Here is a 72,089-nt window from a genome sequence, read left to right on the forward strand (position 1 = left end):
AAAGAATGCATACAACGCAGTGTCTAGTAGGCTAGATACATTGGGTGGCCACTGCCTAAACCCCTAACACCAAGGAATGGCTTATCAAATTCCAACCTTCAAAACACACTGCTTTTAGGAAAATTAAATACCTACCCCTAACCCAACAAGTCACCTGCATTGAAAACCAAAACAGGAGTTGGGGGATTGGAGCTGAGAAATGAGTGGGTTTGTTCTATGTGGTTGTGCTTTCGCGTGTGCTCTGCCTGATAGGGTGAAGGCCCTCACAGTCTTCAGAAGGGAATAGAATCAATGGGGCCCCCCTCCCCACCTCTTTTAATTTTGGTGCATCTATGCGTAGCAAAAGTCTATTGAGACATCACCATCAGCACCATTCTTAGCTCAGATAAGCAGAAATAAGGTCACTTATAATGCCTTAAAGGTTTCTTCTCCATGAGTGTACATTCTTAGTGGGTTATATTCTAAAACTTAATTATCAGTACCTTATTTTAAAAATTATTTTATGTATTTGGCATGGTAGAGAATAGTAATAAGTATATTGTTAGGGACCAAGAGTTTCAGTGTAAGCAAAAAGAGATAAATACAACAAAAAAGTTAAGAAAACTTGTTATGTTAAATTTTACTCAGAAATATCGATATGAATTAATGATTGGAAAACATACTATCTCCTTCACTGAAAGGACCAAGAGGCAATGCCATCCTCATAGTAATGAGTACTCCTAGTTCACTTATCTTGATTTCCATATACTAGTCCCCACTAGAATTTCTTAGAGTAGTAGCTGAAGTAAGTAAAAAGCGAGAATGGAACATCTTACTGTGCCAGAAAGCACAAAAGTGCTCAAATAAACTAAAATCAACTAAAAGGAGTTCCCAGTGACCATATTTGGGATAATTTGAACATCTAAAAGAATAAGGACAAATTTATTAAGCACATTTAACAAATCAAAACCACAAGGTCAGTCTTATACTCAAGATAAAAAAGAAAAAAAAAACATTTGCCACCAATAAAGGCGACCTATCTCTTTATTATTCAGAAATTAGTAATTAAAGGGTAATTCAAATTTATTTACCATTCTTGGAAAGGACTGTAATTAGTTAGTTGATGAGGGGACATTTTTTTTTTTTTAATTTTTGGTCAGAAAAACATGACAGATAATGAATGTAGGGGCAATGATAGAATTAGAAAATTATAATATTGCAATTTCCAATAAAATCATTTGGAAAAATATCAATACTAAAATCAATAGATAAAGGTTCATTGGGAAAAAGACATTTGCATAGTGCCAGATGACTTGGCAATGACAAAGGGAAAAATATTTCGACAATAGAAAGGTCCAGCTGTCACCACCTTAACCTAGTGATCAAATTTAGCATCACTAATAGTGAAGCAATGAGACAGCATATGCCTCCTGAAATTATGCAATATCAAGGACACAGCATGAACTATGTAATTTCCTTGCCAAAAATATTTAATCTGAATCTACTGGTCTAGCATATTCAAATTCTTGATGCCATGAAAAAAGGAAGAATTCTAGATTAAAAGAAGCATAATAACCTTACTTAGAAAAAACTGCCACAATTGATGTTTTGGAGACAATAGGAAAACTATATTATGTACTAGGTATTAGATGATTAAAGGAAATTATTAATTTATTAGATTTAACAATGGCATATATCACAGTACATAAAAAACCTACTATTTTTTAGAAGATACACATAATTAGTTATGATAGAAGGGCCATATTGCAAATTTTGAAATGGCTCAACAAAGGGTGGGTATATGATAGAGTAAATGTAGCAAAATAGTAATGATTTTTCACTGTAGGTGGTGGGTATATGGTATTGATTCACTATACTTCCAACTTTTTTGTATATTTGAAATTTTGTATAATATATATTATAAAAAAAGATTGATTTGTCATTTTACATCATCTGCTTTATTTCAGTGCAACATAGTCACTTCCTTTTCCAAGTAAGATATCGTCTTGCTTGTGGCTGAACAATGCTCCAACTGAGAATAACTAAGTAAAATTTAAAAATCCTCTGGTTGAAGGGTATAAAAAATCTGCTGAAGCCATAAGGACAAACACTGTATGATTCCATTCATATGAAATATCTAGAATAGGCAAATTCATAGAGATAGAAAATGAATTAGAGATTAAAAGTGGTGAAAAGAGAGCTGAAGTGGATTATTACAGAGTTTCTGCTTAGAGTAATGAAACAGTTTTGAAAACAAATAGTGGTGATGGTTGCACACCATTTTGAACATAGTTAATGCCACTGAATTGTACACTTAAAAATTAAGTGTATTATTGTCTATGTATGTTCATGTATGAATGATATATTACAATAAAATTTTATTTAAAAATTAAGTGTAAATGTAAAAATGTCAACTCAAAATGAATCAAAGACCTATAGATAAGAACCAGAACTATAAAACTCCTAGAAGAAATTGCATGGAAATATTTTTAGGATATTGTGTTAGGCAATGGTTTCTTAGCTTTTACACCCAAAGCACAAACAACAAAGGAAAACAGATAAATGGAATCTCATCAAAATTAAAAATTTGTGCAAAGGACTTTACTATGACAGTAAAAACAATCAGTACATGGGAGTAAATATTTGGAAAGCACATATCTGATAAGGGTACAATATCCAGAATATGTTTAAAAATCCTTCAATTTACCAATAAAAAGACAAATAACCCAATTTTAAAAATGGGCAAAAGGCTTGAATAGACATCTCTCCAAAGAAGATATACAAATGGCCAGAAAGCAGATGAAAGATGCTCAACATCATTAGCCATCACAGAAATGCAAAGGAAAACCATAATTAGATACTATTTCACACCCAATAGAACATATGGCTGCTATTAAAAAAAATTTACAAGTGATGGAGAAGATGTAGAGAAATAGGAATATTCATTCATTGTTGGTGGAAATATAAAATGGTACAACCATTGTGGAAAACATTTGGGAAGTTCCTCAGAAAGTTAAACAAAGAATTATTATATTACCCAGCAATTCCATTGGTAGGTAAATGCCCCCAAAAATTGCAAGCAGGGACTCAAACAGATATTTGCACAGTGATGTTCACAGAGGCATTATTCACAATTGCCCAAAGAGGGAAGCAACCCAAGTGTCCATCAACCAATGAATGGATAAACAAAATGTGGTATATCTATATATATATAGTAATATTATTCAACTGTAAAATTTAATGAAGTCTTGAAACATACAAAAACAAGTATGAACCTGGAAGACAGCATGTTGAATGAAATAAGCCAGGCACAAATGGACAATTATACAACTTCATTGGTATGAAATAATTAGAGCAAGCTAATTCATATAATCAGAAACTAGAATATATGTTACCAGGTTAAAGTGTAGAGCTTTTATTTAGGATGAGAGAAAAGTTTTGGTAATGGATGGGGTGGTGGTAGTACAGCATTGTGAATGTAATTAATAGCACTGAAATATATATTTGAATGTTGTTAAAGGGGAAATTTAGGTGGTATGTTAATAGAAAAAAAATCCATAGGATTATACAACACAAAGAGTGAACACTAGAATAAACCACAGATTATAATTAATAGTAAAATTATAAAAGTGTTCTTTCATCAATTGTAGCAAATGCATCACCCAAGAGAGAGAATTTCCATCTCTACTTCAGTTAGCCAGCTTCTTCTGTAGAACCCAAATATTCACCCAGCTTGTGGGCCTATTCAGAATTTGGACTTTCCATCCCCACAACTGCCTTTGCCTGTTTAATGATTGGACAGTCTGTGAGTGAAAAACCATCTGAAGATAGTTGATATTTGAGCTATTGACAATGATTGATGAAGACAAGCTGAGAAAATCTGAACAGTTAAACATGGGCTACTCTACAGGTCCAGAATAGGTTGGACTAAGCATCAAAGAAGAGCCTTAACAAAAGTCAATCAACAATAAAACCCTATACAAGAGGCAGAAACTGACCTTCAGAGTTATCAAAACAATCAAATGCCCAGACATCATAAAAAATTACAAACCATACTAAGAAATGGGAAGATATGGCTCAACCAAGGGAAAAAATTAAAATGTTAGAGTAGACTAAGAATTTGGAACAATGAATCAAAGAAGTTCAAGCACATCTCCTAAACCAATTCTAGGAGATTAAGGAACATATGGATATAAAGGTAAAGGATATTAAAAAGACAACATGTGCTCATAAAGAAGAATTTGAAAGTTTAAAAAGAAACATAACAAAAATATGGGGATGAAAGATACAATAATGGAGATTAAAAATATACTAGAGGCATGCAACAGCAGATCTGAACAGGCAGAAGAAGGTATCAGTGAACTAGAAGACAGGGCAATTAAAAGCATATAGTCAGAAGAATTGCTTGAGCAGGGTCTCAGGGATTTGAGTTACAACATGAAGCATACAAATGTACACATCATGGATATCCCAGAGGGAGGAGAGAAAGGACAAAGGGCAGAAGAGATATCTGAGGAAATAATCACCCCAAATTTTCCAACTCTTATGAAAGACAAATATACACATCCAAGAAGCACAAGGTACTCCAAACAGAGTAAATCTTAACAGGCCTACTCCAAGACACATATTAATCAGAATATCAAATGCCGAAAATAAAGAGACTCTAAAAGAAGCAAGAGAAGAAGATTCATCACATACAAGGGATCCTCAATATGATTACATGCCAATTTCCCATCAGAATGCATGTAGGTGAGAAGACAGTGTCATGATATATTTAAGGTACTGAAAGAGAAAAACTGCCAGCCAAAAATTCTTTATTCAGCAAAACTGTCCTTCAAAAATGAAAATCACCAAAAGACTGGTCTTACAAAAATTGCTGAAGGTAGTTCTACAAGTTGAAAGGAAAAGACAGGAGAGTGGCTTGGAGTAATGTGAGGAAATGAAGATCTCCAATAAGGGTAACTAAAAGGGTAAATGCAAAACCCAAAATTACTGTTTCCTCAAAATACAACTCTATTCCATATGAGAGTCAGCATATAATTTAACAATAAAAAAGTCTTATTTTCTCATGATGGGCACCCTAAAATATGAAGAGGCAGTGTGAGACAAAAACAACATAAGAAGGACAATAGAAGGATATGGGGGCTGAGAACATGTATGCTATTGAAGCTAAATTAGTATGTTGTCAAATTATTAGCTTATAGTATACCACAGGGGAAATACAAAGGAAATATTTTTAAAATACACAGAAACAAAAATGAGAAAGGGATCAGTGTTTTAGTTGACTAAAGACTGCCAAGGCAATATATCAGAATGTGTTCACTTTTTACAATGGGGGTTTATTAGTTTAAAGCTTACAGTGTTGAGGCCATGAAAATGTCCAAATCATGGCATCATCAGGAGATGCTTTCTCCCTAAGCTATAGTTACAGGTAATCAGGCATATGGTGATGTCTGTCTGTCTCTCCCCTCTCCTCCAGGCCTAATTGTTTTCAGCATCTGGAGATTCAGTGGCTCCTCTCAGTTTCTATGTTTTGTTGATATCAGCTTCTGTCTCCCATGGCCTTCTCTCTCAGCTTCTAGGCATTTCTGTCTGTTTCTGCTGCTTCCTCTCTCCTGTTTATAAAGGACTCCAGCAAAAGGACCAAGACCTACCCTGGGATATGCCCCATTGAAGCAATCCAATGAAATGGCCCTCAGTAGAACTCAATCCAATCAAAGGGTCTCCTACCCACAGGAATGGACCAATTTAAGAATGTAATTTTGTGGGGTCCACAAAAGACTCAAACTACCATCTGGATAGATCACAAAAGATCAACTCTAGAGAAAAAGAAGACTGCAATAAAGGAAAAGAGAAAAAAGAGATATGACATAAAAAGCAAAGGACAAAATGGCTGAAGTACTGCCTTTATAGTCATAACATTCAATGTTAATGGATTAAACTCCCCAATCAAAAGACAGATTGGAAGAATGGATTTAAAAAGGCATTATCCAACTCTATGTTGTTTACAAGAGACTAATCTTAGACTCAAAGATAAATAGATTGAAACTGAAAGGATGGAGAAAGATAACCCATATAAATAGTAACCCAGAAAGCTGAGGTAGCAATACTAATATTAGACAAAACAGACTTTAAATAAAAAACCGTTATAAGAGACAAAGAAGGACAGCATATATTAATAAAAGGGTCGGTCCACCTAGAAGAAATAATCGAATATTTATGCATCTAACTATATTGCGCCCAAATACATGAGTCAAACCCAGGCAAAACTGAGGGAAAAAATAGGCACATATCTGTGAATAGTTGGAAATTTCAATACTTTATTCTCATCAATAGATAAAACATTTAGACAGAAGATCAGTAGGGAAACAGAGAACTTGAATAATATGATAAATGACTTAAAGATGTGTATAGAATGGTGCACCCTGAAAACAGCAGGATATACATTCTTCTCAAATGTACATGGATCATCTTCCAAAACAGATAACATATTGGGCCACAAAAAGGTCTCAAATTTAAAATGATTGGAACTATACAAAGCATCTTCTTTGACCATAATAGAATGAAGTTGGAAATCAATAATAGGCAGGAAACTGGAAAATTCACAAATAATTGAGAATTAAATAACATGAACAATCAAGTGGTCAAATAAGAAATCACACGTGAAAACATTAACTTGAGACAAATGAAAATGAGAACATAACACATCAAAATTTATGGGATCCAGTGAAGACAGTGCTGAGAAAAATTCTTATAGCCCTAAATGCTTACATTAAAAAAGAATAGAGAGCTAAAATAAAAAACCTAACTGCATACATAGAAGAACTAGAAAAAGAATAGCAAATTAGTCCCAAGGCAATCAGAAGGAAAGAAATAAAGATTAGAGCAGAAATAGAAATAGAAAAAACACTAGAGAACATTTACAAAATTAAAAGTTGGTTCCATGAAAAGATCAATAAAATTAACAAATCCTTAGCTTTACTGACAGAGAAGATACAAATAATATCAGATATGAGAGGGGGGATATTACAATTCATTCCACAGAAATAAAAACGGATAATATGATACTACGAGTAACTGTATGCCAACAAATTAAACAACCTGGATGAAATGAACAAATACATAGAAACCCACAAACAACCTATACTGACCCTAGAAGAAATACAATCAATAGACAATTACAATCAAGAGATTGAATCAGTCATCATAAGGCTCCCAAAGAAAAGCCCAGGAATAGATGGCTTCACAAATGAATTCTACCATCATTCCAAGAAGATTAAAACCAATTCTGCTCAAACTGCTCAAAAAAAGTTGAACAGGAGGAAATACCATCTAACTCATTCTATGAGACCAACATCACCCTCATACCAAAGCCAGATAAAAATATTTCAAGAAAATTATAGACCAATTTCTCTTTTGAATATACTTGCAAAAATTCTCAGCAAGATACTTGCAAATTGAATCCAAGAGCACATTAAAAGAATCATACACCATGATCAAGTGGGTTTTATCTTGGTTATGCAAGGGTGGTTCAACATAAAAAGCAATTTAATACACCACACTAAGAAAGCGAAGATAAAAAACACATGATCATCTCAAATGATGCAGAAAAGACAAAGAGAAAATCCAGCATTCTTACGTGATAATGGCACTTTGAAAAATAGGAATAGAAGGAAACTTCCTCGACATGATAAAGGACAGGTATAACAAACCCACAGCAAATATACTGAGTGGTGAAATACTGAAAGCTTTCCCTCTAAGATCAGGGACAAGACGAGGATGCCCATGGTCTCCACCTTTATTCAACATTGTGCTGTAAGTTCTAGCCAAAGCAGTTAGGCAAGAAAAAAAGAAGAAAAAAAGCACTCAAATTGGAAAGGAAGAAGTAAAACTTTCACTTTTTCAGATGACATGATCGTACATACAATCCTGAAAAATCTACAACAAAATTATTAGAGCTAATAAATAAATTCTGTAAAGGTATGGGTATAAGATCAACAAGCAAATATCGGTAGTTTTTCAATACTCTTTAATGAGCAATCTGAAGAGGAAATTAAGAAAAAATTCCATTTTCAACAGTTACCAAAAAAATCAAATAACTAGGAATAAATTTAACTAAGGATATAAAGGACTTATACACAGAAAACTACAAAATATTGCTAAAAGAAATCAAAGAAGATCTAAAAAAACAGAAGAACATTCCATGCTCATTGACTAGAAAATTAAATATCATTAAGATGTCAATTCTACTAAAAATGTTTTGCAGATTCACCACAATCCAAATCAAAATTCCAATAGCCTCCTTTGAGGAAATGGAAAAGCCTATTATCAAATTTATTTGGAAGGGTAGGGACCCCAGAGAGCCAAAAACATCTTAAAATAGAAGAACAAAATTGGAGTACTCTCACTTCCTGACTCTAAAGCATATTACAAAGCTGCAGTGGTTAAAACAGCATGATACTGGCACAAGGACAGAAAAATAGACCAATGGAATTAAATTGAGAGTTCAAAATATACCTTCATATATGGCCAATTAATTTTTGACAAGTTGCCAAGTCCACTCAAAAGAGTAGCCTCTTCAACAAATGGTTCTGGTAGAACTATATATCCATATGCAAAAGAATAAAAGAGGACTCCTATCTCATACCAAAACAAAAATGAACATAAAATGGATCAAAGACTGAAATATAAGAACTATGACTATAAAACTAGAAGAAAATGTAGGGAAGAATCTTCAGGACCTTGTGTTAGGCAATGGTTCCTTAGACTTTATACCCAAAGCACAAGAAATGAAAGAAAAAAAATGAATAAAATTATCAACTTCTGTGCAAGGGACTTTATGATGAAAGTAAAAAGACAACCTACTCACTGACAGAAAATATTTGGAAACCACTTATCCGATAAGTGTTTAATATCCAGAATATATAAAGAAATCTTATAACTCAACAATAAAAAGAAACAACCCAATTAAGACATGAGCAAAAGACTTGAATAGAAATTGCTCCAATGAGAATATACAAATGGCTATAAGCACATGAGAGATCCACATTAGGTATTAGGGAAATGCGAATCAAAACCACAATGAGATACCATTTTACACCCTCTAGAATAGCTACTATTTAAAAAAAAAAAACACCAGAAAATTTCTTATAAGCGTTGGAGATGATGTAGAGATTAGGCGCACGATTATTGCTGATGGGAATGTAAAATGGTGCAGCCACTGTGAAAGACAGTTTGGCAGTTCCTTAAGAAGCTAAATATAGAAATACCATATGACCCAGCAATTTCTCTACTAGGTATATACCCAAAATAATTGAAAGTGGGGACTCAAACAGGTATTTGCACATCGATGTTTACAATGGCATTATTCACAATTGCCAAAAGATGGAAGCAACCCAAGTACCCACCAACTGATGAATGGATAAACAAAATGTGGTATATACATACAATAAAGTATAATTCAGCCATAAAAAAGGTGTAAAGTTCTTATACATGTGAAAACAGGGACAAAGTGAAAAAAGCCAGATACAAAAGGACAAATGTATGATCTCACTGATATGAAATAATTGGAATAAGAAACTCAGAGTTCGAATCTAGAATATAGGTAGCAGGGGTTGGATTGGGGGTAGGAAATGGGGAGTGAATACTTAATTTGTATAGAATTTCTATTTGGATTGACTGTAAAGTTTTGGAATTGGATGGTAGAAATGATAGCAAAACATTGTGAGAATAATTAAAGGCAGTGAATTACATATGTGAATATAGTTAAAAGGGAAAATTTTAGATTTTACATGTTAAATTAAAATTAACATATAAAACATTGGACTGCACAATATTAAACCCCATTGTGTATGATGAATTACAGTTAATAGTACAATTATAAAAATGTTCCTTCATGAATTATAACAAATATACCACATTAATATAAGGTGTTAATAATAGGGTAATATATTGGGGAAAAAATACCCTAATGTAAACTATAGACTACAGCTAATAGTGCAATTATAATATTCTTTAATGAAGTGTATGAAAGATACCACACTAATGCAAAATGTTAGTGATGGAGAAGGTTATATGGGAATGCTGTATTTTTTTACATGATTTTTCTATAAATCTGCAACTAATTAAAAAAATTTAAAAATCTATCACACTATGCAAGGTATTAGTAATAGAGGGGGAGGCTGTGTAGCTCAGTGGCTGAGTGCCAGCTTCCCATATACGAGGTTCTGGGTTAAATCCTCAGCTCCAATACCTCAAAACAAAACAAAAAACAAAAACCAACACCACCAAAATAAAAAACAAAACAAAAAAATAATAGGATAGTATATGGGAATGCTGTATTAAATGCATGATTTTATGCAAACCTACAACTTGTCTAATAAAAAGAAATTTAGGAAATGGTAAAATGGCAAATGCTATGTTATATGTATTTTACCACACACGCACACACACACAAAGCTGCTGAAGCAATAGGAACTAGAAGGTTCAACATTCTAGAGCAAAGAAAACTGGAGAAGGATCCTGACTTCTGCAGTCTGTTTTGCTCTTGGGGGTATTTGCCAAATCTCAGCCCAGGGAAATAGCCTGAGCATCTGGACTTGCCTGAGCATTAGATTGCTGCAGGGGGACAGAGAAAGCAAAGAGACCTTTGGTGGCCTCATGGGCTTAAGGGACAAAACTAAAGACTTGAGAGGCTGATATCAGGTAAGAAGGGAGGAGTAGAGAAATGAGCCTAACACAAAAAGTATTTTCCCTTCAAGACATATGCTAGATTCTGAAGCTGTGAGATGCAGTAGGCTAAAATAGCTGAGAAGAAAACCTCTGAATAGCAGAGGGGTTTTCTGCAGTCTCATTATGCTAAAGATAAAAAGATTAAAGTTCAGGAATACTAGGGAAAGGTGCTTCAGTGAACACACTAAGCTACTAGACAAAAGATATAGAAAAATATTTAGGAAGAGAAGACAATCAGAGCCTTACAAAAACTGCAACCAGCCTCAACACTGCCTCAACACTGAGAGGCAGAGGGATAGCTGATCCCTCAACCGATCAGGGGAAGTTTGCATCATCTGGATCTTTTACAGTGGCTACCACAGGTCTAAGCACCCTATGTAAATGACAATATTCAGAGGCATAACAAGAAATGTTCCTCTCTTGTGCCCCTTTATAAGCTCAAGGGAAACTTCCCAGCAGACCTCTTCTCACATCTCTCTGGTCATTCCTAAATCAACCATTTGACAAAGATCAGAAGATAGCCATAAGTGGCTTAAGTGGGTAGAGGTTATCCTCCTTCCTGTTCCTAATGGGGCTGAAGAGAAACCCAATCTCTTTTGAAAGACAGGGCCTCTTAGAAGAGCATGAACAATATCATGATTCATTAGCAAGGCATGAAGGAATGGCAATGAAGCAGGCAATTGTTATCAAATGGATTTACTACCAATAAGTATGTGACTCTAGGCATGTTACTTAATCTCTTTGAGCCACAGTTTTCTCTTCTGTAAAATGTAGATGATTATAATACTCTATCAGGCTGCTTGTACTCCATCAGGCTGCTTGTACAAGAGTTTCATTTTTACTAAAGTTTAATGTAAGTGTAGATATAAAGTTAAATGATATAATAACATATTTTATACTGCAATCAAGTTTTATGAAAGTAACTGTAGTATTTTAAAACCACCAGACATATGGAGAATACAAAATTTTCATGGATTTTACAAATAAAAGGCAGAATGAAGAAAAATTTCTGTTTGGAATGGCTACTCAATCATCTTTCTCTGAATTAGGGTTACTATTGTAGGAAAATTTTAGAACAATGCTTCAGATTAAAAATATGTTCTGGGGAAGCAGACTTGGCTCAATGGATAGAGCATCTGCCTACCACATGGGAGGTCCACAGTTCAAACCCAGGGCCTCCTTGACCCGTGTGGAACTGGCCTGTGCGCAGTGCTGATTGCACGCAAGGAGCCCTGTGCTATACAGGGGTGCCCCAAGCGTAGGGGAGCCCCACGTGCAAGGAGCACATCCAGTAAGGAGAGCCGTCCAGTGTGACAGAAAGTGCAGCCTGGCCAGGAGTGGCACTGCACACATGGAGAGCTGACGCAGCAAGATGACGCAACCAAAAAGAGACACAGACTCCCAGTGCCACTAACAAGAATAGAGGCTGACACAGAAGAACATACAGCGAATGGACACAGAGAACAGACAACTGGGCCAGGGGGGGTGGGGAGGAAGGAGAGAAAAATAAATGAAAAATAAAATAGAATCTTAAAAAAAAAAAAAAGAAAAAAATATATTCTGGGTTCTTGTTTAAAATGAAAATATTAGGAAAGCCTAGTAAATTTAGCAGAGAATTTTTCTCTTCAAACAACAGGAAAGATAAAAAAGTATGCCAACAAAGATAACTGTTGGAGAGGTAGGAATCCCCAACAAGCTGGAAGAAATGTCTCAAATGAGGACAGGGGAACTGTAGGCACAATTTTGTCTAGGCCACTCATAGTTTGGTAAAATTCCACATTGAGGAAATAGAAAGTAGAGGCTAAGAACATGGACTTTAGTATTAAATAGACTTGGCTAAATACAAAAAAAAAAAAAAAAAAAAGACTTGGTTGTGCCATCTGCTATTTTTATGACCCTGGGAAATTTAAACCTCGGTTTCTTCTATTGCTCAATGGGCATAGTGGTACTGCCTTCTTCACTGAATTTTTGGTGAGAATCAAGTTTTGGAAGGTTATGCAGACAAAGTAGTATCAGTTCCTGACACAAAATTAAGTGTTTAATTAATGTGATATAACCTAAAGGCATATTTACCAATTCAAGAGGCCTCTTTTCCTAATTATTGAAACTATCTATGAATAGTAATTGTATGATCATTAGAATATTATTTCTTCCTTTCTAGGAGGACATGCTCCACTAATTCTAAGAATACTAGCAGCATATACTAAACAAGGGACTATCCCAAAAACTGGACATTTTAGTCTTATCTGTGGTCATTTAGCTAATTACTATGGGTAACCTGCTTAAACAGAAGGATAGATTATGATCCCTTATGTTAGTTGGTTTAATAAAGTGAGCTGGATATAAGCAGACTTTGAGGCTACAAAGATAAGTCATAGATCCAGCTTTTAAAACAACTCACCTCTAGGATGAGAGATAGACATGAGTCTCAGTAATTACTATAGCAAAATAGAAAGTTCTGGGCCTCAATGCTAGGAAAAACTACCAAGGAAATTTAAAGGTGTGGTTGTTAGGTTCATGTGTCAACTTGGCCGAGTTATAATGTCCAGGTGTTTGGTTAAGCAAGTACTGCCTAATTGTTACTGTGAGGGCATTTTGTGGACTTAAATCATCACTAGTTGATTCATCTATGGCTGATTACATCTACAATCAACTGAGAAGATTGCCTTCTACAATGAGAGAAGTCTCCTCCAATCCATTGGAGGCTTTAAAGGAGAAGTGACCATTTCAGCAGTCAGAAGAGAGAATTTCCTTCTCTCTTTCAGCCAGCCAGCTTTTCCTGGGGAATTCAAGGACCTTCAGAGTTCCCGGGTTAGCCTGCCCTTGGATTTGTACATCCTCACAGTCAAGTGAGATGATTTTTATAAGTCTCACAATATTTACTGATATCTCCTGTTGGTTCTCTTTCCCTAGAGAATCCTGACTAATACAGAAGGAAACGATGCAGTCCCACTTCAAGGCCAGACTACCTGCCACTGAAGGGGATCAAGACTTAAAGGTGGACTATTTCAGTTAAAAGTTCCAAAGAAAAACTCAGTTTACTTCAAGTAAGGTTGCCATCTTGAAATTCTTAATTTAAGATGGGACCCCTACATTTTCATTTTTCCTGGACCCTGTGAATCATGTACACAGTCATGACTGGGACTCATGAGGACTTGAAGCGGATGGGAACAGGAAGGAGTTCAGGATGTATGAGAGCACAGGTGATAACATAATTGTCCTCATGGTCCTGGGTCCCTCCATGTCTGTCTACCATTCCTGCCACTATTAACTAAATACCTTACCCTTTACTGCACATATCATTTGGACTTTGTTTACTTACAGCATTTCCTTGCCAATATCTTTCCAAGACTACAGCCGTATGACCTTTTGCCAGCCTTCTGCTAACTGTGCAGCTATTTCTTTATCTTATATTTCAATTGCCTAAGAGAGAATATGACTGGTCCAGTCCATTTACAACCTGTTAGACAAAGCTCTCACCTGCCCACCTCATCATCTGCTGGTCCATGTGGGCAGGCAGAGGGAGAAGGAAGTCACAGGTTACCAGGTTAGGGAGTTATAATTAAATGACCATTGAGGCTACTTCCTCAGCAGTGAGGAATGAGGATGTGGCTGGTGTCCTCAGATTTGGCTTGGCTTATAAAGGGAGGTCACATTTCAGATGACCTTGAAAGCATGATAATCATTGAACATGTGCAGATAGGCAGGAAGGGCATTACAAAAGTTGGTGGAAGTGCTCAATACAGAATTTTGTAACAAGTAATAAGCAATGAGATTAATTTTAATAGATTAGTGCTTGAAAATACACATGGAGTAAAAGTAAAAATGGTCATCAATTTCTTTTTCTTTTTGCAAAAGAATGAATATTTATTTTTAATATACTTTATTTTTTTTAAAAAGATACTTAGATTACATGAATGTTACATTAAAAAATATAGGGGAGTTCCATATGCCCCAATCCCTAGCCGTCCTACATTTTCCCACATTAACATCATCCTTCATAACGTGGTACATTTGCTACAATTGATGAACACATTTTGGAGCATTATCGCTAAGGGTGGATTGTACTTTACATTGTAGTTTACATTCTCTCCTGCACATTTTTGGAAGTTATGACAAGATATATAATGGTCTGTATTTGTCATTGAAAGGTCATTCAGGCAATCCCCAAGTCCTAAGTGATACCCCCAAATTTCAGCTATTTTTCCCTCTTCCTCCCCTAAGAACATCCATTTCTTTTTACGCAATTCTCAACATAATTATGATGACTGTATTTAATCATAAAGTAATTTTACATGTTAACTGAAAAGTGTAGAATGTAAGAAGCTATGTGTAATTATCATAAACTTAATTTATGTCGTACATAGCGATGATGACTAGAATGTGGATAAACAGAATTTGTGAGTTGAAAAGAAAAAAAAAAAAAGGAAAGGGCCAAGGTCTAGGGAACAGAGAGGGTGGTGCAAAGGATTTTGCATGGAGGAGGGCCTTGAATACACAACTAAAGTGCTTTCATTCTATTTGGTATTTGAATGAAGGAATGAATAGGGACATATGAGAAAGTTATATTGTATTTATATTTGCCCTGCCCCTAAGGAAAGTCTCTACAAAGCAACTTGACAAATTCCCAGGGTGTAAACTCACCAGGCTGAGGATGCATTATCTTTGCTTCTCCCTGGCTTCTCCTATCAGTACAATGAAACCACGTTACTCGACAAGCCAGTGGGACAGAGGTTCCATCTGGCTGGAAGTTCCTCTGTCTTCTCTTCCTACATACGCAAGTAAGAACCCAGGAGACTAGGAGCCTTCTAAGCGAGGGGCCTCAGAGGTGCCAGGGCCTCTTTGGAGATGTAGCTGGCAACAGAGTTAGAACTAACTGGTTTTGATGTTGCAGCAGGCTGGGATTTCTCTGTATCTTTTGGCATTGCTCCCACCCAACCACCTGCCAAAATGGTTTTCTTTAACAGGAAAAAGTCTTATGAAACTCAGCTCATTTCTGTTCCCTTCACACATCTCTGTACATGGAGTGCAGTTGTGAGGGAACTAAATATCACAGTTCAATTCCCTAAGCAGCTGCTGGGCTGAGTCATGGGGATACAGAGAGAATGAGCCCTTCACCTATTCCCAGGGTGTCACAGTCTAAGTGAGGCAAGGGCCATGATAACAGGCACTAGCACTTGGTATAACGAATCATGTACCAGTCCCTGCTCTGATCACTTTATATATATTAATAGTAATTCATTTAATCCTCACAAGAGCCCTACGAGGTAAATGGTGTCACAGATGAGATTCCTTTAATTATAAATATGTTGGGTAGGCTAGGGTTTCAAGGAGGAAGTAACAACTGAAGTGAGGCTTAAAGAGGAGGAAAAGAAGGGGAAGGGATTATTCCAGGCAAAGGGAAGAGCATAAGCAAAGGCACAGAAGAACGGAATACGTTCTTTCTGTACGAGGCACGATCTATTTAGAGTCACCCAGGGGCTAGGGCATGAAGAGAGGGTGGCACTGGTGAAGAGACCAGGGATATAACTGAGGGTAAGCATAGGAATTTGGACCACCCTATAAGCAATAGGGTGCCACACATGAATGGGCATAAGACGTTGTTTTGAAAAGAAAACAAGCAGAAGAATGGAGGATAGAGGGGACATGGGGTTGGAGGTAAGGAAATTGTTAGGTTCAGAGGGAAGCCAAGGAAGGGAGGTGTCTTAAAGATCATCAGACCAGGAGCCAAGGTCAGTTTAAACAAAGCCTTTAATGAGAAAGGGAGCTTAGCAGGTAGGGAGGGAAGAAGGGGATTTTTATAGTTCGGTTTGGGTCTAGACTACAAGGGCTAGGTTGTGATGATTTATGTTAGCTTTGTAGTTTCGGGGTCAAGATGTGATAACCATATCCATTGTAGTTCCACCTGCGTGCTAGGTGTTATCATCCCTCTGACATGGGTTGTTGTTTTCCTATCAACAGGAAAGTTCAGGAAAGGGAGTGGAGGCAGGAGCTCTGGTTTTGTATCAGTAGGAATGTGCAGCTGCAGGAAGGGGGAGGGAGGGTAGAGAGAGGAGACAGGGTGGGAACTCTGGGCCTAACAGAAACAATGGACAAAGGAAGAGGCGGTAATGATCTGAATTACAAGTGCCAGGAGGAAACAGATTCAACCTACACTCCAAGGGTGATACTGACAGAAATTACTGAGTCCTGAAGAGAGTGAGGAAGACAGTATTCAAAGTGCTCAGCACTGAGGTGAGGCTCACTGAGGAAACAGGTTTGAGGTAAGAGTCAATTATGGCTCTTGGTAAAGAGAGTAATTTAAATGATGCGTTTTTACATGTTTATGACCATAATCAAAATGACTTGCTGAGGCTGATGAAACAGGCGAATGGGGAGCAGTGAAAGGACTGGGGTCTGGAGGAGGGTGAGGAAATGAGAGATAGAAAATGAAAGGGTGAGGTTAGGAAGGTGAACTTCCTGGTGGAACAGAGCAATTCTGAACTGATGTGAAGTGCAGGGGCGGCTGCAAAAGATGCCCTCACCCATCTCCTTCAACCATGAACGTGGTTGTTTCCATAAGGGCACCAGGAACAGGGAAAGAAAAATCAATCAGAGGATAATATGATAGTGCTTGGGCTGCTTTGGGACCGAGAAAAGATGGCTTGGAAGGATCTCTCCACACAGAAAAAAATTTGTGAGCTGTCATCTCATTTTATTTTACCTCTCCAACATTGGCTTAATGCTTTCTTTAATACCAGGAAAAGGAAAAAATGAAGACAGGATACTCATTTTTTTATTATTATTGCCCACTTTTAAGTGGTAAAAGTAAAAACAAAAATAGTTGAATAAACCTTTTGAGGGAAATTTTTAAAAAATGCATAGATTTTAAAGGGGAAAAAAAAAACCCATATATCCCTGATCACCATCCTGACAAATGGGAGGTTCTCAATAATTTGGCTATTACTATTAATAGCATTTTAACTTTTCTTGATCACTCAGGTTATGACTATGAAGAGAAATGTTTCTGCATTTATGAAGCTTTCCGCTAAGGTGTAGAGAGTCTTGGCACATGGTCTCATTCCATAAACACAGTCAAGCTAAAATGGCCTCAGGTTGCTGTGCATTTAGAGGCCTTGAATCCTTGTTTTAAAGAACATATGTTCTGCTGTCTCCTCGTCATTAGCTTTCATTGTTGATTGTGCTTAGTACAGCGTGATGGGGAACAAGTGTGGTGTAAGACATCCTGGCAAACAAGGATGTTGCAAGAGATTTTAGGCTACAGATTGCAGAAGCCTGAGAAAATGTGGAGATGTTGACAACTACCTGGTCCTTGCCTGCTTTGCCTCTCCCCCAGCTCTGGCGGAACAGGAGAAATTAAATTCCTTTTCAGTTCTAGTTTTCCTCATGCTCACAGCAGACTACAGTGTGCTAAGCCCAAAGTCAGCAGGTCTGATTTATGAGAGGCTGGGACACTCTGTTCTATAAATGTCTGTCAGGAGACCAAAATAACCCATGTGTTTAGTGGCCAAAATTTTAACAGCTTTAAGTTGCTTCCTAACTTTTAGTTTAAAACCACTGACAAAATTCTTGTTTTTTTTGGGTTTTACTGTTTTAAAACATTTTAAAATGTAAACAATTGTATTATAGAAGATACAAATGAGCTTATAGAAATTAAATTCACCCATAATTCCCATCACCTAGTAAAAACCACTAACGTTTTATGACATGATTATCTACATATTTTTTAATGTTTTGCAATCATATACTCTATATTGCTTTGCAACTATTTTTTCCTTACCAATATTTCATGATTACAATCACAAGACAATAAATATGATTTTCATATCGTTCTTAATAGTTATAAAATTCTCCTATATGAATAATCACAAGTGACTGTTTTAATGATTGTATTCATTTACATTTTTCCACCTTAAACTTTATTTTATATATTCTTTCCCTTTTTAAATTCTCTGTATCATCCTTTTGCTTTTATTTACCCAGATCAAGGACCTGTATGTTTCATCCATGGACCAGCACTTCCCATGCATTAGGAAAGTCTAGTCTCACACTGACAGAGCCTGAGATTTTTCTTCTCCAGACCTCCAGTTCTCTGGAGAGTCTTCCCAACACTCTCCCAGCTTCTTTCCACAGAACAGGTTCATGCTCAGCTACCTAGATCTTTTGAGAAGAGTAATTTCTAATAATACCACAGAGTTCCTATTCATATAAGGTCTGACACAGAGAAAACCTTCTTTCCCCATGCTGTGCCTTCGAGTCTAACCCTCCCTGACTATCTCACAAATACGTGCTTCTAGAGAAAAGGGAGAAAAAATGGGAGAGGGAGGTGGAAAGAGGAAAACAGAAAGAATAGCTTGCTGGTTCATGGCACATCCATTGCCTCTATAAAGCAGAATTGAAAAGACTATGGCCTACCAGTGCCCAAGCTCTAATGTTAGCCTAATTTTATGCCAAAGCTATCTCTGCTTTTCTTTAGTTCCACTGTGATGCTAGACGTTGCTGAATAATTGGCAAACCAGTGCATCTCATGGTTATATCAGGGGATAAGGAGTGGCATTGAAGAGATGGCTAATTACGTTACTTAGTGATGGAAGAGAGAGGTAAGTAAAGTTGCATAATCTTGGGTGAGTTACATAACATACACAAATTTCTGAATCTGTAAAATGTAGCATGCTATAGTTTAGAAAATAAGATAAAATAAGAAAATTAAAGAACTTGGTACACAGTAAGTGCTCAATAAATGGTAACTCTTTATTTTCAATATTGCTGAGACCAGCTCAGCCATAAGTTTGCACAAAGGGAAGGCAATGCAGAAGTAAAGAAATAAAAGGACAGAAAGACATAAGAGAGGAAATAAAGATGGGACCAGGGGACTCACAGCTTCTGAAAGTGAGAGCCTCAACCCTAGTTTCCACATCATATTTATTTGGGAACTAACAAGCAGCTGTTTGTTATTTACTATAATAAGGGATAGGTGCAACATTTACAATAATAAGGTACAGGTCATACAAAGTTCAAATGCCTCCTCACACAAACATTTTTTCGTGCTGACCAGATGGTGTTCCATCTAGTCAAGGCCCAGTGTTTCTAAGCTCTCACTTTTTGTCTGCATTATGGAAATGTTTCAACTTCAAACCGTGTTCCTTACTGTTTTCCCACAACACAATATTTTAGTACACTGTTGCTTATAACGCTTGGTCAATTTTGTAGAATGGATATTAATTAAATGTAATAAATGCTGCCACAGCAGAGGTAGACATTTCAGACAACTTAACAAAAAATTCAATAATCATTGTTATGTCTCCACATTCCTCAGGCAACCTTCTGAAAAAATTGGATTGTCTCAGGGTGGTCATGTCCAAATATTCTGATTATTAGAGAAGATTACCCCTCTTTAAAGATAAATAGCATTACCCTGCTGTGCACATAAGTCCTTTGGAACCTGGTCAATTCTTGGTCATAGTGTATGCTCAACATGTATTTGTTGAGTGGATGAACAAAGGAATAAATGGATGATGAATGAATGAATTTTAGCTTTAATATCTAGGAACCTAAACCCATGACTACTGATGATTCCACATTATTGTGGTTTTCTCCATATTAACCAAGAGACAGAGGAAGGTGCCTAAAGCAATTATCATCCAATTTTAGAGTTGAAAGGAATATTAGAGAAATTGTGAATAATAAATTATCCCTTTCATCATGAAATTTAAAACCTAAAGTCACTTACTAGGTTTTTCAATAATCACCCCCTATCTACTCCCCCACATGCATCTTCTATCCCTATTTCCAAGCTCTTAAAGCAGCTTCTAGCCTAACCTTGGCAGAGATCTCCCATAACATAGATTTACCTATTTTGAGTTGTCAGGCACCAGCCAGCACCCTATGACAGGGAACTTATAAGATTTTTGTTCGTTTGCTTTAGGTTTTTCGATCTGTTATTTTTTATCATTTTAAATTTTTTTTATTCTTTATTTTATTTGCTAAAACTGGGTACCTTATCTGTGGAGGGCAGGCTGCAGGGAGATTGACTGACAAGAACCGGCAGCCAGGGATGGTTTCTAGGGGCCTAACAGGGAAATCTGTTTTTCCTGGGTTGTTTTTCATTTGTTGTCTTTTCTCTGTTTCTTTTTCTTATTTTTTCCTTAGTTCATTTATTTCTTTTCTTTCATTCATTCATTTTTTTTCCTCTTCTATTGCTTTTCTTTCATTCCACCTTTTCTTGTTTGGTCTTCTTTTTTTTCTCTCTTTTTCTTTTTTTTCTCATCTTTCTGGTCTTTTATTCAATATTTTTGTTTCATTTTTTTACCCACCTTTTTATGCTTATTTCTTTGTATTTTTTAAATATTTCTCACTCTTACTTCTAACTTATTTTCCTGCCTTTTTAAGTTCCTTTTCTGTTTATTATTATTATTTTCTCTTCTTTTCTTTCATTTTCCATGGTCTTAATATTTTTTCAAGGGAACATAGGCAACTACAAGGATATAAAATAAATGGAACCAAGGGTCAAAAAGGAACCATAACATAAAATACAACCCTAGAGTACAAAGAGAAGCTAATCATCTGAATAAGCCCATCAGGATAGACAGATGCCTAGACACCAACAAAAAACTACAAACCATATTAAGAAACAGGAAGACATGGCCCAGTCTAATTAATAACCTTAAAAAAAGGAGGAAATGCAGAACATGGGACAACTAATCAAGGAAGTCCAAACAAATGTCACAGACCAACTTAATGAAGTGAAAGAAGAGATAAAGGATATTAAGAAGACACTGGGGGAAAAAACTGAAGAAATAATAAACATATGTAAAAAGATAGGAATTTGGAGACAACCAGAAAGATGATGACAGAGTAAGGAGCTCCTAGAGTTTGCTTGTGTGACAGGGCATTTAGTAATCACCCAGAGCTATGTAAAGCACCTGTTTGGGGGCTCCAGGAGACCAAAACAGCATTCTGCAACATCCTTGAAAGAATGGAATAAGAAGACTGCCCATCTACAAGGAAGATTCGCAAGTAGAGCACTCTATGCCATGGAGGTCAGTGCCCATCCTCCACTGGCAGAACAAGCTTCCTCGGGAGCTTTTCCACAACTGGAATTGGAAGCTCCACTTCCCAAAAATAGGGGAGGAAGATATGGTTGGGCTTCAACTTCAGCTGCTGATTAGTAAATTCAGAAGGCTAAAATATAATCCTATGAACAGCTAAAGTTTGAACCTGTCCCAGTCAGAAAGAGGCCGGTAGCCACCATTTTAACTCGACTCCTAGCAGGAGGGGAAAAATGTCAGACTGAAAATCACAGTGCTGGTAGGGACCGGCTTCTTTCCATTGAGATTGAATTGCAGCTCTAGCCTGAGCCCCAGCCCCACCTCTGGCAGGGAGAAAGTTGGGGGTAGAGGGGGGACCTGCACCAGCCTATCCAGGGAAAATACAGGCCATTCCATGGAGGCCAGTGATCATCCTACTCTGGTGGTACATACCACCTCAAGAGCTATTCTGTGGCTGGAATTGGAAACTCCAGTTCCCAAAAATGGGGGAGGAAGAAAGGGTTGGCTTCTGATATCAGCTACTGATTAGTAAATTCTGCTGGCTAAAGAATAACCCTAAGAACAGCTAAGTTTGAACCTGTTCAAGTCATAAAGAGGCTGGTAGCAAACATTTGACTCAGCCCCCATCATGAGGGGAATCTAGGCTGACTGAAAATCACAGTGACAGTAGGAATTGGCTTCTTTAACCCAGACTGAGCTGCAACTCTATCCTAGGCTTCAGCCCCACCCCTAGCAGGGAGGAAGCTGGTGGGCCCTGCACCAGCCTATCTGAGTAACTGCAGGTACATTTAACTGGCACGGACTGAATAGTTGGAAGTCTACAGGGCAACTGCAATCATTTTGGACCAGCACAGCATAGATTGCTGCTCACACCTGCAGCTCCATCTCTGCCTTTGGCAAGGGAGAAAGGAGTGCAAATCTTCATCAGTCTCTCTGGGCAACTACAGTCTAGGCCTGCATGACTTGGATTATTACACATTGCTATGGCTCTGTCCCTACCACTGACAAAGGAGAAAGTTGGGAGAAGCCTCATCAGTTCCTGGAGGCAATGAGAGCAGCTTGAGCCTCCACAGCTTACAGTACCAGTGACATCCTTGGCTCCTACTACACAGCCAGCAAGGGAGAAAAGGCAAGAAAGCCCTAAACTTGAGAGAAACTGTACCCAGAATAAATACATCTAGTAAGCCAGATGCCAAGACACTGGCAAAAAATTACAATCCACACCAAGAAACAGGAAGATATGGCCCAGTTAAAGGAAAATAAGCCTCTAGATGATGTAAAGGAGTTGAGACAGCTAATCACAGATGTTCAAACAAATCTACTTAATAAATTCAATGAGATGGCTAAAGAGATTAAGGATATTAAGAAGATATTGGTTGGGCACAAAGAGGAATTTGAAAGCATTCATAGAAAAATAGCAGATCTTATGGGAATGAAAGGTGCAATAAACGAAATTAAAAATACACTGGAATCATATAATAGCAGTTTTGAGGAGGAATAAAGGATTGGTGAGCTTTCAGAAATTACCTCTGAAAGCAAACATACAAAAGAACAGATGAAGAATGGAAAATTTTGAACAAGGTCTCAGGGAATTAAATGACAGCAAGAGACATGCAAACATACCTGTCGTGGGTGTCCAGAAAGAGAAGAGAAGGAAAAGGGGAATAAGGAATATTTGAAGAAATAATAGAAAATTTCACAACCCTGTTGAAGGATATGAATACCCATATCCAAGAAGCACAGTGTGCTCCCAGCTGAATAAATCTGAATAGACCAACTCTGGAAAACATACTAATCAGAAAGTCAAATGCCAAAGACAAAGAGAGACTTTTGAGAGCAGCAAGAGAAAAGCAATGGAAAACATGAGGGAAACCCAATAAGATTAAGTGCTGATTTCTCATCAGAAACCATGGAGGCAAGAAGGCAGTGGTATATTTAAGACACTGTAAGAGAATCCAAGATTCCAGCCAAGAATCTTATATCCAACAAAATTGTTTTTCAAAATGAGGGCAAGTTTAGAATACTCACAGATAAACAAAAAGAGAGAGTTTGTAACTAAGAGACCAGCTTTGAAGGAAATACTAAAGGGTATGCTACAGTATGAAAAGAAAAGACAGGAGAGAGAGACTTGAAAGAGAGTCTAGAAATGAAAATTATACCAGTAAGAGTAACTAAAAGTCTCAAAAGAGTGATGAAAATAAAATATGACAGATAAAACCCAAAGGTCAAAATGGGTGAAATAAGACCTGCCTTTATAGTAATAAAATTGAATATTAATTGATTAAACTCCCCAATTAAACCCCCCAATCAAAAGACACAGACTGGCAGAATGGATAAGAAAATATGAGCCATCTATATGCTGTCTGAAAGAGACGCAGCTTAGACTCAAGGACACCAATAGTTTGAAAGTGAAAGACTGGAAAACAATATTCCATGCATGCAGTAACAACAACAAAAAAGTCAGAGTATCTATACTTACATCAGATGAAATAGGCTTTAAAAGACACTAGTAATGTGCAATCTGAGGAGGAAGTCAGGAAAAAAATTCATTTACAATAGCCACTAAAGGAATCAAATATTAGGAATAAACTTAACCAACAATGTAAAGCAATTGTATTCAGCAAATTACAACTCATTGTAAAAAGAAATTTAAAAAGACATAAATAATTGGAAGAACATTCCATGCTCATGGATTGGAAGACTAAATATTATTAAGATGCTGATTCTACCAAAATTGATATACAGATTTAATGCAAACCTGATAAAAAATTCCACCAGCATTTAAAATATATATATGGAAATTTATTTGGAAGGGTTAAGGAGTCCTGAATAGCCAGACACATCTCAAAAAGGAGTTGGAGGACTCACTTTGGACTTTAAATTATATTACCTAGCTACAGTGGTAAAAACAGCATGGTACTGGCATAAAGACAGACACATAGATCAATGGAACTGAATTTATGGTTCAGAAACAGACCCTCACATCTGCAGTCAAGTGATTTTTGACAAGCCTGTCAAACCCACCCAGCTCAGGCACAACAGTCCATTCAATAAATGGTGCTGGGAGAACTGGATATCCATAGCCAAAGAAGGAAAGAGGACCCCTATTGCACACCCTATACAAAAATTAACTCAAAATGGACCAAAGACCTAAGTATAAAAGCAAGAACCATAAAGCTCCTAGAAAAAAATGTAGGAAAACATCTTCAAGACCTGGTGATAGGGAAACGGACTTGGCCCTGTGGTTAGGGCATCCGTCTACCACATGGGAGGTCCACAGTTCAAACCCTGGGCCTCCTTGACCCGTGTGGAGCTGGCCCATGCACAGTGCTGATGCGTGCAAGGAGTGCCCTGCCACGCAGGGGTGTCCCCTGCATAGGGGAGCCCCACGTGCAAGGAGTGCACCCATAAGGAGAGCCGCCCAGCGCGAAAGAAAAGTGCAGCCTGCCCAGGAATGGCGCGCCCACACTTCCCGTGCCACTGACAACAACAGACGCGGACAAAGAAACAAGATGGGGCAAATAGACACAGAGAGCAGACAACCGAGGGAGGGGGGGGATTAAATAAATAAATTTTTAAAATCTTTTTTTAAAAAAAAAAAAAGACCTGGTGATAGGTGAGGGATTCTTAAAGGAGGTAAGAGGAGGACTAAGATGGCCTACTGATGTTTAATGTATGTAGAAGTTTTAATTAACTTTACTGTAAAAGTGTGGAGATGTATAAAGTTGATGGTAATACATTATAGTAACAGCTGGTTTATAAATGGGAATTTGACTGAAAAGGGTAGTCCAGGGATGTAAATGCCACCTGAAAGAAAGCTAGAGAATAATCTAAGGACTGAATAGCACGGTAAACCCTGAGGTGTATGAGAATTGTGGTTGATGGTACAGATACAAGAGTGTCCTTTGTGAGCTATAGCAGATGTATGTCACTATTGTACAGTCAATGGGAATGTAGAGAAGCATGGGAAAAATACAACAGGAGTGACCTATGGAATGTGTTTAACAGTAATAATGTAATATCCATGCATCTATGCCAAAGATGTACTGTCTTGATAATGGGGGAATATGGAAAAAGTGTGTCAAATATATGCTATGGATCTAGTAATAGTCTGATGATATTATCTGATAATCTGTAATAAATGTTCCACCATGGTGTGGTGTGTTCATAGAGGGGTGTTGTATGGGAATTCTGCACATGTGCATGATTGTTTTGTAAGTTTACATCTGCTGTCATAAAAATATATTTAACAAATTATAATAGGGTGGGTTGGGGGAAATACACCAAATATAAGGTAAGGAATATAGTTTGTAGTAAGATTTTGATGATAATCTTTCATAATTTGCAACAAATGTCTCACAACAGTGCAAGGTGCTGGTGGTGGGTTGATGTATGGGACTACTGTATGATGTTATGCATGTTTGTTTTATAAGTTCACAACTTTTACTATGCACTTATTGTTTAAGTAAGAATGGGAGTAAGTTTTTTAAACTAAAGTAAGTTTTAAAAAATAAATTTAAAAAAATAATAATAGGCTGGGTTGCGGAAAATTATACTGAATGTAAGATACTTTGTTTAGTAGTAATATTTTGAGGGTGTTCTTTAATCATTAGTTAAAAATGTTTCACAACAATGCAAGGTATTGGTGGTAGGGTAAGGAATGAGAACCCTGCATAATGCTATGTCTGTTTGTTTTGTAAGGTCACAACTATTACAATACACTTATTGTTTATGTATGTTTATGTATGAATGATATACTCCAATAAATTTAAAAATGATAAGGATCTGATGGCGATGAATGGCACAATGTAAGAAATAAAAAACATACTGTAAGCAAATAACAGCAGATTTGAACAGGCAGAGGAAATAATTAGTAATGTCAAAGACAGTATATCTGAAATCAGATAGTACAACAAACAGATTAAAAAAATAGAAGAAATTCAGCAAGGACTCAAGGAACTGAAAGACAACCTGAAATGCACAAACATATGCATTATTGGCATCCCAGAGGGAGAAGGAAGGGAAAGGGGGCAGAAGGAGTGTTGGAGGAAATAATGGCTCAAAATTTCCCAACTCTTTTGAAAGGCATGGAGTACATGTCCAGAAAGTGCAGTGTACTCTAAACAGGGTAAATCCTAACAGGCCTACCCCAAGGCATATACTTATCAAATTGTCAAATGCTCAAGATAAAGAAAGAATACTGAAAGCAGAGAAAAGAGATCCATCACATACAAGGGAAGCTCAGTAAGATTAAATGCTGATTTCTCATCTGAAACTATGGAGGCAAGAAGTCAATAGTATGACATAGTTAAGGTGCTAAGAGGAAAAACTGTCATCCAAGATTTCTGTATCCAGCAAAGCTGGCATTCAAAAATGGGAGAGAATTCAAAGTATTCACAAATAAACAAATTAAGAGAGTTTGCCAACAAGAAACCTGCACTTCAAGAAATACTAAAGGGAATTCTGCAGGCTGAAAGAAAAAAAACAGGAGAGAGCAGGTTGGAGGACAGTGTAGAAAGGAAGATTATTAGTAAGAATAACTAAAAAAGATAAGAAATAAAAAACAAAATATGACATATATAAACTGAAAGAAAATATGGCTAATGTAAGTAATGCCTTGACAGTAATAACATTGAATGTTAATGGATTAAACTCTTCAATCAAGAGACACAGATTGGAAGAATGAATAAAGAAATATGGTCCATCTATATGCTTTCTACAAGAAACTCATCTAAGACCCAGGGACACAAGGAGGTTGCAAGTGAATGGCTGGAAACTGTTACATTTTACACTCAAACAATAACCAAAAAGGGGTAGGAGTAGCCATATTAATATCAGGCAAAATAGACTTTAAATGGAAAACTATTGTAAGAGACAAAGAAGGACACTATATATTAATAAAAGGGGTAATCTATCAAAATGAAAGAGCATTAATAAACATTTATGCACCTATCTGGCATGCCCCAAAATACATGAGGCAAACATTGGAAAAACTAAGTGGAGAAATAGATGCCTTTACAATTTTGGTGGGGGACTTTAATACACCATTATCACCATTAGACAGAACATCTCAACATAGAGTCAATAAGGAAACAGAGACTTTTAATAATATATTAGAGGATCTAGACCTAATAGATATATGCAGAACATTACACCCAAATACAGTAGGATATATATTCTTCTCAAGCACACATAGATCATTCTCTGGAATAGTCCACATACTAAATCACAGAACAACTCCCAACAAATTCAGAAAAATTGAAGTTATACAAAGTAATCTCTCTGACTATGCATTAGTCAGTCAAAGGGGTGCTGATACAAAATACAGAAATCTGTTGGTTTTATAAAGGGTATTTACTTGGGGTAAAAGTTTACAGTTACAAGGCCCTAATGAGTCAAACTCAAGGTACCATAAGAGGTACTTTCTCACCCAAATCAGTTGCCACTTGTTGAAGCAAGATGGTGAGTGATCTCTGCAAGGGTCCAGTCTTCCTTTCTCTCAGCTACAGGATAGCATAGGGCTTGTTTCTTTCTGGACTCAGTTGCAAACTATCAGGCGAATGGCTCATCTCTCCTTCTGGAGCCAAAGGATGAAAATTCTCTCCTCTGTGCTGTCTATGGAGCTCTCTCTCTCTTCCTGTGTATATTCTTTTGTGTCTTCTTGAGTGAGTGCCCATTTATATCAGCCCACCAAGGAGGTAGGGACTTAACCTGGATTACAAACTACTGATGTGGTCAAATCAAAGCCCTACTCTTAACACAATTTAATCAAAGGCATCTCAGCTGAATCTAATACAACCAAAGAGTATCACAGCCAGAGGAACAGAGCAGTTTACAAATATAATCCTTATTTTTGGGGTTCAGAAATAATCTAAAACTGCCACAAACCACAATGGAAGGAACCTGGAAATCAATAAGTGGCAGATAACCAGAAAATCCAGAAAGATATGAAAATTAAGCAACATACTCTTAGACAATTAGTGGGTCAAGAAGGAAATTGCAAAAGAAATCAATAACTACCTTGAAACAAATGAAAATGAGAACATATCAAAACCTATGGGATGCAGCAAAAGAAGTGTGGAGAGGGAAATTTATATCAATAAATGCCTTTTTTTAAAAAAAAAAAAAAAAAAAGAAAGAATAAAATCAAAGACCTAACTGCATACCTGGAGAAACTAGAAAAAGAACAACAAACAAATCCCAAGGTAAGCAGAAAGAAGGAAATAAAGATTAAAGCAGAACTAAATGAAATTGAGAATTTAAAAAACTAGAAAAAAATAAACAAAACCCAAAGCTGGTTCTTTGAGAAGATGAATAAAATTGACAAACTCTTAACTAGCCTAACAAAGGAAAAAAGAGAGAAGATGCAAATACACAAAATAAAAAACAAGGGAGGGGATATCACCAGTGATCCCATAAAAATGAAAAGTATCATAAGAGGATTCTTTGAAAAATTGTATGCCAACAAAATGGACCACTTAAATGAAATGGACAAATTTCTAGAAACACACAAGCAGTTTACATTGATGAAAGAAAAAATTATGAACTCAACAGACCAGTCACAAGTAACAAGAACTAACTAGTCGCCAAAAACCTCCCAACTAAGAAGAATCCATGACCAGATGGCACATAGGTGAATTCTACCAATCATTACGGAAAGAACTAACACCAATCCTGTTTGAAATCTTCCAAAAAATAGAAGTGGAGTAAACATTGCCTAACTCATTCTATGATGCCAACATCACCCTAATACCAAAGCCACAAAAAGACTCCACAAAAAAAGAAAACTACAGACCAATTCTGTAATGAACCCGGATATTAAAATCCTCAAAATACTTGTTAGTTGCATTCATCAACACATCAAATAAATTACAGACCATGACCTAGTAGGTTTCATTCCTGTTATGCAAGGATGGTTCAACATAAGAAAAATCAATATAATACAGCACAGTAGCAGATTGAAAGAAAAAACTCACATCATCATCTCTATTGATACAGAAAAAGCATTCAACAAAATAAAGCATTCTTTTTTGAAAAAACCACATCAAAAGATAGGAAAAGAAGGAAACTTCATCAACATCATAAAGAGTATATATGAAAAAACCTTAGCTAATATCATATTCAATGGTGAAATACTAAAGGCTTTCCCGCTAATATCTGGAACAAGACAAGTGTGCTCACTGTCACTGCTCTTATTTAACATTGTGCTAGAAGTACTTGCTTGAGCACTTAGGCAAGAAAAAGATATAAAAGACATCCAAATTGGAAAGGAAGGAGTAAAAATTTCACTATTTGCAGATGACATGATCCTATACAGCAAGCCCTGAGAAATCTACAACAAAGCTGCTAGTGCTGATAAACGAGTTCAGTAAAGAGGCAGGATAGAAGATCAACATGCAAAAATCAGTAGCATTTCTGTACACCAATAATGAGCAATCTGAAGAGGAAATCAAGAAAAAATTCCATTATAATAGCAATGAAAAGAATCAAATACCTAGGAAAAAACTCAACTAAAGATGTAAAGGACTTGTACACAGAAAACTGCACATTTTTAAAGGCAGTCAAAGAAGACCTAAATAAAATGAAGAATATTCTATGTTCATGGAATGGAAGACTGATCATTAAGATGTCTGTTCTATCCAAATTGATTAATGCAATTCTCAATAAAAATTACAACACATTTTTCACTGAATTGGAAAAGCTAATTATGAAATTTATGTGGAAGATAAGGGGCCCTGAATAGCCAAAAACATATTGGGGGGAAAAAAAAAGAAATTGGAAGAATCATGTTATCTGACTTTAAAGCACACTACAAAGCTACAATGGTCAAAACTGCATGGAGTTGGCACATGGATAGACCAATGGACCCAAATTGAGAGTTGTGATGTAGATCCTCACATGTCAGGTCAACTGATATTTGACAAGGCCACAAAGACCACTCAACTGGGACAGAATGGCCTCTTCAACAAATGGTGCTTAGAGAACAGAATATCCATATCCAAAAGAATGAGAAAGCATCACCACCTCATGTTCTTTACAGAAATTAACTCAAGATGGATCAAAGACCTAAATATAAAAGCCAAGGTCATAAAACTGCTAGAAGATAATGTAGAAAAGCAACTATGAGATCTTATAGTAGGAAACGGTTTCATTAACTTTACACCCAAAGCTCAAGCAATGAAAGAAAATAGATAAATGGGACCTCCTCAAAATTAAAAACTTTTGCACTTTAAAGGAGTTTGTTAAGAAAGTGAAAAGGCAGCCAACTCAATAGGAGAAAATATTTGGTAACCATTTATCCGATAAGGGCCTAATATCCAATCTATGTAAAGAAATCCTACACCTCAAAGAAAAAAAGACAAACAACTCACTTAAAAATGGGCAAGACATTTGAATAAATCTCCAAAGAAGGAATACAAATGACCCAAAAGCACATGAAAAGATGCTCACCATCACTAGCTATTAGGGAAATGCAAATCAAAACTACAATGATACAACTGGAAAAAGACCTTGATTAAAAGGCAGAAATGGTAAAGATGAATGAGTTTATATGGCTAAGAGACTTCAAAATGAGTCAGTAGGTCATCAGAGGGTTTGCAATTATGCACATCACAGCAGGATCTCATAGACAGCCAAAGTAGATTCTATCCCAGGCAGTAGTGCTCCTGATGGCTACAGAGATGCCCAGGTCATACAGTCATGGCATATGGCTCTGGAGTTTCATGCCTTGCCAGTGGGTCCTACTTTGGAATTTGTGCTCCAGAGTGTGATGGAGTTGGACTGAGATGTGACTTCTCTACTCATGTCCCTTCTGTACCTTTTACTGAGCCTGCAGTTGGTGCTGGGGTTGTTGTATGCTCAAGAGACTTGAGTCTCTGGACTGTCCAGAGGCCCTGAGCCTCAGGGGAGTTGCAGCACTTACTCTCCAGTTCATTGGACTTACCCAGGTCAGCTGATAGGGAGGTGAGGATGGACAACCACCACACCAAGGAGCTGAGAGAATCTACAGCCGCAGGCAGGAGAGTCCCATCCCTCAGCCATGTGGGATCTAAGCCCCCTCTCGATTTAGAGGTGGAATAGGCATCGCCATACCAGGGTCCTCAGGATTGGGGGATAAAATACGGACTAGAGTGAACTCACTGGTATTCTATAGAATTATTGTGACTTTAGCAATGGAAGAAATTATATCATTGATGTGTAGACAATGGTCACTGGAATTGCTAAAGGCAGGGAGAGGGAAGAGGAGGTGTGATATGGGGGCATTTTTGGGACTTGGAGTTGTCCTGAATGATATTGCAGGGACCAATGCAGGACATTATATATCCTGCCATAACCCACTGAATGCACTGGGAGAGAGTGTAAACTACAATGTAATCTGTAATCCCTGCTGTGTATCAGTGCTCCAAAATGTATTCATCAAATGCAATGAATGTACCACACTAATGAAAGAAGTGATGTGGGAAGAGTAGGGGGTATGGGGAGTGGGCCATATGGGAATCTCCTATATTTTTTAATGTAACACTCTGTGTGATCTATGTATCTTTTAAAAATAAATTAAAAATCATATTAACTAACTACTATGAAAATACCCAATGAATATCGAAATGTTTTTATATACCCTATATGCATGCCCTGGAGAACCCCCTCCCAACCATGTGTCCCCCATCAATAACACCCCACACCAGTGTTCCTCCCCTGCCATAGTTGAACCCCTCTGTGGTCATATATATATATATTTTTTTTTCTAAGAAAAGAAAACTACAATGAGATACCATCTTACACCTATTACACTGATGGCTATTAAAAAATTAGATAACTACAAGTGTTGGAAAGGATGTGGAGGAAAGGGAACATTTATCTACAGCTGGTGGGAATGTAGAATGGTGAAGCCATTGTGGAAAACAGTTTGGTGGTTCCTCAGGAAGCTAACTATAGAACTTCCATATGATTCAGCAATCCCACTGCTGGGTATATACCCCAGAAGAACTGAAAGTGGGGACACAAACAGATATATGCACACCAGTGTTTATAGCAGCATTAGCCACTATTGCCAAAAAATGGAATCAACCCAAGTGTCCATCAATAAATGAATAGATAAGCAAATTGTGGTATATACATACAGTGGAATATTATCAGCTGTAAGAAAGAATGTAGTATTAACACATGGGACAACGTAGGTGCATCTTGAAGACCTCATGTTGAGTGAGGTAAGCCAGTCACTGAAGGATAAGTATTACATGACCTCACTGATATGACTTTAGCTAATTGAGCAGACTCACAGAAGTAGAGTCTGGAAGACAGGTTATTAGGAGATAGAAAGGGAGTAGAGGGTGGTGAGTCAATGCTAAATTTGGGAAAATCTGTTATTAGGTGGAAGTGTGTGGTTGGGCATTGGATGGGACTGATAGCAGTGCAGTGAGTGATGTGATTGGGTTCAGTGGTGCTGGAATGTGAAAGGAAGTAAGGTGGGGGGTTTGGATTGGACTATCCATGGAACTGGGGGGAGGGCTGGAGGAAGGAGCAGGTAAAATCTGGGGATTTGTATGTCTGTGGTTAAAGCTACAATGGTGGGAATGTTCTTCTAGCAAATATGGCCGGGGAGAGTTACTGGAGCAGGGTGTCAGGAGTGGTGGGAATATATGGGATAGCTCTCACCTGGGGCATGAGTCTAAGGAATATGAAAGTGTTCATCTTGTCATAGTGTTATCTCAGTGGATGGAAACCCATACAATAAACAAGAGCATATTAAAATCAATTAGAGGGGCAAAAAACTCTTGAGAACACAGGCAATGCTAATAAAAGAAAGCAGACCAATATATCAAACCCTCAATATTATTGCATGTAACTGTGAATCTTATTCTTCAAAAAATTGAAACTTAGTGGTTGCCATAGGTTCTGAGGGGAGGGAAGAATAGAACAGATGGAACATAACACATTTTTAGGGCATTGGAATTATTCTGCATGATTTTGCAAATGATGGTTACAGGCCATTTTAAATTTTGTCAAAACCTATAAAATGTGCTGGGCAAAATGTAAACTATAATGTAAACCATTGACCATGGTTAGTAGCAATGCTTCAATATTTGTACATCAATTATAACAAATGTACCATACACATGTAAAATGTTATTAATATGGGAGGGTGAGAGAGGGGGGAGTGATTGAGTATATGGGAATCCCCTATATTTTCTATGTGACTTTTCTGTAATCTAAAGCTTCTTTGAAGATAAAGTGGAAAAAAAAATAAGGCACTGGGGGCACATATGGAAGAAATCATCACTGTATGTAAAAGATAACATATGTTATGGTGCTGAAAGACATTGACTTTTAAAAAAATTTTACTTATTCTGTTATTTTTACTTTTATTTTTATTTTTATTTCATTTTTGTCCTTTGTAATTTATTATTTTCTTATTTTATTTTTTGACTTTGCTTTTGGGGAGGTTTTAGATCACAGAAGAGTCACAACTATGGGAGGAGAGGATCATTGATGTGGGGTGTCAGTGATGGGGGTCATGTGTGAGGAAGGGTGCACCTGGGGCATGCTTCTATGGCATATGAATATGTTCAAGTGACCATGGGCTGTTGTCTTAGTGGGTGGAGACCCACACAGTAGTGGAAAGAATATTGAATTCCCATCCTAGGAAGTCCTGCTACATTCTCTAATAGAGTGGCAAGTCTCCCCCCAGTACATAGGTAATGCTTAGTGAAGGAATACAGAAGCATTACACCAGGCCCTTAATATTGATGATTGTACTTATGAACCTTTTCTTTTGAAACTGAAACTTAGCCTAGTATTATATATTACCTGAGAGTTACCTCCTGAAAGACTTCTGGTTACTCAAATGTGGCCTCTCTTAAGTCAGGAGTTCTTAATAAGGGGTCTATGAGCTTGAATTGAAATGGAAAAAAAAAACCCACATTATTCTCATGGGGACATGTTGGTGCAGGTGTGATATATTTATTAAATAATACACAGTATATTGAGGACTTAGTAAGTGGTCAGTGGTTTTCACCTGACTGGTAAAGGGGTCTGTGGAACAAAAAAAGATTAAGAACCCCTGCTTTAGGTCAAACTCAGCATATAAATGCTCTATGTTCCTTCTGGTATGGTGCATGACTCTGGGGGATAAGCCTCCCTGGCAATGAGGGATTATTACCAAGCACCAACTAACAATTCATCTAGAAAAAGGCCTTGACCAAAGGGGGAAATATTAAGTGCCAATGAGTTTTTATGGCTAAGAGATTTCAAAGTGAGTTGGGAGGCCATTCCAGAGGTTACATTTATGCACGTTTGTATTATTCAGCCAAAGGGGTGCTGATGCAAAGTACCCAAAATCTGTTGGCATTTATATAGGGTATTTGGAGTAGAAGCTTATAGTTACAACACCATAAGGTGTACATTACTTCCCTCACCAAAGTCTGTTGCCACGTGTTGGAGCAAGATGGCTCCCAGTCTCTGCGAGAATTCAGCCTTCCTCTTCCTCCTAATGCTCCATGGTCCCAGCTCCTTCCATTCTCAGCTATAGGTTAGCATAAGTCTAGACACTCTCCCCAGGGCTCGTTTCTTTCCTGGGCCTCTCAGCTATTCAGGGCTCTGGTCTCTTCAGCTGCCAACTATTTAGGCAAATGGCTTGACTCTCTCCCTAGGACTCCAGCATCAAAAACTAAACTCTTTGTTCTCCTTCTCCATGTATTTACTCCCTGTCTTTGATTGAGCATCCGTTTATATACCCCACAAAGGGTGGGGATGGGGACTCAAACCAAGTTGCCCTAATGATGTGGTCAAATAAAAGCCCTAACCTTGATTTAATAAAGTAAGAGTGAAAACTATGAATTTAGTACAATCTAATATGCCCAGAAGAACAGACCAGGTTACAAACACAATCTAATGTCTATTTTTGGAATTCATAAACAATATCAAACTGCTACAATGTCTCAGCAGGATCTCATTGATTGCCACAGTAAAAATTGCCTTAAACAGTTGGGCCTCTAGAGGGCTCTAGAGACCTCTATGCACTAGAGGCAGGGCAGATAACCCCAGGAATTTGGCACCCTGTCAGTGGGCCTGACTTTGGAATATATGCTCCCCTGTGTAACAGAGTTAGGCTCATTTATAATTTCCATATAATGACTCTTCTGCCCCTTTTATTTGAACCTATAATTAGCATTACACTTGTTAAATATATGTCCCAGAGACGTAAATCTTCCAGCTGTTCATATGCTGATTGAGTCCTGAACCTCAGCAGAGTTGTAACAACTACTCTTCATTTCACTGGACTCACCCAGAACAACTAACAAAAGAATGATGATGGACAATGCCCACCCAAAAAACAGAAAGTATCTGCAACAGCAAGCAAGACACTTCCATCCATCAGTCCCATGGGATCTTAGCCCTTCTCAATGAGAAATAGAGGAGGCATCAACCATCCAAAAATCCTCAAGATTGAGCAATGAACAAACATAAGGGGGAAATGCAACTATGGACTAAGGTAGACATTATTATTCTGTCAGTGGAAGAACTTGTATCATTGATATAAAGGCAGTGGCCACCAGAGGTTCTGAGGGGAAGGAAATGGAGGAACAGGTGTAACATGGGGCATTTGGGGAACATTGTAATTGTTCTGCATGACATTGCAATGATGGATACAGGCCAATATATATTTTGTTAAAACCTATAAAATTATGTGGTACAAAGTATAAACTATAATGTGAACTATAGTCCATGGCTAGTAACAATGCATCAATATGTTCATCAATTGTAACAAATGTACCACACTAATGAAAGATGTTAATGGAGGAAAGTGTGGGAGGGCGAGTGGGCAGAACAAATGGGAATCCCCTATATTTTTGATGTAAAATTTATATAATCTAAAACTTCCTTAAAAATGGAAATAAAATATATCTATAGGAATACTGAGTCACCTAAATTTTAGGATGATTGATGCTAGAGAAATTCTGTGCTTTTCATCTACTTTACTGTACCTGGAAGCAATTTGTTATATAGACCTTACATCCAGATGAACCAATATTCTTACTCTTGTTATTTCCCATAGGTCAATAACTGTATTAACATTTCTAACTCTAGACAATTGTTGGTCTTGATAGGACTGAGAGACAAAATTATTAGCTATTCAGGAAAGATAAAAATTTTGAGTGTAAGACAAGTCATGCTGTCATGCTGGAGGGTGCCTATTGTTTGAGGTGGAACTTAAAAACAGATATTCATCCATACCCCCAAACCCACACCTTCCCCCAACAATTATTTGGCCACATGATTTCTAAGAAAGCCATGGACCCTGAAATGTGATGATTATATATTACATTTTTACCCTTAATTCTCTCTAAAAAGAGTAATGGCCTTAAAATATATGTGTTACAAAATAGTAAAATACATATTTAAGGGAATGGTGGACAGTGAGGAGAGAACCACTGAAAGGAGCTGTTTTCAGGCCTGGGCAGGGGATGAGAGGAATAAGATGAGTTTAAGGAGTATGGAAACTAGGTACACCCTTAATGGTGTTCAAAAACTAAGAAAAAATGTAGAAGACTAGAAAGAAATTTAGTTACTTTTGTTGAAGAGGCTAAGTTTTTTTTACCTTAACGCAGTTCCAGTTTTGAACAATATGTTTCAAGGCTTTATAAGAATTCTACTTAAATAAGTGCTCAGAAGATACTTGGCAACAAGATAAATACTTTAGCAGAAAGCCCCTGATAGAATTTAGAGGACTGATATAATGGTAAAAGTCATAATAATTAGGATGATAATAGGTACCACTTACTGAGCCCTTACTAACTGCCTAGCACTCTACCTAGACATAGATAACCTCCTTTACTCTCTATACCAATCCTACATGAATGTTATTACCCTCTGTTATAGGTGAGCAGACCGAGGCTTAGAGAGATTTAGTAAACTGCCCAAGGTGGCAGGAATTCTGACATAAATTGATCTCCAAAAACGCCATGCCTTTCTGCGCCACAGACTGCCTGGGTTTAAGTCTTCACTCCGCTACTTCCTGGCTTCTTACGTGGATTAAGTAACTCAACCTCTTATTATCTGTAAAATGTGGAAGGTATTTGTACCTACTTGATGAGATTGTTGGGAGTATTAAATAACCTGATGTATATAAAATATTTAGAATATATCCAGTTGCAACAAGTATGAACTGTTACTTATATTGATGCCTCTAGCTTCCTGTGAGGATAGGAATAACCCCTGAATCTTTATGAGCATCTTTTTTTTTTTCTCTTATAGATAAAATGAAGGAATTAAACATGTGATCTCACTAGTTTCTTCAGTTACAACATATGTGATTCTTACTCTCTGATGAAGCAACTGTAAGTAGTCAGGAATTAACTTCTAATAGCATCTAGAATGAGGGATGAAGGAGAAACAGGCAAATCATACCAGCCAGTTCACTCCTGCTTCTGGAGAATGGGTCAGAATTGGGAAGTAAGTCTCAAACTCACAGAGATTATCCTTAGCTCCCAGGGCAAACTCCTGATGGTAAAGGAGACCTTTGCCATCATTTCTATTTAATTTCATCCACATGTTGGTTTAAGTAATATTCTTGACTCCTTTTTAGAATTATAAACCACAGAGACCTTCTTACTTCTTTATCTCCTTACACTCAATCTTGGGGGACAAAGAAGATACTAATAGTTGTACAGTTATTGTAGCCAGTGCTAGCACCAAGAATATGTATCCTGCAAGCAGACTGATCTGTCATATCTGAATGTCAGCTCTGGATATGTGGAGTTAAACTGTTTCCATGGTTTGCTTTATTGCTGGTGGTTTATGTTTTATTCTAGCCATGAAAAGTATTTGGCAATGCTGGTGTTCTGTTACCATGGCAATCTAATGTCAAGGAAAATCCATGGGAAGAAAAGGGAAACCATCAAATGCTTTCAGAGTTGGCCTATAGCTTTGCAGCTTAAAATGTACCATAGCAAGCTCTACTGACATATGTTTGATAATTCACAATTATTTACCCAGTAGCCATCACACTTTAATCAATAAGGCTTTTGCCAAAATATTTTATATCAGCAACCTTAGAATTTATTCATTCTCCTTGAAAACCTGGACTAGTTTGAGAAGGAAGCCAGAGGGAAGAGCTGAAAGATGCATTTGGCTGAGGGTTACAGGAGGGACAGCTGATGTTAAAGATATACTTTGATTCTCTGATTCTTCATAAAAATAGAGAAAAATCCTTCTAAATCAGTTAATAAATTTCATTCATTTATTGTGAATGTCGGCTTGCTTACCAGAATATATGTTGTACTGTTCTTGGGTGGTTGTTTACCTGAGGGTCACTGTGTTGCATCTTTTGATGGTGATTTTCTTTGGAGATAAAGATTTGAGTATTTTCCTGATGTTCTTATGGTAATTAGACTATCAAGAACTCAAAGTGTTAAAAATAAAACAGAGGGAATTTGTCTGTAGGCATCATCCTGCACGCCTACCCTCACACGTCAGCCTCCCCCGGCCACCATTCCTTCCCACCCCAAACTCACCATTTCCACCATGGCCTGTCCCTATAGCCAATGTCCCATATGAATCCAAAATCATCCCTCTCACTAAAACAAGACTGATTTCCCAAGAGTTGGCAAAGTGAATGGGATCATGGATTCTCTCAGATATCATTTCCAGCTCCATTAATTTATTCTCATTAAAAAAGATATTTCAAGTGCCCTTTTTATCAGACATCCTCCATGTTTATAAATTTCCGAGAACTTCTCACTTACCTACAACTTATTGCTTATCAAGTGGCCAGTTAGCCATGCTTGAACACCTTCAAAGCTGAAGAGCTCATCATTCCTTCAGGCAGCCTGTTGAAGCTTTAGAAGACCTTGTTGGAAATTGCTTATTTATCTTTGGGTAAGACATATATTCCTAAAGTTTCTCTCCATTGGTCTGATTTATTCTTTTTTTGTGGGGTTACCTTTCAAATATTTGAGGTTGGCCATCATGGTCCCTTCAAGTCATTTCTTTACCAAGTGAATCATCCTTAGTTCTCTACACCATTTTTCATATGACAAAAACACTAATCCCTTTTCTTTTGAGAATGCTCTAGCCCCTCTTAAGTATAATGACAGAAACCAAAAATAATCCCTCCAATGGGGCCAAGTTGCCCAAAGGGAAGAAAAGTATCATCTCCTACCTCATTCAATCATTACATTATCAGAATTGTGCCCTCTTCTCAATAGTGAGATCACAATAATTATGATAGTTACTCTGTATTGAATGCCAGGCATTGTACCAAAAGAGAAAATACTTTTGTGACAGCTTGTCAAGTGGGAATTTTCCTATCATTTCACAACCACTAAGACCTTAAAGTCAAAGTGAAACTCTGCTAAGATCACCCTCTTTCTATTATATATTTAAAAAATAGTGTGGTGCTGGAATGAGCCATCACCCTACGGGGCTTACTTAGGGATGCCAGTTCAGCATGGAGTCTTCCCATGCACAGTTAATATGCAAGAGGACTGAACAGGGGAGAGGTAAGCCTATCTCCACCCTCACTCCCAAAAGCATATGGGAGGGAAGACTCTAAGAGAACCACTAGTGAAGACTGGGGTGTTAACAGGAAGAGAAGACTCTTATTCCATTCTCCACCTGTGCACTTGCTGATCTTTCCTGTGCTGACACTCATCTCACCTCATGAGATTTGGCCCATGCCATGCCACCTGCTTTTCACATATTTCCCACTACTCTGAACTCAGTTGATTCTGTGTGTCAATCTCATACTCTTAGTAAGACTGAAGTTTTGAGCTATGCTATTTGGGCTTGCACTCCACTATTTATCTAGCCTGCCTTGGGCAATTCATTCAATCTTCCCCTACATTCATTCCTTCAATCTACAGAATGAGGATAAAAACAACTACCTCCTAGAGCTGTGGTAGGGTTCAAATGAGTTATGTTTAAAGAGCTTAATAAAGTGCCTAGCACACAGTAAGTTCCTTAAGAGTGCCCTAATATGTTCCTATTATTTTTATTATCATTACTGTCTATCACATATCTTTGCCAACTCCTTCATTCTTTATCTTCTTTTTTTTTAAACTCTTGCCAAGTTACCTTAGGGAAGTTTGTTGCTTTTTTGTTTTGTGTTGTTTTTCCTTTTTTCCAGCTCTTTGTTTCCTCCCTTAATTATTCTCTTTGAAAGTTAACAAGAGTAGTGGAAACTCATCGGCATAAAAGTACTACTAATGGGTATTTTCCATCCAGGGAAAGGAAAGCCATGTGCTTTAAAAAAAAAAAATTAGACAACACACTAAAACTAGTGCCACTGACCTATAAAGAGCTCAGAAACATTCTTTGGAATTACTGCATTTTCTCACCACCTCTCACTTCCCAAAACACTCCAATCTGACTTCCATTCCCATTGCTCCTGCAAGGTTCACAACATCTACTCTAACGAGTCAGATGTTTTTCAATTCTCATCTTGCTTAACCCCTCAATAGCATTCAACCGTAAAGACTACTACTTCCTTCTTAAAACAACTCCTTCCCACAACTCCTTTGACACCAAATCTTCTGGGTCATTTATTGGTTTTGGTATTTTGAGGTGGTTTTTGTTTTTTGTGGGGTTTTTTTTTTTTTTTTTTGCGTTTTTAAAAAGCTTCTATGGTAACTCCTTCTTAGAATTATCAGCTTCCTTTATTTGACATAAACATTGAAGTCCTTCAAGGGTTTGTTTCAGACCCTCTTCTCGTCTCACTAAATCTCTCCTTCCACAGTATTATCCACACTTAAAATCTCAGTAATAATCTAGATATTGATGACCCTAATTTATACTTGCTATTCAGACCACCCCTATGAGTTCTGGATGTGTATTTCTAACTGCATACCTACTATCTCCTCTTTAATATCACAAACTCAACATATCTAAGAACAAACTTATGATCTTCCCTCTAGTACCTGGCCCTTTTCACTGTTTCTTATTTTAGTTTCAGGGATAACAATCCATCCAGTTACAGGCAGAACCTATGAAATCTTCTGTCATACTCCTTCCTCACATCCAATCCATTAGCAACCTCCAGAGTATCTCTAGAATCCTACTTCCTTTTCCTAATTTCGATTTTATAACCCTAGGGAAGCTGCCATCTGACCTCACTCACATCATTGCAAAAGCCTCCAAACCACTGCTCTGCATCAGCCTTGGCCACATGTAATTTACCCACATTGCTACCAGAGTGATTAAATACACACACACATCCGTGTTACCCCACTGCTTTTAGGCTAAAGACCAAAATCATTACACAAGGGTCCTGATTGTGTATCAACTTTTCTGCCACCTATCCCTTCAAAGTCTGTGCTCCAGTCACCCTGGACTTCTTTGTATTTCTCAACTAGTAAAGCATCTCCTCCTTAGACCTTTGCACATGCAGTCCTTGAGAATGCCCTCTGGCCCTGACACACACCCCACCTCATCCACTGTGTCCCTGAGATCTCAGCCAACATTTCACCTTTTCAGAAAAACTTTTCCCACATACCTACCTGCAAACCTGGTCTACCTCAGTTTCCTTTATTGTCCTCTGTTACAAAAGTCATATTTTTTCTTCAATGGCTATACCTTGATTTGTAATTCTATTCAATTAGTGTAATCATTTGATTGACATCTGCCTCCCCCACCAACTATAAATTTGAGGGGAATGGTGCCAACCATTGTGTCCTCATATCTAGGTTGGTGCTTGTCTCATAGCAGGAGCTCAAATGACATTTGTTGAGTGAATCAGTAACTTCTTTATCCCACTGCAATTAAACCCACTTTTCATTGTACAACAACATTCTAGATAAGCTTTATAAATCTGTTTTAAATATTATTTCCTCTCAACTCTATTTTTCATCTGAAATGTTTGAAATGTCCATTGTGAGTTAAATAGTAAATAAACTTCAGAGCATGTTTCTCTATGTTTGTTCACTGATGACTTGAATCTGAATTATCTGGGGACTTACATGAAAATGCATGTTCATGAACCCTCTGCAGAGCTACTAAATCCCTATACCTCAGGTGTTGGGGGTGAGGATAGAAAGTGGACAAGGGAACTTTTTTTTTTAAACAAACACCACCACATGATTCTTCCACACAAAAGTTTGAGAACACACACTTCAACAGTTAGATTGGAAACAAATGTGAAAATGTATTGAGTACTAAACAACTTCTGGACAGACTTAAAATGACTTTACTATGTTCTATGAAAACAAATTATTTTGCTTCTATAAATAAGAGCAAAAATGAGAAATAGGAAAATATTTCTGGCTTTCCATAGGCTTGACCCCAAAACCACATGGCACAAGCCAAAGAAGTTTCAACATGGCATGAAGCAATGACCAAAGAGGATTTGGCCAGAAGTAACCCCTGACTCTAAATTTGCATAACTAGTCAAACTAATTCCCCCTTTTTTTATACATAGAGTTCAATACTTGCTTTACTACAAGCTTACAAAGACTCACAAAAAAGTTTAGTGGACTCTTACCCACTTCTCCTTAGCATCATTCCAGGCTTCTTATTAAAAGGACTCAATTTGAACAGTCTCTGGCAGAGCCAGATGCACTGTTTTACACCTTTAAGGAAATAGACTGAGGGCAGCTTTTATTGCTTTTATTTCTCAGGAATATACTTTAGCTGGATCGCAACACTAGATTCATTCATGGTAGGGTGTGGAGGGACCCCACTAAAGATGAACAAAGTTCACAGCAGCATTAACTATAAGAGGAAGATATGTTAGTTTGCTGAAGGCTGCTAAGGCAATATATCAGAAATGGGTTGACTTCAATAGGGATTTATTAACTTAAGAACTTATAGTTCTGAGGCTATGAAAGTGTCCAAATCAAGGCATCATCAGGAGATGCTTTCTCCCTGAGACGCAGCTGTGGGTGATCAGGAACATGGCTGGCCTGTTGGTATCTGCTTTCTCCTCCATGCTCCATTGGACTGACTGCTCCCTCTGTGGCTTTGTCCCTCACGCTCCACTGACTTCAACTTCTTACCCTCATGGTTTTCTCTCTCAGCTTCTGTGCTTTCCTCTCTGAGCTCCTAGGTCTTTCCTCTCTGTCTCTGCAGGCCCCTCTCTCTGTATTCATCATTTATAAGGGACTCCAGTAAAAGGATTAAGACCCTCCCTGGGTCACATCTTACTGAAACAATCTAATCAAATGGTCCCACCTACAAAAGGTTCACACCTACAGGAATGGATCAGTTTCAAGAACATGATTTTCTGGGATACATATAGTCTCAAACTACTTCAGAAGATAAATCAAACAACTGAAATGTTAAACAATAGAGGTCTGGTTAAATAAGTGATGCCATATCTGTACAGAGAAATTTTTTTCCAATAAAAATTAAGGCTTCAAAGATATTTAATATGGGGTACCATATTATAACATTATGCTAAACTAGAAAGATGTGACATAAGATGTCCAAGTAGTGTCATCCCAAATATGTATACTAACACTGACACACATATTCCAAGTGTTCCTGTTTACCTCTTAGTTGCAGATGTTTTTCTGGTTTCTTCATTTTTTTCCTGTATTTTCTAAGTTTTCTGCAAAATTTACAGGGTTCTGTAACTTTTCTGCAGATTTCTATATGTTCTAAGTTCCTGATCAATTTTATAATAAAAGTTACATTTTTAATATTACTCAAGAAACTATTTCTGATGTTCCTCAGTTCCGTAATGACTAGATAATTCAATACAGAACTCTCAGGGATGAACAGTTCCTCCTATATGTGATGTCTGAAGTTCCCACTGGAGCGACAAGATATAGAACATCCCTTATGGTCACCCCCTCATGGAGCTACCAGTTTAGTCACTCCCTCTTCTCCCCTTGCCCATGAACACCCTTTACACAAGTCACTAGGCTTCCATAAACTTCCTCTCCCACACATATTTCTCATGAGAATAACATGAGTACTCCACCTCCCTCATACCACACGAGATGATGCACATAGAAGTGTGCTGATGAAATGCAAAGCTAAGAAACTGTGCGGCTCTAGTCATGGCAGTACCACTCTGGGAGAGCAGTGAAGAACTTTGACTTGGCTACCAGGCCTGACTTGAATAAAGGAGACAGCTGGGGACTCTACAGTGCAGTGAGTGCTCTACTGAGGCCGCAACAACCCCCTCCACCAGCTCAACCCTGCCTGGTTGACAAGCAGAGGGGTCACTCACTATCACTGATCTTCAGAGAATCTGCTTTCTTCATGTGCAGCAGGAACAGTTCCTGTTGTCCTGGCTTTAAAGGACCTGCCCATTTCTCCTTTGGGGAGCCACATTCTCCAGCTTTTAAACCCTATTAAGTAATCAGGTTCCTGCTTGGCAATAAACTTTTCCAGTCTTTGGTTTTAGTGCTCATTTTCTCATTGTAGTATTATGGTGGTAGTAATATCAGGTGCAGTGAAATATCCATGGTATTTCATACTTCAACTGACTTGCCCTTGCCAGGAACTACTGTGGGGAACCTGTCATCTGATTGGTAGTCATTAGGAGTTCAGGAAATGCAAATTGATAGCAGCTTAACACATGCATTATTTTTAAAATCTCTTTCCCTTTCCCCTCACATATAATATTCCCCAAGGAGGAAGTACTTTAAAAAGAGACAAAAATTAAAGGTAGATAAAAAGGTAAAGCTTAGGAAAAAGTTCTGCTTTCTGAATTTACTAAATCACTAACATCACAAAGATGTTAAGTGACCTTTACATAAGAAGAATCAGTTTTGCTCCACAATCCTGCTGTGTAATGTTTTTCACATTTCTTTTTATTTATCTAATTCTGAGGCCTGGTCCTACTAAACCAGTAGGAAATTCAAATTATTTTGGGCCCCCCTCTCCTTTCTTCCCTCCCTCCCAGTTCATATGAACATCTCTAGGTAACACATGTCAAGATGTTTATGGAAAGCTACCTTGCAATTTCCTGGGGACTGAGAGAAATAGGGGTATACTACTGCTATTCAAGGACCATCCACCCACAAATGAAGTTAACCCTTCCTGAGCTTGTTCTCAACCCTTCCAGACCTCTCCACTTCTACCCCCAAATTTTCCTTTCCTCAGAACCCCTCAGAACTCTGGATGAGGCAGCCCTTCCTTCCAAGATGCAATTCTAAGAAGACAAGTCTCTTAATTTTGTCCTGAGGGCAAGGGAAGGCTCTGGTTTTCAGGATTCAAAGTCCTGGGTCACCCTGTAATATGAGGTATGGAGGAAAGGATAAGCTGGAAAGAAAGTTAAAGAATGCCTCATATTCTTTTATTCTTTTGCACTAGTCAGAAAAAAACCCAAGTCAGTATCTCATTAAATCATCCTGCCAATCCTAGAAGAATGAAATTTAGAAGGTAAGCAAGGAACTTTAGCCTCAGGACGAGGCCATGGGCATCAGTGATGCACCTGCCTCCCCTAACATAGGCAGGAATGTTTATCAGAGCATAAGAATCATATTCTCTTTGTACTGTCCAGTGAGGATAAGTAGAGGCCCATGCTAGACAGACCACTAGAGAGGAGCATGGTTCTGCTGGCCCAGGGATCAACTGGACTCTAGAAATTCTGCTAGCTCAGTATCAACTGAACTGATCATATCCAGTCTCCTTGTCCTTCTTTGCCTATTTCTATCAAGATATTGCCCATCCCCTAGGATACTGATGTAGCGTAAGGAACAAAAGGGAATTGGGGACCCTCAAAAGTCTTGCGTTATGATTAAATACACGCACACACGACTCTAATCATCTATAGAACAAGGACTCAGAGGCCTGGCAGGTAAGGGTTTGGTGGGTAATGCTAAACAAATTAGCCATGTGCAGGATGTTGTGATTCAGGCAGGGTGACGTGTGGGGCGGTCCTGAGTCAAGCATGACACAGCATGCTGTCATGCTAAGCCAACTGCCACACCTGAGACAGGGTGCCAGGAGGCCTTCCTCAGCAAGGGCATCTGACCAACCAGTCTTCCTCTATGACACACACTTCCTTTACTCCTTCTGTACTTCATACCTGGTAGGGATTTGCTATTTTTCCTCTCACAGGAATAACTTTTTTTATTGTGGATATGAACATTACACTTGTTCTTTGTAAAATATCAAGCAATACAGAAAAGCAGACATATGATAAAGGAAATCCTGTTGTGATTTCATGTAAGGTAGACCAGGACATAAAGGCATCTTTGTAGACTGTGATTAGGGTTCTTATGTATTAATGCTCTTTAAATTTTTTTTTAAATTTTTTTTTTTTTAACAGGAGTGGCTTGGTGAAAGTAACAAGTGTTTTGTATTTCTTACTTTATTCCCAAAGGTACTAGTCTAGGTAGAGAGGGCACATCAATGTACAATTCTCCATTTACATAATGAGTTCTGTTAGAGAACTGAGTTAGCTGCCACCACATTTCTGGTCAATTCCAATGACCCTGTCTGGCTTGACAGCTAATTCAGCCATGATTCTAGGCCCAGAGATAGCTATTTTAAGATTTTGGTGTATATATATATATATATTCTTTCAAATTTTGTTTTATGTATATGTAAACATATACACATAAAAGGGCTAATACCGTGCATACTAGTCTGGTTTTTGCTCTCCAACTGCTCTTTCTAACTGAAGGGAATACTAATCTGGTTAGGTCAAATGCTGTGACACACTGATTGGGTCAAAGTCAAAGGTCATATATACAGGTACGCTCTCCTAGATACCTTCTTCCCTTTGTATGGTAAGATGACCCTAAGTCTGGTCCTTTGGAGTCAATCAAATCTGGTTCGTTCTTTTTTTCTTGTTTGTTTGTCCCATGGGTGGTAAAACCGGCCTCTGAGGAGAGACCTCACACGTAGACTTGATCCTAGCCATAAAAACCGTTTAGTTTTATGAGATATGAATGTGATCAAGTTTTTTTAAAATTTTAGTTTCTTCATTCACAAAAGAGACCTTGGTCATGTCAATTGAACAATTTGTGCTCATTTATTCGTATATTGGAACAATGGAGAAACAATTGAGTTTGTTTTTAGGATTAAATAAGGTAAATGTGCCTGGACAGGGTTTTTTAAAGTAAAGCTTTCATAATTTGTTAAGCTGCCTTTTGTCTGTTATTTTATTTTTTTGACATCGAAATAAAGGTTTTTTAAAAAGAAGAATGAGTGGCAGGGCTATGACAAGGGTTTAGAGTGTCTGGGTACCATGGACTTAATCTCATTACTAACATAAAACTTCACTGACACACTTTACTCACACTTTACATTTATTTACTTCATACCACACAAGGGCATTTTCCCAGAGCAATTTATAGATCTACCCCCAGGGTTTTTTTCTAAACCATGACTGCAGTGGATACTGCTGTGCTCCCCAGATCCCACTTCAAGGAAGGATTTGTGGCCCCAGCTCTGGGGGCGCTGTTCCAGCTGCCAGTCACATAGGGCACCTAAATTACAGAGAAAGGACTTGCCCGAGGCCACACCCCTCCTGAGGTAATCCATATCCAGTGGCTCAGCAGCAGGCATTGCAAGGCACGGTCAATTTAGATGAAGCAGCACAATCCTGACAGGCCGTTTTAGCTCTCGAGCTACCCAGGAAGTCAGTCAAGGCTGTCATTGAAGTTTGGCCATATGATACAGCAGGAATCTGATGGCAGCTTCTGGGAAATTTTCAATCTTCTTAGTAGAAATACCACCCTATTCTAGTTGGTTTCTATGGTGGACTGAATATGCTCCACAAAGATGTGTTATGACCTAACACCCAGAATCTGTGACTATATTACCTTAAATGGAAAAAGGAACTTTGCAAATGTGATTAAGATTCTTAAAATGGGGAGGCTACCCTGGATTATCCAGGTGAGCCCAATGTAATAACAAAGGTCCAGAGATTCATAGAATTTGCCTTCACATCTTTGAGCCACTGAACGAATGTCAGCAAATGCCTATCTCCAGATTTCCTATTTCATGAGGAAACAACAAAAGAAAAAGATAAAAGTAAATTTCTTACATGTTTAAATCACATTAATCATATTTCCTTCACTTTGCTGTAGAATGCAATTCCTTTCTGGTGTAGCTATCAATTTTGTGGTAGAGGGGAGAACTTCCAGAGAAGATGGCAGAGTAGGAAATCCAGGACTCAGGCAATCCTCTAAAACAGCCATTAAATGAGCAGGAACTGTAACAAGTGTTCCAGGGCTCCAGAGGCCAGAAGCACACTATACGATTCAGGGAAGAGTGGAAGGAAGAAGCTGAGAAAGCACAATAAAGAACAGGGAGTAACATTCTCCATGTGGCAGCTGATGGCACTCATCCCCCACTCTTGTCAGACTGCCTTGGGATCCAGTCCTTGGCCAGCTGCTACTGTCAGAAAGGGACTTAAAAATTCTGTTCCATACAAACAGGGAGGGCACGGCCAGGCACAAACAGGGAGGGCACGGCCAGGCACAGATCTCTGCTTTTGATTAGCAAATCCAGATCCTTGGGTCATCCTGGCTCTGAACTACTGTTTTAACCTGCCCTGCACAAACAGGGGCAGAGGCAGTGGTGATTTAAGGTCACAGTACCTCCTTAGGGTTGCAGAGAAAAGTTGCCAAGAGGAGGAAACCAATTTGAATACTATGATAAATGAAATAGACTTAACCAACATATATAGAACATTGCACACCAAAACAGCAGGATATACATTCTTCTCAAGCATGCATGGATCATTCTCCAGGATAGATCACATATTGGGTCACAAAAGAAGTCTCAATAAATTTAAAGAGATTGAAATTAAACAAAGCACTTTCTCCGACCATAATGAAATAAAGCTGAAAATTAATAACAAGTGGAGAACTGGAAAATTCACAAATACATGCAAGTTAAACAACACACTCTTAAACAAATAATGGGTCAAAGAAGAACTTACAAGAAAAATCAGTAAATATCTTGAGACAAATCAAAACAAAAGTACAATGTATGAAAACTTATGGGATACAGTAAAGGCAGTGCTGAGAGGGGAATTTATAACCCTAACTATCTATGTTAAAAAAAGTGGCAAAATCAGAGAACTAACTGCAAACCTGGAGGAATGAGAAAAAGAACAGCAAACGAATCCCAAAGCAAGAGAAAGAAAGAAATAAAATTAGAACAAATAAGTGAAGTTGAGACTAGAAAAACAATAGAATTAACAAAAGCAAAAGTTGGTTCTTGGAGAAGATCAATAAAATTGACAAACCCTTAGCTAGTCTGGCGAAGAAAAAGAGAGGATTCAAATAAATAAAAATCAGAAATGAGGGAAGACATTACTACTGACCCCAAAAGGATCACAGGAGAATACTACAAACAACTTAATGCCAACAAATTAGACAATCTAGATGAAATGAACAAATTCCTAGAAATGCACAAACAATCTAGACTAACACCTCAAAAAATACAAGAATTTTACAAACCAATTACATTTAAAGAGATTGAATGTGTCATCAAAAACCTCCCAAAAAGAAGTGCAGGCCCATATGACTTAAGTAAATTCTACCAATCATTCCAAGAAGAAGTAATACCAATCCTGCTCAAACCTTTCCAAAAAAGTGAAGAGGAAAGAATACAACCTAACTCATTCTATGAGGCCAACATCACCCTAATACCAAAGCAAGATAAAAATACAAGAAAATTACAGACCATTTTCTCTAATGAATACAGATTAAAATTCCTCAACAAAATACTAGCAAACCAAATCCAACAGCATGTTAAAAGAATCATACATCATGATCATGTGGATTTTATGCTCAGTTATGCTAGAGTGGTTCAACATCCCTAGCTATTAGGGAAATGCAAATCAAAACCACAGTGAGATACCATTTCACACCTACTAGAATGGCCACTATTAAAAAGAGAGAAAACTACAAATGTTGGAGAGGAGGTAGAGCAATGGGAACATTCATTCATTGCTGGTTGGAATGTAAAATGGTGAAGCTGTTATGGAAGTGTCAAACTAAGTATAGAATTACCATGTGATCCAGCAATCCTGCTACTAGGTATAAACCCAGAAGAATTGAAAGCAGGGACTCAGATATTTGCATACTGTTGTTCATAGTGACATGATAATTGCCAAAAGATGGAAGCAATCCAAGTGTCCATCAACTGATAAATGGATAAACTAAATGTGGTTTATTCATATGAAGGAATATTATTCAGTTGTAGTAAGGAATTAAGTCCTGAGCATGTAACAACATGCATGAGGACACTATGTTGAGTGAAATAAGCCAGACACAAAAGGACAAATTTTGTATAATCTCGCTGTTATGAACTTTATAGTAGGCAAACTCATGGAGTTAGAAGTCTAGATTACAGGTTACCAGGATATAGATTGGTATTAGGGAATGGGGAGTTTATGCTTAGCTTGCACAGATTTTCTATATAGGCTGATGGTAAACATTAGGAAATTGATGGTGGTGATGGTAGCACATTATTGTGAAGGAAATCAATAGTACTGAACTGTATAGGTGAATGTGGCTAAAAGGAGAAACTTTAGGAAGTTTATATTACTAGAATAAAATTGAAGGATAAAACATAGGACTATACAACACAGTGACCCCTATTGTAGATAAGGGACTACAGTTAATAGTACAAGAATGTTTTTTTATGAATTATAACCAATGTAATTTACTAATAAAAGTTGGTAATACAGTGTTAAATGGGAAAAATATACTTTGTGTAAATAATGGATGATAGATGGAACTATTTTAATAATCTTTCAATTATAACAAAGCTAAATACTATTAAAAATAATACAATTATGTGTTTAAAAGAGTGCTATCATCAGTGTTAATGAATGTTCCACATCAATGCAAGATTTCAGTAGTGGGGTGGTGACAGGAATCCTGTATTTTATGCATGATTGTTTTGTAAACTCACAACTTCTCTAATTAAAAAAAAAGAATCTAAAAAAAGATAATGATAGTTAAATGCAATAAATGATACTGGATGAGACCTAAGAATGGAGGAGAAAAGGCTCAAAAGGACATTAGGACACAAGAAAAATTGGAATATAGAATGTAAGTTTTAAATCAATGTTTAATTTGAACTTGATTACTGCACTTAAGTTTAAGTAATTACATAAATGAATATCCTTATTCTTAGGAAATATACTTGGGAGTATTATGTGTTCAAGGATTATGATTGTGAAACTTGCCCTCACATGTTCAGAAAACAGATGATAGATAGATGGAATGATATGACGACGATGGCAAAATGTTAAAATTGGTACATCTGGCTAGCTGGGGGTGGGGTGGGGATATGTTGAGTTCTTTGTATGGGGTTTATATTATTTTTGCAACAGTCCTGTAAGTTTGAAATTATTTCAAAGTAAAGTTGTTTTTTATAAGTCTTGATGTAAACAAAAAATTTATGATAGAGATCTATTTCCTGTTATGGAAAGATATTCATGATATGGCTCCAGCAAAAAAGACATACTGAAGTATAATCCATGTGTGATATGTTTATATAAAACTATCCCAAGGTTATTTTCCAAAATGCTAATTGAAATTATACTTGTGTGTGTTATTTAGCTTTCCTACTATATTTTGCTCATGTAATAAAATAAGCGTTGTTTCATTTTTTTTTTAGGGGAGGGATATAAGTGCAGGGAAAAATTCACTGAAAGCAGTCCAAGGATGAATTAGAAATTGGTAAGAACTGATTGAAAATGGAAGGTATTATTCTAACAAGGAAGAGCTGTTGCAAAGGCGAGGCCAAGCCACAGAGATGACTGCATTTGTAAGTTCCTTTCAGTGGAATCTCAGGAATGAAAGAGCACACATGGATATCAGCAAGACTCAGAAAAAGCTGCATATGTGGCATGAACAATATAAGACAGTTAATCAGAATTATGTATTGCAATGCTTTCAAAGTAATCACCATGCTTTCTAGAAATCATTTCATTCAACTCTTCCTTGACCGCCCAACTTAAAGTTGAAATCCTTTACTCCCAAACTCCCTACTCCCCTCTGTTTTATTTTTCTTCATAGCACAAATCACTATTTGATATGCTTTATTTTACCTTTATCTGTCTTTCCTCACTGGAATTTAAGCACCATGGAAAGAAGGGAGTTTTGCCTCTTTTGTTCACTGCTCTATCCTCACCTAGAACGGTGCCAGTACATAATAGTTCCAGTAAATATTTGTTCAATGAATGGATGAACTATAACAGAAGTAAAAAAAAAAAGTCTGTAAAGTATCAAATAGTAAATATTTCAGGCTTTGCATGCAAACTGAAGCAACTACTTAGGTACTTGCATAACTTATATAATAGCTCTTTTAAAATGTAAAAAACCTTTCTTAGTTCACAGGCCACATACAAATGAGTGGTGTTTCAAATTTGGCAGTACCAAATAATCAAGGTTCATTTAGGGAAAAAAACATACAGACATTTCAATAGGAAGAGATTAAATACAGGGAATTAGAAGACTGCACAACACGTAAAAAGGCAGGAGTGTAGATCAGGCACAAACTTCTGCTGGCTTTAAGGAAATTCAAAAGGGCAGGAAACCTAAGAATTGCAGGAAACTCAGGAGCAGTGGGGAAGCCACTACTGTCCATCTGAGCTACCTACAGAATCCAAGCCATTGCACATCCAGAAGATGCCGCACACGTGGTCTGCCCATTGGCCACTCTTGTGCCCACGACTGTTAACAGTGAATGATGGGCTTTCCTATTATTTTTCCAAATGCCTTGTGGATTTCTTTCATTAGCAGAATCTAATCCAAAAGCTCTCAGACAAAAGAGAGGGATGATACAGAGTTGATAAACAACAACCCAGCACAAAAGAAACAGAAAGAACGTAATAAATGTTGAGTGATTTGTACTAAGTTAAATTCTAAAACCGGTATCAAAGTCACGTTAAATTGATTCAAAGGAATCACATTTTAACTAATTTCACTTGGAACCGTTACAAAGATTTTTAATATTTGCAGAAGCTCGCTTTTAGAATAGGATTGACTTTTTCATAAGGAAAAAATATCTCAAGAGATGGCATAGGCACAGTGATATAGTACAGCAATCCCTCAATGCTCAGCCCTGGACATACCTTTATTGAATCAGGTCTAGTTAGAGCTTCACAATTTAAGAAGGGGCATGAAGAATATGGAGAGTGTTTTGGCAGCAGCAATAAAAGTGACTCATTTGGAGGTGGTGATGAATAGGATTATCACGAAACACAAGTATGTATATGAAAGTCATTAATAGTACTACAGAGCAAGTAGGATTGTTATCTAGGAGAGTGGTCTCAACTCTTCAGATCACACATCCTTCTCAATAAAGATGTTTTGATCATATGCAAAATTAGACATAAAAAGGATGAAATAATGTTATCAAGGAAGTTTCTAACATTTTCGTCCCGCAACTTATGCAGACCTTGAGATAAACACACCCCATGAGCACACTGATTTGTCTGTTCTTCCATGTTCTAGAGGTTTTCTCCTCCAAGCTTCCCAAAGCCAGCAAGTGTATAACTGTTTTCCATTGAATGCAGCACAATGCCTTAATCGACACCTATTGTCAAATTCACTCAAATGACATTACAGCAGCTAGGAGGGGTCAGGAGTGAGCAAGGCCTTAAGGAGATCCCTACCCTGAGATCCTAGGATGTGGAAGAGGAAAGCGGCTGGAGGAGGTGGAACAGTGAAACCAGCCAGGGATGAACTACGGCCAGAAGGAGAAATCAAGCCCAAGAAACACCAAGCTAAAGGAGGACACAAAAGCAGCTGCCAAGAAAAGGATACAGCAGGATGTAGTTGATAGTGAGGATGAAAAGAAAAAGGGAGCTTTAATCCAGAAGCCAAAAGTTAGATAGAATCAGGGATAGCTTCAGATAAAGCTGGGTCAAATTTTAGGAGCCAGGGAGGAATACTCAGAGCTTCCAGGACTTGAAAAAAAAAGCCTGGGAGCAAACAAACAAACAAACAAACAAACAAACCTCTTTAGACGACAAGCTGATAGTATCAATCTTGTGATTCTGAGTCTTAAAGATTCCTCATCTTTTCTTACCTGGGAACATGCAAGTCTAGGGAAGAGTCTTCTTGAAATGTTAGAGCTCAACATATAATTCAAGCAATAGTCTTGACAGATCACATACTTATTCATTGAAGGTTCCTGTAACATTCATTTACCCTAGATGAATGGTGCTCTAATAGAGGGACACTATCCATAGAGAATATCATGGGAAGGTGCCTCCTGGAGTATGTAATGCAGAGGTCCTGGTACTCTCCAGGGGCCAGGAGTTGTTCTATATCTGCAGGGATACAGCAGTGAATTAAAGAACTGCCCTCATGAAGCTTACATTCTAGTGGGACAATAAATACACAAATAATAAATTCCAGATATTGATAGTCCAGTGAAGATAAAGCAGGAGATAAACTAGAGTGTGCAGAGGGAAGGTGAAGAGACATGCATGAAGGGGAAGAGCAGGCTATGTGAATCTCTGAAGGAAAAGCTTCCCAGTCTGAAAGAATAAAATAATAACAAGTGCAAAATTGCTGGGGAAGAAGCATTCTTAGTGTGTCTGAGGATATAGCAGGAAGGCTAATATGGATGGAGAGGATTAAGTAAAGGTAAGAATTAGACAAGAAAAAGAAATAAAGTGTACCAGAGGAGGAAAGGAAAAAGCAAAAATTTTGTCATTCATTAATGATATGATCCTATACTTAGAAAATCCCCCCAAATCCACAACTATTAGAACTTAGGCCATTTCTGCAATGTGGTAGGATACAAGATTAATACACAAAAATCAATAGCATTTCTATATACTACTAATGAGCGGTCTGAGATAGAAGTCAGAAAAAAAAATCCAATTACAAAAACTAAAAGTATTTAGGAATAAATTTAGCCAAAGACATAAAGGACCTGTATTCAGAAAACTATAAAACATTGCTAAAAGAAACTGAAGAAGTCAGTAGAAGGATATTCCATGTTCATGGGTTTGAAGACTAAATATCATTAATATTTCAATTCTACTCAAATTGATCTAAAGATTTAATGCAATCCCAATAAAATTCCAATAGCCTTCTTTGTAGAATTGGAAAGGCCAATTATTAAATTTATCTGGAAGGGTAAGGATCCCTGAATAGCCAAAAATATCTTAAAAAGGAAGAGTGAAGTTATGGGACTCTTACTTCCAGACTTTAAAGCACATTACTTAGCTACAGTGGTAACAACAGTATGGTACTGGCATTAAGATAGACAGATTGACCAATGGAATCAAGTCGAGGGTTCAGAAATATATTCTCACATCTATGGTCAAGTGATTTTGACAAGGCTGTCAGACCTACCCAGCTGGATCAGAACAGCCTATTTAACAAATGGTGCTGGGATAGATATCCATATCCTAAAGAAAGAAAGGAGGACCCTTATCTCATACCTTATATAAGAATTAATTCAAAATGGATCAAGTAACTAAATATAAGATCTAGAACCATAAAACTCTTAGAAGAAAATGTAGGGAAACGTCAAGATCTTGTGGTTGGTGGTGGTTTCTTGGACCTTATACTCAAAGCATACACAACAGAAGAAAAAATAATAGATAAACGTGACTGCCTCAAAATTAAATACTTTTATTCTTCAAAGCATTTTGTCAATGTAAAAAGGCAGCCTACTTGATGAGGGGGGAAATTATTGGAAACCATATACCTAATAAAGGATTGATCTCCACATTATATGTTATATAAATAGATCACAAACTTAATGACAAAATGACAAAAAGCTCCTTTAAATAAAATAGACAAAATAATTGAACAAATTTTCTTCCGAAGTAGAAATACAAATGGCCAAGAGACACAGGAAAAGATTTTCAACATCACTGGCTGTTAGGGAAATGCAGATCAAAGCTACAATGAGATATCATCTTACACCATACACACTGGCCATTATTAAAAGAACAGAAACTTCAAATGCTAGAGAGGATGTTGAGGAATAAGAACTCTCCTTCACTGTTGGTGGAAGTGTAACATGGTGCAAACTCTGTGGAAGACGATCTGGTGGTTCCTCAGGAAACTAAATATAGAACTGCCATATGATCCAGGAATCCTGCTACTAGGAATATATTCAGAAGAACTGAAAGCAAGGATGTGAACAGATATTTGCACACCGATGTTCGTAATGGCATTATTCACAATTGCTAAAAGATGGAAACAACCCAAGTGTCCATCAACTGAGGAATGGATAAACAGATATAGTATTTTCATACAATGGAATATTATTCAGCTGGAAGAAGAAACCAATTGGGGAAGCGCATGACAATATGGAGGAACTTTGAGGATATCATGTTGAATGAAATAAGACACAAAAGGACAATTATTGGATGATCTCACCGATATGAACTAAATACAATGAGAAGACTTATGGAGTTGGACTATTTATGAAGTGTATGTTGGTAGGAGAGGGGACATAGGATGAGAAGGGGAAGAAGATGCTAGATGAATACAGAATGTTTAAGAAGGTCAACTGTAAATATGTGGTAGTGGTTGGACTTGATGGTAACACATAGTGAATGTAACAAACATACTGATTTGTAACAAACACTGGATTTGATTGTGACTGAAAGGAGTAGTATAGGAAGATTAATCCTAGTTCAAAGACAGCTGGAGGATAATACTGGGTAAGTATAAATGATTTTGGAAGTAGAAGAGGATTGTGGTTAATAATATAAATACAGGAATGTTCTACTACAGGATTTTAAGAATGTGGTGACACTTGGGAAAATATAACTAATGTAATTTATGGACCATAGTTAACAACAAAACTGTAATGTTTTTGTCACAAAAATGAAGCTGGTAACAATATTAATTCTAAAGGTGAAAAAGAATATGGGCTTGATTTTGTGAGATATGAATATGAAAAAGGATATTTTTCCTTCATTTTAAAAATAAGGAGACCTTGCCTATGTCATTTAATCTGTGTTCATCTGTGTATCTTTGTGAACACCAGAGGAACTACTGAGTTAGCAGTTGAAATTAGATGAGATAAAGTGCCTGAAAAAGAACTTTATAGGAGTAATGTTTTCATAACTTTTTGAACTGCCTTTGTGTTTTTACTTTTGTGAATTTGAAATAAAGTTGTTAATTTAAAATTTATGTTTATTTCTCATTGTTTTGCACTGTTTTTTTTAATCTTTTTTGTTTCTTTAGGAGGCACTAGAAGCCAAACTCATGGCCTCCAATGTGGGAGGGAGGAGCCCAATTGCTTGAGCCACCTCCACTCTCTGCTTTGTTGTCTCTTGTTATGTTTTTCCTCCCCGTGTCTCTTGTTGTGTCATCTTGTTATGTCAGCTTGCTGTGCCTGCCTGTTGCATTAGCTCACCGCCTTCTTTAGGAGGCACCAGGAACCTCTGCTCCCTGCTTTGTTGTATCTCTCATGCTTTGTTGTGTCTCTCATCATTTTTTTTCTTCTTGTGTCTCTTGTTTATATATATATATTCTTTTGAAGTACCAGAGGTCGGAGATTGAACCCAGGATAAGCCAGTGCTCGACCACTGAGTCACATCAGCTTACCTGAGTTGGTTTTTTCATTTGTTTTGCTTGTTGTTCATTTTTGTTTTTTCAGGAGGCATGGGGAACTAAAGCCTGGACCTCTTATGTGGGAGGTGGGAGCTCAACTGCTTGAGTCACATCCACTCCCAGTAATAATATTTTGACAATGTTCTTTCATACTTTTTACCAAATGTTTCACAACAATGCAAGGTGCTAGTGGTGGTGTGATGGATGGGAGCCCTGTATGATGTGCATATTTGTTTTGTAAGTTCACAACTTTTACTATACACTTACTGTTGTTTATGAATGTGCATATATGAATGATATACTTCAATAAAATTTTGTTTTAAAAAATTATATAAACTTGTTCACCTGTGTTCATAATGGCAATATTTACAATAACCAAAAGGTAGAAGCAACCCAACTGTCCATCAACAGATGAATGAATAGACAAATTGTGGTATACACATTCAATGAAATATTATTCAGCCATAAATAGAATTGAAGTTCTGATAGATGTGATAACATGGATGAACATTGAAGACATGTTGAGTGAAATGAGACAGAAAAGGTTATGGTATAAGGACCAGATGGCTTCACAGGTGAATTTTTATCAAGCATTTCAAGAATAATTAACAACAATCCTGTTAAAACTCTTCCAAAAAAAACTGGAAAGGAGAAAATATTACCCAACACATTTCATGAAGCCAACATCACCTTAATATCAAAGCCAGATAAATATACTATAAGAAAATTACAGACCAATCTCTCTAATGAACAGATGCATAACTTCTTAACAAAATACTTACAAATAGACTACAACAACATATCAAAAGAATTATACACCACAATCAACTGCAATGTATTCCTGATATGCAAGGGTGGTTCAACACAGGAAAACTAATTAATGTAATACACCATTAACAATTGAAGGGAAAAAAGCACATGATCATCTTGATCGACACAGAAAAGGCATTCAACAAAACACAGCATCTTTTCTTGATAAAAACACTTTAAGAGATAGGAAGAGAAGGGAAGTTCCTCAACATGATAAAGTGCACATTTGAAAAACCCACAGCCAGCATTGTACCCAATGGGGAAAGGTTGGAAGCTTTCCCTCTAAGACTGGGAACAAGACAAGGATGCCCAGTGTCACCATTGTTATTCAACATTGTGCTAGAAGTTAGAAAACAAAAAATAAAAGGCATCCAAATTGTAAAAGAGTAAGTAAAATTTACTATTCACAAATGACATGATCCTATATTAAAAAGCCAAAATATATAAAACAAAACTACTAGAGATAATGAGTTTAAAGTGGCACGATATAAGATCAACAGGCAAAATTCAGTAATGCTCCTGTACACTAGAACTGAACAATCTGAGGAGGAAACCAGGTAAAAAAAATTCCATTTACAGTAGCAACAAAAAGACCTGGAGGGAAACGGACTTTGGCCCAGTGGTTAGGGCGTCCGTCTACCACATGGGAGGTCCGCGGTTCAAACCCCGGGCCTCCTTGACCCGTGTGGAGCTGGCCATGCGCAGCGCTAATGTGCGCAAGGAGTGCCCTGCCACGCAAGGGTGTCCCCCGCGTGGGGGAGCCCCACGCGCAAGGAGTGCGCCCCGTAAGGAGAGCCGCCCAGCGTGAAAAGAAAGAGCAGCCTGCCCAGGAATGGCGCCACCCACACTTCCCATGCCGCTGACGACAACAGAAGCGGACAAAGAAACAAGACGCAGCAAATAGACACCAAGAACAGACAACCGGGGGAGGGAGGGAAATTAAATAAATAAATAAATCTTTAAAAAAAAAAAAAAAAAAAGACCTAGGAATCAATTTAACCAAAAAAGTACAGGGCTTATATTTAGGAAACTCCAGAACAATGCAATAAGAAATCAAAGAAGACCTAAACAAATGAAAAGACATTCTGTGCTCATAGACTAGAAGACTAAATATCATGAAGATATCAATCCTACACAAATTGATTTATAGATTCAATGCAATACTTATCAAAATTCCAACAGCTACTTTACAGAAATACAAAAAGCAAATACCAAACTTATTTGGAAGGGAAAGGGGACCCAAATAACCAAAACTGTCCTTAAAAAAGAGTGAAGTTGGAGGACTCACACTGCCTGAACTTGAAGCTACAATGGTCAAAACAGCATGGTATTGGCATACAGATAGACGTAATGATCAAAAGAATAGAATTGAGAGTGCAGAAATAGAGCCATAGCTTTATGGTCAACTGGTTTTTGACAAGCCTATCAATTCCACTTTACTAGGACAAAACAGTCTCTTCAACAGATGGTGCTGGGAGAACTGGGTACCAATAACCAATAGAATGAAAGAGAACCTGTGTCTCACTCCCTATATGAGAATCAACTCACAATGGACCAAAGACCTAAATATAAAAGCTAGGACCATAAAATTCCTAGAAGAAAATGTATTGAAACATCTATAAGATCTTGTAATAGGTGGGGGTCTCTTAAACCTTACACCTAAAGCACAAGCAACAAAAGAAAAAAAATAGATAAATGGACCTCCTCAACATTAAACACTTTTGCACATCAAAGGACTTAGTCAAGTGGGTGAAAAGGCAGTCAAATCATTGGGAGAAAACATTTGGGAATCACATATCCAATCAAAGTTTAATATCCATGATATATAAGGAGATTCTACAACGAAGGACCTGATTAAAGGATGGGCAAAAGACTTGCATAGACATCTGAACAAAAAAGAAATAAAAATGACAAAAACCACAAGAAAAAGTGTTCAATATCACTAGTGATTAGAGAAATGCAGATCAAATCTATGAGATATCATTTCACACCTATTAAAAAGACAGAAAACTACAACTGTTGGAGAGGATGTAGAGAGATAGGAATGCTTATTCACTGTTGGTGGGGATGTAGAATGGCACAGCCATGGTTGAGGACTGTTTGGAAGTTCCTAAGGAAATGAAATTGATTTGTCATGTGACTCTGCAATACCACTACTGGGTATATATGCTGAAGGACTGAGAGCAGTGACATGAACAGACAACCGCATACCAACGCTCACAGCGGAATGATTCACAGTTACCAAAAGATGGAAACATCCTAAGGGTCCATGGACTGATGAATGGATAAACAAATTTTGGTATATACATATGATGGCATATTATTCAGCTATAAGAAGAAATGAAGTTGTGAAGCATATGACAACATGGATGAACTGGAAGCGTTATGCTGAGTGAAGCAAGACAGACGTAAGAGGACAAATACTGTATGATTTTGTTATTATGAACTAAATATGTTGAGCAAATGCAGGGAGTTAACTAGAATATAGGTCACCAGACAATAGAATGAGAGTAGAGAATGGAAAGCTGAGGTTTAATCTATGCAGAACTGGTAAAAATGTTGTTTATAAATCTTTAGAACTGAATAGAAATGGTGAAAGCACAGTGTTTCCAGCTAGCAGTGCTAGTATATGGGTATGATAGTAGTTGAAAGGGAAAGTCAAAGGTCCTGTATATCACTAGAAGGAAAGGTAAAAAAATGAAACATGAGATTATATAGCATAGTGAACCTCATGTGAAAAATGAGTATGGGTAATATTGCATATATAAGATTATTTTTCTTTGAAACAGAACGAATGTACATTGTTACAAGATGTTTATATCAGGGTGATATATGGGCAAAAATACAACCTAAATAAACTATGGACAAAAGGTATAGTAATATATTAGTAATCTTCAATCAGTGGTACAAGAAGGCAATGTGTTAAGTGAAAGAAACTAAACAAAAGGTACTACATATTGTTTTAAGTCATCTATACAAAATATAAATACAAATAAATTAGAGAGACAGAAATAGAATAGCAGTTATGTATGGCAGGGCAAGGATAGGGAGAATGAGAGGTGACTAGTAGGGGTAGAGTTATTTTTTATTATTACTGGAGTAATGACAATGCTCCAATATTGAAGGGATAAATGCACAACTTTTGTGATTATACCAAATACCATTGATTATATATGCTACCACAATCAAAAGAAGACAGTGTCTATACATGCAATACATGATCCTGGACCAGACAGAAATAATAATGGAGAAAATGCCCAAAAGTACATTGGGACAATTGAAAAAATTAAGTATAGATTGTATGCTTTATATCAATGCTACTCTTCTTGAACTTGATAACTACACTTAAAGCAATTACATATAAGTGAATATCCTTATTCATAGGAAACATACATAGAAGTACTAAATATTCAAGGGTTTTGTGCAACCTGCTCTCAAATGTTCAGAAGATAGATAACAAACAGGACAAAGTGTTTCAAGTTGGTAAATCTGGGTATCTAGGTAGAGGTTATATTGGAGTTCTCTATACGGTTTTATTTTTGCAACTTTCCTATAAGTTTGAAATGATTTCAAAATAAAAATTAAGCTCACAATTATATTAAAAGCGAAGGTGAAAAAAACAATTTCCAAGTTATTTTGCTACATTTTACCTCCTGGATACTGGAGGTGCAGCTTCTGCTGTCCCCTCCAAAGCAAAACACAGGTGCAGTGCAGCCTAGAACATGGATTCTAGATGTTGACTGGCTTCTTTATATCACACTTCTAAATGAAATCTTATTTGGCTATGCCTGATATCAGAGCCTAGGTCCTATGTTTAGCTCCTATGTAAAGGAAGGCAGAGACTCCTCCCTTGGAGAGGTTGAGCTCCATGTGGGAAATGACAGTAGGAATGGTGAGCAAAGAAGCCACATAGAAAAACATGACACTTGCCCACTAAAATTAACTAATTAGTCCACCCTTTCTTCCATACTCAAAATTCCATACTATTACCACCATATCATCACTAAAAAATGATCTTGCCAACAAAATCCAATTCTCAATTGTACAAAAATACACCCTCTCCTCAAAAGCATAGAAAAGAAACTCTTATTACTGTATTTGGCTTCATGTCCTGGATTTCCAGGTGATATATTCCTCCTCTAATTATGTCCTGATTCCATCTGTGAGTTTTCTATCCAATAAAATAAAATTTACCCCACTCTGCAAAGAACTAGAGCAGGAGAGAGAGAAATGAAACAGTTAAAATGCATACAAATTTAAATAATATAGTAAGAAAGAAAATATGGGTAGACACTTCATTTCCACATCTGTTCACAAGACCATGGTTGAGATATATATATACTGTTTTACTTCCATCCTCCATTATCCATTCCATGATCTCTTTGTTACCAGTCAACACCTCAGGCAGCTGGGGTTCTTCGCTTGGTTGACTCTCACCATAGTTTCTCAGGTATTAAGCCCTTGATAGACCTGTCTATGAGATTACTGTAGTCTTCCAGCAACCTTTACCACAATATATGTAATATGAGAAGATTCCACGGGGAAGCCAAAATGATATTTCCTGTCCCCATTTTGTATCAGTAATCAAGAACAATCATCCCAGCCAATTCTTTATTTTTTGCTGTTTACCCAATGGCATTAGGAGACCAAATATCCAGGTGGCTGATACAGCGCCTATTCAGTAGAACCACTGTATTTGTGATGGAAGATTCCTTCCTTGGGTACTTAGTTTGCCAGGCTGCTCTGGCAAATATCATACACATGCTGGCTCAACAATAGGAATTTGTCTCATGGTTTTGGAGGCTGGAAGTCCAAGATCAAGTCATTGGTAAGGCCAAGCTTTCTCACCAAATTCTGCAATGCTATGGCACTGGCTTGCTACAACCTTTGGGGTTCCTTGATTTACATCTCTGCCTCCCATCATATGGGGGATCTTTCTCTCCTTGTGTCTGCTCATCTGATTTCTACTGGCTTCCAGCTTCTTTTTGGGTGACCTTCTGTGTCCAAATTTCTTCTGCTTATAAGACTCCAGTAATACTGATTAAGATCCACCCTGATTCAATTAAGTCACATGTTTACTAAAAGTTAACATCATCAAAAGGTCCTGTTTACATATGAGTAATGTAGATTAAGATGAAGAGCACATCTTTTGTTGCAGTACACAATTCAACTACCACAGTCACTGAGGTCTCTAAACCAGCAAAAGTTTAAGGACAGGAAGCAACTACTGAGTAAGTGGACCCTTAGGATTAACAGTGAAAGGTGCCAATTCTGCTTCTACCCCTGGCTCCCAGACACATGCTTTGGACAAGAGAGAAACTCATTTAGAATATTGCATGGGGGTTGGAGAGGCCTTTGTCAAATATGTCTTCACAAATCTTATCAGCAGTTTGTTTATATAGCCACTGATTGCTCAAAAATCATCAGAGTTAAATACTTTTCCACATGAATTTGCGTTGCCTTTCAGATTTTCTAATAAACATGCATCCAGAATTCTAAATATGGCATATTTCAAAGATGTCCTAATTATTGGAATCAGAATGAATTCATGACAATAATAAGAGTTCTACTCCTTTTAAACATCAGATATCTAACTGAAAAAATAGAAAATGACAACTTTTTCTACCACTTAGGATAATGTCCTATGTTCATCAGCTTAGCCAAGATTATGCTCTCGTAACAAACAACCCCCAAATATCAATAGCTTACAGTGACAAAATTTATTACATGTTAACTTCAGTTTGGCTATGATTCTTCTCCATATCTTCAATCGAGGACCAAGTTGGAGCAGCAGAGCTTTCATATCTTGACACACAAAGCTCAGGTGACAGAGGGGGAAAATGTCAGATTTTCACAATGACTCTTAATACTCTTTATACTTTGCATGCAGTCATTTGCTTACGTTAGTCACATGGTCAAATCACATGATCTGATGTCGATGGGGTGAGGAAGTATAAACCTCACATAATTAGGAGCAGCAAATAATTGGAAATAACATAATCTACTGCATGCCTTAACACTAGTACTCACCCCGATCAAGGCAATTTAGCACAATGTAAGCTGAAACTACTTTTTAAAAGCTGTTTTAAGATTATTTGAATGAATTACAGTAAATTTAAATGAACAATTTGAGAGAAATGGCTGTTTAATTTGTTGATATTTTTCTTCCATAAAAATCAGTAACCAGTAAGCTCTTGTACCATCTTACTTGACCGGTATTAGAATTTCAGAAAAACAGTACTCTTCAGAGAATCAAGATTTTAACTTTTCAGTCTCTGATGGTGTATCACAAAGAGCCCTGGGTTATAGGCAAGAGAGTTATTAATCATATTTGGCAGATAAGGAACATTAACGTTCTGAGAGGCCATGCTAATATTAAGTGGTGTAGCCTGGGTCCAAACTAGAGAGTCAGATAGTTAATATACTATTCATCTCATTTCATATTAATAAATAAATACTTATTATATTCTTATTATTATGAGTTAGAAGTTCCATAATTTCTCCTTGCCTTAATGATCTTAAGCCTTCTTTGGAACTCTTCTTACAGATAAATCTGTCCTTAATTATATTACCATGAATGTTGCCCTGGTGTATTCTGCTTCATGCTTGTGATGACATGTTTGACTATAAGCTTGAAAGAAAAATATCTAACACAAAGCCCAAATCTAGCCGCTACTACAGATTCCAAAGTATTTTGTAGTGTTTTACTGGAAGTTAATGTGATATCATTGATTTACTACCCTGGGTAGGTCAAATGAATCTAGAGGATTCCATAGCAGATCTGAATTTTTTGAATGTACATGAAAGGGATGATCAGCAAGGAAAATGTTCAAAGAAATCAAATCATTTCCAAGCCATCAACATGAGTTATTTTCTCATAAAACCAATGTTATGAAGAATGTTTCTGTTAAATTTCAGTGGGTAGTTGAGAACTTACCTTAGCCGTGTTACATAAAGCACATAGGGGAATTGTTTGCATGAAAGCATTGACTAGAAGCTCCATCTGGAATTGTTTTTGTATCTTAAAAGACCCTAAAGGAATCTCTTTTATAGGTTTTGCTACTCAACATAAGCCACCAAAGGACTTTTTTTTCCTCCATGAGGAATATTAGGAATCCTAGTTTAATATACATATTGAGTTTCTGCAGTTATTTGTGGAAGAACATCTGCAGTAGATATCTTGTCAATAGGAATACATAGCTCCAGTTTTTAAAGAGGGAATAATTGGGAGCGGGGGAGAGATATTTACATCATCTGGAAAAATATATAGATGGGAATGACCTGAAAATGAAGAGGAGTAGGAAATGGAGGGAAGAAGAGAAGAAGGAAAAAAATTGTCTTTCCACTATTAAAATATATCATGAAGTTATAGAAATTAAAGCCAACACTAATCCAAAAATGGGACAGATCAATGGATCAGAATGGAATCCAGAAATAGTTCCATGGATATATCTGAATTTAGTACATAATAAAGGTGCCTTTTCAAATCTGTGGAGAAAACATGGTCTATTCAATAAATGATATGGTGATATTAGTTAGTGTTTTCATGGAAAATATTTGAATTTCTTCACTCTTGTGTCAAAATAAATTCCAGATGAATCATTTAAATATGAAAGGAATAAAATTAACTAAAAAATGTGCGGATCATAAGTTAATGTGTTTACAGTGTAATCTCCTTTGACTTTTCTGTATTCATAATTAAAATGTATGTTTCATTGAAACAGGGAACGTCTCTATTTCAGTCACCTTTTTATTCTTAATACCTAGCATCAAGCACAATCAGAAAATAGTTGTCAGATAAATAAGTGAAAGAATTGTTTATTATATATGATTACTGATTACTGACTGTTTCCCTTACGGTGGGTCTGCATATCCATTGTTGGGTTTCAGGCAGTTTTACTGGGGAGGACTCGAAGCAGGGTCCTTCATCACTTCCAAATGATCAATGGAAAAAAGGCTAAATATGTCCCAAGGTAGATTGTTGGGGCAAACAAGACTCACCACTCAGGAAACTTCAACACGAGTCAGTTCTACTGAATACCTGCAGTTTTTTCTTACTGAGATTTTGCCTTTTCTATCCCCATATTAACTGTAGACTTTTGGATGCTGCTCTGCCTACACCTGCACATCACTTTTGTTTTATCCATAAATGTTAGTCTTTGCAGGTGCCAAGTTCCCACCACTCCACCTGCCACAAAAGACCTAGATCTATGTCATGGAAGACCTATAATGATATTGTACAACATAGCATTCTCTTGTTGATCAACTGCCATGGTGTTGATTCAACAAGGCAGAGCAGCATCCAGAAAGATATATAAGTCCTTAATTAATCTGGGATAGAAAAGGCAAAATAGGGCTTATTGTTATTAGTGGCTAAACATCCTGAGGACTCATTAGAATGACAAAGAAAGCAGTAGTTCCTCTCACCACCATAACTACTAAAGCAGATTCATCCGGCATTTTAACAACCATTTGTTGTAGTGGATAGAGCATACACTTTGAACTAACATAGACTCATTTATGAAACCTGGTTTAGAGATATACAAGAGCCACAATGGGTTTTTTTCCCCCCCCTATTTGGAGGACTTTGTCAAAAGTCTGTCCCTCAAGACTAGTTTCCCAGGACACCAGGACCCCCAGCCATCAAAATGTCAACTCTATATTTTGTCCTTACCTAGTTTAACAGAAGTCTGTTCCTGCAAGTCTCAGTGTTAAGAGCGGACATGGGATATGAATACTCTCAAGCCCATCCAGTAACAAACCAAACAATCTAAAAACAGATCTGTACATGTTCAGGGAAATGAAGTAATGCAATTAACTAGAGCAAAAGTGGTCAACTAGAGAAGTGGTAGAAATAAAGGAAAGAACTTGGTAAAGCTGAATGGCTGAGTGGTTCAAGGCCTCGATACTTCTATTAGACTTGGAATTAAGTAGAAAAAATAAACCTAAAAGACCTTTGTAGTAATGTGGCCATGGTTATTTGGAGAAAGGAATTCTGCTAGCACCACAATGTGAAGAGAGATATGAGAACCTATCTCCAGAAAGACTATTTATGGCCCAGGAAAGAGGTGAGAATGAGGAGAATTTAGAGTCCAAGGTAGAAGAAAGAAAAAGGAAGAATACAAGAGAAGGAAATTTGACAGACAAGACATATTGGAGAAATATGGAATCTCTTATACTTTTTTCTTCTGTGTAGGTCTTAGTGAGGAATTGTCAAAAGAATGGGGGCATTTAACTTGATTCACAAGGTGGCTTGCACAGTGCCCAGTGAGATTAATAAAAGGCTCTTCCCATTCTTCAAGCTCACTCCTTCAATGTGTGCCCCTGAACTAAAAGAACTTACCCTGAGGACCACTCATGTGGCTGCTGTCCCCCTGACACAGGACATCACAAGCATTGTCATCTTATACAGTTTTCAACTTTAACAAGTAGAACTCTGCTCATTTTCCCCAAAGTCTTTCTTAAGATCCCCTTTCAACAGATGTCTAACATGCATGAGAGGTTTCTACTGTTCTGCCTTATTGCAATGAAGGCTGCATAATGTCATTTTTTCCCAAGATCTGTGAGTCCCTTGAGGTTATGGCTGAATATTACACAGTTATTGACTGTGACAGAACAAATAAAATGAAGATGGACAGGCTATCGTTCAATGTATGTTGAACCCCTACAATTCCAGGGGCACAGGGCCTCTATCCTCAAGAAGCCTACCTTCCAGGCACCCAGCTGCTTTCCGACATGGAAGGAGGACAATGCCATCCTCACCCTCCTGAGCAGGTATATCCCCCAGATCTTCTTTAACCTTCAACTTTTCTTCTTTCATTACACCCCTCAATCCAGTGTCCCTCACCATCTAGCAAAACTTGCTCTGAGAAAATTCAATATTATGGGGGAAAGGAAGTATTTCAGGGGCAGGAGAGCTTTCCCATATCCTCAAATCATTCCAAGTAGCCTCCTTCTCTTACCATTAAGGTCAGTCCCATTCTTAGATTCTCCACCTGCTACTTTTGGGGCATCTACCATTTAGTCAGTTGTACCATCTCACATGAACCCTGATGTCTACATCTTCTAGTAGAAAGTATAACTTGGGCCTAGCTCACTGGAAACCTCAAACTCAAGAAACTTACCTAGGAGTGTTGGCTATTCATCTGTTATCATAGTAATAGAATCAGTCAATTCTCAGAGACCAGGGCTCTAAAGGAATAGAGCAGGGGGAGAGCGAGAAATAAGAGAGGTTCTGTGGCAGGCAGATAGGAAGGGGCAAGGCATGGTGAGATGAGGCTTTGGTGGCAAAGCACATGATTTCAGGAGGAGATCCTTGGAGACTCACTGAAAGGAAGAGAGAGAAAGACAGAGGAGGGCTTAAAACCAAGAGGAAATTTGCCTACATTCTGAATTTTTATGAAGTTTATTTCAGTTCACGGTTCAGAAAAATTCAAGGGCAGATCAGATCCCCTAAATCCTATCCTAGGCAGGAACTGCTGCCTGCCCCCTCCCCTGCACTGGGTACCAAACCAAATTTGGGATGGTTAGAAAAGGAAAACTTTGAATCCCATAACCATAATTGCTATCTTGCTTTAAGATCTACCAGAGTATAGGATGTTAATAGTGTTCATAATTTTATCAAACCCTTCTAATAAACTAGAAAAGAAGTTTCAAGAATCATGCACACATATACACAAACACAGAAGTATTCATTTGAAATGTAGAGGTTGATGGAAGCAAATCATACATAGAATGGATTTCAAATCCCTTTAATTAAAGAAAAAAGTAACACTAGCGGCAAGGGCCACTCCTCACAGAGGAACTAAGGGCTTGGCAGGATCCCAGATGAACTCTGATGTCAAGCTTCATCAGAAGTGTGTGTACCAGAAAAAAGGAGTGGGGAAGGGAAAATCCATGCCAATACCAGCACTGTGGATTCAAAAAAAATAATCAGCCACATATGAAAATTTTAATTCCATAACTACATTAAGAGAAATAAAGGAGTTGATTTTAATAATGAGTTTAACTAAAATATCAAGCAATATCATCTCAACTTGTAATTAAATTGTCATTTTACATTTCTCATATGAAGTCTTCAAAATCCAGTGTGTATTTCACATGCACAGCACATCTCAATTTGGACTAGTAATGTTTCAAGGGTTCAACAGCCACATGTGGCCAGTGGCTACTGTATTGGACAGAGGTCTCTAGTTCCTTTTCCGACAGGTTATTCCCAAGGTGAGGGAGGCAACCTTGAAGACCATGCTTTTGTTGTAGAGTCGGTGACAAGCAAGAGTGGCTTTATCAGGTAATCCCAGTACAGTTCAGATGGGTGGTTCTCACGTTTTGAGGAAATACACTGATGTGTCACAACCAGGTCTGAGATATGCTGTAATTTGTTATTCATGACTCAAAGTATCAACAGTTGCAAAACAATTTACAGAGAATATTCAAGGATATGGATCTTACTCACTAATATTCTGACATTCTTTGAGTGGAGAAAAGGGGATGTATTTCCACTGTATCGGAAGTTGTATAAAGCCCTTGCATGTGCCCATGTGAGTGTACTGTACACATGGACACCAGGAAAAAGGCAAGGTCAGAGATTCCTTAGTAAGTCCCAGCACTTACCATAATGCCTCATATAAAGCAGGTTCTCCATTATTACGGGACAAATTGAAGGGACCCAACTGTCAACTGACCCCTATCCTTCTGACTTACCTCATTTCACTACACCCCGCAATGAAATCATAATGTGTATTGAACCTGCTCCCCATGGTTCCTTCCTGCCATAAAGTTTTAGGATTCTTTGTGTTCTTGTAGGTTCAGGGGTTTTTGAGAGAAAAGACAATTCAAATGGTGTACTATAGATCTTTTACGGGCAACATATTTATGAGCATTCAGACCTTTCCGTGTCCCTCGATTCTTGCTACTCAAAGTGAAAACCACAGACCACTGGGAATTAGCTAGAAATGCAGAATTTCAGCCCCCAACCTGGTCCTGCCAAATCGAATCTTCATTTTAAGCAAGATACCTAGGAGATTCCTGGACATATATAAGTTGAGAGGCACTGCCTTAATCCTACCTCATGCAAGATCAAGTGAATTGCCTGTGCTTAGGGCAGGCCTTTCTGGGGTGCCAACCAGAGTAATGGGCTTGTTTTAGCAAGGCCCCCTGGCTATGTTTCCTCTAGGATGTTATAGAATTACCACAATGTATTTTAGGGAGCACATGACACCTTGGAAACCATCCCCCAAGCTAGGGACAAGCTGGTTCTCTCAAATCATCCCAAATCCAAGGAAGCACTTCCAAACAGGTCTCAGGGAGAGGAGAAGGAGACCACCGTTCACCACTCCCTGAATTCCTACTATGGCTCTGGAACAGACACTGAAAATTCAGAAGGGAAGTTCTGGTCTCCCTGAGCCAGTTATTGCAGTCTGCAGCTTTTCCTACTTCTCCTCTAACTTGCTGACCTCCCTGTGGGATCCTGCAGCATCCTTCACTGTGTTGAGGTGCCCAGCTGACCTAAGCACCCTGAGACTGACCCAGGTCATACTGACACACAGCTGGACACTGAGCTGCCGAGAAAGAAGAGTGTGACAATTCCTTGTTTGAAATCCAATAACTTGTCTGGAGTCCTTTTGAAGCTGAAGGAAGATTAAAATCAATAGCACATGAGCATAACCTCACTCTTTTAGGCATGAGCTATGTGATAAGTACAGCTGCTGAAGTGACACAAATCAATCAAAGAAGGCAACAGTCAGACTTCAAAACCATCATGTCTGGTACTTGAAAGAGAGGATGTAGAAAGTATAAAATCTTTTTTCTAGAATGATAGAAATAGAAAAGTCACTTTTGACAAATCCCACACTAATACTTGCCAGAACCATTCATGGATGCTAAAATTAGTGGGCAATGGTATGAAGAGAAACGGAATATTTGCAAAGTTTCTACTTATCTTTGTGCAAGATACTTGTTCATTATAATGAGTAAAATGCAACTTTACAGTGGAAAATTCGGGTGGACCCAATCTTAAATGAGTATTCAAAGTTAACCTCACCAGCAGTAAGACATGCCA

General features: G+C 37.5%; 1 long non-coding RNA gene across 1 annotated transcript; it reads left to right on the top strand.

The window, feature by feature from the left end:
* Positions 1–16,819: 16,819 nt before the first annotated feature.
* Positions 16,820–57,792, top strand: LOC131278515 (uncharacterized). The gene is made up of 4 exons (XR_009185852.1): positions 16,820–16,973; positions 19,187–19,310; positions 38,013–38,095; positions 52,299–57,792. It is a non-coding gene; the product is annotated as an uncharacterized lncRNA (long non-coding RNA).
* Positions 57,793–72,089: the final 14,297 nt, after the last annotated feature.

This window comes from Dasypus novemcinctus, chromosome 5 (assembly GCF_030445035.2).
Source record: "Dasypus novemcinctus isolate mDasNov1 chromosome 5, mDasNov1.1.hap2, whole genome shotgun sequence".
NCBI classification, from domain to species: Eukaryota; Metazoa; Chordata; class Mammalia; order Cingulata; family Dasypodidae; genus Dasypus; species Dasypus novemcinctus.